Source organism: Stegostoma tigrinum, chromosome 28 (assembly GCF_030684315.1).
Source record: "Stegostoma tigrinum isolate sSteTig4 chromosome 28, sSteTig4.hap1, whole genome shotgun sequence".
Taxonomy (NCBI): domain Eukaryota; kingdom Metazoa; phylum Chordata; class Chondrichthyes; order Orectolobiformes; family Stegostomatidae; genus Stegostoma; species Stegostoma tigrinum.
This window is the reverse complement of record NC_081381.1, coordinates 30,504,398-30,565,582: the sequence shown is the minus strand read 5'-3', so window position 1 is coordinate 30,565,582 and position 61,185 is coordinate 30,504,398. Positions and strand designations below refer to the sequence as shown.

Below are 61,185 nucleotides of genomic sequence, written 5' to 3'. Positions count from 1 at the left end.
CATATTTTATTACTTGAAAATTACTCGTCAATATTACATTTCTGATCAAAAAGAGAGAATTAACTAGGGAACAACTAACCTATCTCAATTCTGGATATTTTCTTAAAATCTGTAATCTGTGATCAAATTGATGAGCATTTACATGCACATGGTTCTTTATACTTTATGTGATTTCGACTTAGGCATGAAGAATGAAATAACAAAAGTAGCTGATGCCACAAACAGGGAGTTGACAAAAATAAGAAGAGCTATAAAACATTTCAAGAGGACGTAGGCAATTTAGTAGGATTTAAAGTTGGGCGACATACAGGGAAAAGCATTTGGGGAAGAAAGGCAATGTTGGTGAATATATCACATGGTTTTTGAAAGGCACCATATAAATGCAAGTTTTTAAAATATACTTTCAATTGGGAGAAGCAGAAGGGTTGAGGAATGCAGAGACTGAGAGATTTGGATCCATTTTCTTAACAGGTGAATATAGGTTCCTAATTTCTTGAAAAGGCCTGCAAGCATTTGGGATTTTGTAAACAGAACCTGTAGGGAACCAGTATCAAAGTAAAGTTCATGCAAGACCAGGATTAAGCTTCAGTTTAAGTGTGATATGTAGTTTTGGATATCCCATTGAAAAGAACTTTTGAGCCAGAACTAATTGACAACACAGCTTCACCAAGATGCAAAAATGAAATTACCTCATCTTGACAGTTTGAGAATTTAATATAATTTTTAAAATACTTTTAATATTAATGTTGGTATCAGTAAAAGTAACTGTGAATGACCAGTGTCAGCTGATAGTATATGTGATCAGGAGTATGTTTAGGTGTAAGGCTTAAACCTTCTGATTTTGAAAGTGCTACAAATGAACCGAACTGATATCCTTTTTGAACTTATTTTAACTGCAAAGCCTAAAACATATTTATTAATCAATTCCTTTAGTGTTCAAGTAATAAATTACAGTAATATTTGCTGTCTTCAGAGACCAATTCAGGATATTCCTGATGAGAATTACATATAATATTTACCTCATCAACTTGAGTAAAGTCTTCTATCAATCTTTGAAAGATAAATTGGACCAATTAAACAAAGAATTTACACTTGAATGCCATGAATAATTTTGAATACAGTAAGTTCCACATTTTACTGTGAAATAGGAAAACGAGCAGACTGGGAAGTGGTCCTTTCATGGCTCACAGGGGCATAACCTGAAACTGATTATCCACATCTTCCAATCATTCTACCCTGTCGTGCTGATGGCTCAGCCTTTCACAATTAGGTCCTGGGTAATAGAGCGGCTTATGTCCACGAACACGAGATGGGGGAACCAGGAACCTGCAATCTACAAGCAATCTTCAGACTACTGGAACATCTTGCATTTATGTTGCACCTTTAATATGATGACATATTTAAAGGTACATTACAGGGGTATTAACTATTAAAGAACAGAAAATAAAAATGAGTGACATCGAGAGATATTGCATTAAATTACTACATGCTGGGCGGAAGAAGTAGCTTTTAATGAGCCCTTCAAAGGAAGGAAGTAAGGGAGAGGCAAATAGGTTTTGGAAGCGAATTCCAGAGCTTAGAGCCTAAACAACTGAAGGAACAGTTAGCTACCAGGGGGTGGAACAGTTACAAAGTTGGTGATGCTTAAGAGGAGCACAGATATCTGAGACAGTTGTGGAACTGAAGGAAATTACATAAAGAATAAAGACAGATTACAATGCAGCTGCGTGCAATCATATTAGATGTAACATAGTAAACGAAAAACTATAGATTCAACGTGAGCCTACAGATGCAAACAGTTAATTTGCTCTGACTGAATTCCAAGAATGATTAAAAAAAGTTATCAGGCTATTACAAATTTAAACAATAGAAGCTAGATATAAATATTTTTATGTAAACTACATTGCTGCTGGGATCAAGGATTGACCGACCTTGTGCATGTATTTTATATATTTCATATATTTTTAATGACTCCTTTCAACAATAGCTGCCTCTGTCTGGGATTCGGTCGAAAAGGCATCACTAAGAAGAGAGCATTTGTGGAATGTTCAAATATGGCGTCATCCCTGGTGAGTAGAAGAACGCATTTTTAACTGTGATTAATATCAGTAAAACAAGCTGTTTGTGACTGTGTAAACCACAATAAAGGAACCGTGCTGACCTCTCCACCTCAGATTTACTAACTAGTAAACAGCGCCATCAAGTGGCAATGGATTAAAAAACCCTCATCGTCCAGCTAAATCCACTGTATCAAATTGACGTTTCAAATCCTCTGTCTTCACCAATAGCAGGCCTCTTACAGTACAATATATAAATCGCTATGTCTTGATTTCCACAATATCTTTCAACGGAACTGTGAAAATTTCTCACAAAACTAACTAATGACTTCCATTCCTGACCTTCCATGGTTCCACCGTTGGTCCTTAAATATCTCCGACGTCATCTCTTCTACACAATTAGAAATCCAAAATACGCATTGCAAAGAAGGCTTCCATAAAGCTACATTGCCTCTTTCATCTCAGTGCCAAGCACAACCTCTTTACTTAGTAACTTCTAATTTTTTTGAGGCCAAGTCTATCCCAAAACTTGAATATTGATTCCATATAGAGTCAAATCGTCAGACAGCACAAAAACAGACTGTCAGCCCAATTATTTGCTGTCAGCCAGGTTTCCTAAACTGAACTAGTCCCATTTGCCTGTATTTGGTTCATATCTGTATTGAGAGGAATCTCCCAGCCCCCTCACTCCTAAGTAGTATGTCATTAAAAAGTCATCATTTGACAGTCTATTACACAACCAGCTCCAACTTCATAGAATCCCTACAGTTTAGAAGCAGGCCATTTGGCCCATCGAGTCTACACCAACCCTCCAAACAGCATTCCACCGAGACCCTACCCTATAACCCTGCATTCCCCATGGCTATTCCACCTAGCCTGCACACAGTAAGCATTCTGGCATGGCACCCGAACTAACTTGCACATCTTGGGATTGTGGGAGGAAACCAGAGCATCTGGAAGAAACCCATACAGATATAGGGAGAATATACAAACTCCACATAGACAGTCACCCGAGGCTGGAACCACACCCAAGTCCCTAGTGCTGTAAGACAGCAGTGCCAGCCACTGAGTCACCATGCCACTTCTAACTTCTCTGTTTTGTCTTTGTCGACTTTGTTGTTATTACTATAGCCAATTATCTTAACCCTATTGAATTTTCACTCGTTATTTCTAAGTTCAAAATTCTGTCCTTTACATCATCCTCTTCATGCATTCTGTTAAAATAGGGATTTAGGGCATCCTCACCAACTCCCAACTAATTATTTGTCTGGATAAATTGTGAAACTCTTCTTCACCACATCTTCCTTTCACTCCTACAATCTGGAGGAATTTAAAATCCAATTTTTGACATTGTTTATTCACCCCCTCTGCATTTGTTTTAATATCCATTTTTAATATTTTCAGTGTGGGTGATGTATATATTCTGGGCCTTCTTCTGAGGTTTCACTCTAAAAGCATTTCAGAGAACAGGATCTTCACTGTTAATTTAACTAGACTTACATATGGTTGGTATCGAAAGCACCAACTTGCATTTATATTGTGCTTTTAATGTAACAGATCCTGAAGGCACTTCATGGGAGTATTATCTAAGACAATTTGGCACCAAACCACATAAGGATTCTAGGAAAGGTGGTTAAAAGCTTAGTTTTGAAACAGGTCAGAAATAGAGGTTAAGGGAAGAAATTCTGGAGCTTAGGCTCGAGGTTGCTAAAGGCACAGCCACCATTGGTGGAACAATTAATACTGGGGGTATGTAACAGGTCAGAATTGCAAGAGTGCAGAGATCCCAGAGGATTGTATGGCTGAAGAAAGTTTTAGAATAAGGATGGAATAGGACCACAGAGTAATTTAAAAATGAGAGATTTGATACCAAGATGTTGCCAGAGCAGACCAGAGGTCAGTGAGCACAGGAGTGATGGATGAATGGGACTCAGTGCAAGTTGGAACATGGACAACAGACTTTTGAATGAGCTGAAGTTTATGAAAGATGAGTGGTAGCCAGGAGGTGGATGGTACAGGATTACTCAAGCCTGGAAGTAATAAATGAATGGGTGAGAGAAGTTTTCGGACTGGCTGAGAAATGCAATATATCTGCAAAGTTAATCCAATTCTTTTAATCAGAAAAATTGTAATCCAGCAGAAAATATTGAATATTGTGAATCAATCAGCAATTTGGCTGGGTTTTAATACATGCCATATTGAGAGTTGTAATGTGTAATGTTTACTTGGAAATGGGTCACATTTATTGATGAAATCTCGTAAGAAATGGAATTGTTGGATTTAGCATTAAGACGTGCAAAGAGTTTATAGAACTAGTGAAATAAACAGATCTAACATAATCCATGAAGCAGCAGAATAAAGTATTTTAAAACACTTAAATTCTAAAACTTAAGGTAGTCCGAGCTGTGTAACAGAACGTCTCATCCATCGTTACAATGTACTTAGTAAGCATGGTTAGCAATAATGTGGAAATCATTACCACAAGGAGTAGCTGAGGGAAACAGCAGAGATATATTTTATGGGTTGCCCAATATACACAAGAGAGAAGAAAGAAAGGAAAGCTTTGCCAATTGTGGTAGGTGTGGGAGGATGAAAAGAAACCTGGTACAGTATGAAGCATTAATAGACTGGTTTGGTTGAATTATCAATTCCTGAGCTGCAGAACTGAAGTAAAAGAATTGGAAAGATCAACATTAGACAGCTGTACCCTTCCAATATGAGATACACTAACATGACCAGTCAGTGTTTGAAGCTTTATAGGAAATACATGAGTTGACAGGTGAATAAATGAAAAATGTGGATAGAAAAAAAATCAATTTATTTGGTATCTCGATGTAAAATGTTCCAGGTTACAGACAATCACATAAATGCGGACTTCAGCTGACCCAGCTTACTTCCTTTGTTACCTATAAAATGTACATTTCAGTTTATTACAGAATAGATTCTTGCACGAATGACCAGTTCACTTGTTCATTGCACTGTGGAAAAACACATGAAGTCTTTGATTTAAAACTTTTTTTTCACCTTAAGTTCAACACAGATCAACGAAAGGCACATTGCAACCCCATTAAAAGTGGGGTTCACTAATAAAACTAACAGGCTGACAACATAATACTAATCGGTTCAAATAAAAATCTTCACCCATAACTCAAAATGACATTGAACTTATGGCCCAGTTCCCAGTGCTATCAGGAGATGTATTTGTCCCGCAACGAAATTACCATTTTGTTGCTGCATTAAGGCGTATGAATTGTGATCTCAAAGGTCCGACATGTTACTTTCGAACTGTTACATTGTGAGCAATGAAGCTGTTTTTTATTAGACGTTCGTGGTCAGGCAGTTGCAATATGCTGTGACTGGCCCGTTCCGGCCGTCCTGACAACCGAAATATAGAAGGCACAGCCCCGTCAATGCACAGAGGACAGTAAGGACGATCAGAATCCATGTCAGGGCCGGGTTTTTGAAGAAATACTGCAGTGCAAACAAAAGGACCAAGAAGAAGATCATGGTCAAGAGAAAGCGTCTGATGGCTGATGTGGTTATCCGATTCCTAAACTGCTCGTTCTCGTTGTTTGGCTGACTGGGAACCTGGCTGACGAGAGTGCAAGTGCTAGAGTGGGTCTGCAGCAGGAGGTGTGGAGACAGCAGTACCTCGGGCACTGATTCAGGGAAGGCGGACATCCTCCTGGACAGAATGCCCATCAGGCGCGGATTATCCGGGAGATTGCTGATCAGTGCTTCCATCACTAGCGTGGAGCGTCTGCACAGAGGGCAGGTGACGACCCAGGACCCATCCTCGACTGACACCATGATCTTCAGGCAGATTGCACAGAAACAGTGCTGGCATGCCAAGAGCTTGGGTTTTCGAATGAAAGAATCGTACTTGTTAAAGCAGATGGGGCAGTCTTGCTCTGTTGCTGAGGCACTTCTTCTCATCATTTTGTCCATCCTTGCCCTAGAGACGGATATTGTCAAAACCGACACTGAAAAGCAGAGATAACAAGGTGAAGAGCTGATGAACACAGCAGGCCAAGCAGCATCAGAGAAAAGTCGAGGCTCCTTAAGACTCCTTCTGTCTAAAGCTCTTGGTATATTTATAGCTTTATAGCAGGTCATTCACGCAGCGTCTTTAAGCTCGAAAGTTTCATTGCACAATTCGCTTGAGGGTTGTATCGCATGTAATGTGTAACTAGTTTAATGAGTTTATATCTTGATAAGTTCTAACTGACTCAGTTTAGCAGCGGTTGGTGCTGCTAATTGAAATTCGTTCAGGGTTATTGCTTTGTGTCAATGACACAGGCAGAACGGAGTACTGAGCCGTTGCTGGGGACCTATCTGTATTCAGGGTCACGCCCAACAAACTCTCATCCAGACTTGGCTGGTTCTGCTGCTGGCCCGGGAGGCTGATGTTAAGAATCTATGACTCATAGTTTCACCACCCCGGACTTCGGATGGTCGTGTCTGGAACAAGGTGAAACAGACTTAAAACAGAAAATGCTGGAATATACTCAGCAGGTCTGGCAGCACATGGTCTTTCATTAGCCTGAAGCTAGCCTGAAGAATGCTGTGGCAAAATAGTCAAAAACCAAGTCTGCAACAAAACGACATCAGGATTGGGGCCTGCAAGTCCAAATCTGGAATACTAACTCTGACTGGGCAGCATGGGCCAGTGAAACAATAGAAGCCTTCCTACAGTGTAGAAGTGGACCATTTGATCTCACGAGTCCACATCGATCCTTCATGACCACCCCAACCTAACCCCTTACAACCCTGCAATTCCCATGACTAATCCTCCTGGCCTACACAGCACCACCCCCCTGGATATGATGGGCAATTTAATATGCCCAGTCACCTAACCTGCCAAGTTTAGGACTGTGGGATTAAACCCAAGCAAACATGGAGAGAATGTGCAAACTCCAGACAGACAGTCACCCAAGGTTGAATTGAACCCAGATCCCTGTCACTGTGAAGTAGCTGTGCTAAGCACTGAGCCACCATGCCACCCCAAGTCTATCCAACCTTATTTCCAAATGTAGGGGAACTTGGAATTTGTGAAGGTGGATTGTCACCATTTCCCTCCTCCAATCTCAGTCCTCCTCCAATCCTGTCTTGAACATCCATGGTTTTAATATGTTTTCTAAATCTGATTTCTAAAATTTGTTTTCTTGCCTACCCATCTCCACCTTTCATTCGTTATTTCCTCCCAACTTACAAGTTTAACCAATTTTTTGGTCATCTGGCTTCATATCTCTTTACATGGTTGTGTTAAAGTTTGATAAACTCCTCTAAAACACCTTGGGGCATTTTACTATGTAAAGGGTGTCATATAAATCCAAGCTGTTGTTGTCACTCACTGTTGGCCATATGGTCTGAGATCTGATTAAATACCAGCTAAAGGATAGAATGCAGTGATCTGACACATCAGCCTAATAGCCATAATACTGCCTGACTCCTTCCTGTTAAGTTATCCAAGAATTGGGATAAAATCCCAGAAACAGTACCATGTGTACTTTCACCACATTGGACTGCAGCAGACCAGGAAGGTAATTTGCGAACACTTCTGAAAAGGAAGGTAATTTGCGAACACTTCTGAAAAGGAAGGTAATTTGCGAACACTTCTGAAAAGGAAGGTAATTTGCGAACACTTCTGAAAAGGAAGGTAATTTGCGAACACTTCTGAAAAGGACAGGCTATCAAAGTGCTGGCTTTGCCAGAGATATTCACATGCCCATTAATTTTTTTCTATATAAAAGAGCTTTTAAACGACATGAATTTTTGATTGAAATGATCCCTTCCTTATCAGCTTCTTTTTAATTGAGTAGAGAACAAGAAAGTGACCTTCTGCATAAGAGTAAATACAATTCTTTGGCTGTTCCAATTACACTCGGTAATAACACCCACTGGTTCAGACCAGCACTAATAGTGGAGCTGACAGGAGCTGTAATATAACTTCCCAGCATTAGAAAAATATTAAAACAATTTTGGTGCTACCATGAATTTCAGAAATTCCATATGGAACAATAATTTTAAATATTTTTCCTCCTGCATTTGGCATTTTCTTTGTCAGTAACTACACTCATAAAATGAAAACAAGTATTTGAGCCTTAGACCAGTCATTATCCTCATCAGTTGCTCCTTGGAGCTCCTTCTTCCATATTTCATCTGTGCCTCTCTACTTGATTTCTATCTGCCTGTCTGTGTCACTTTCTTGAATTGCAGTAACCTGTATCCCAGTTAGCTTCTGTGTATCTTGTTCCAACTTTCAGTCTCATTCCAACTTTCAATCTGTTCACAAGTTTTATTTTTACAATCACTTGATTAACATCTTGGTTCAGGTAACATTGCACTAAATAAAAGCTGAATTTTTACATTTTGGGTTTCCAGGTTTTGCGTCAGGGCAGTTTACCTCTGGAAGCTTGTTGCCAGAATTCATCACTTAATTTCAAATACTACTATTCATTTGTGTGAAAGCAGTGAGACCATTGTGGAGGCTGTCAGAAAAGGCAGTCCCCGAAGACTGAGGATGACAATTTTCTGGGGCAGTGTCCTAATGTGACTTATTAGCTGGATCCGCACAGCTTACTGTGGGTGGGATAAGTTGTGTTTGTTGAGGGGTAAGATTGGTATTTTTGAATCCTTGAACATTCCTTTTACTGTTTCTGCTTGACCTCCAGCTGGGCCAGTTGGAGACACTTAAAATGGATGGCACCTTTGCATACGTTTTGTCTCCTGTTTGGGTAGTGTTGGGAGAGAGGTTCACATGAGACAGTGGCAATGCTGCATTCTTTCAGAGTTTTGAGAACATCCTCTGCCCTCCTAGTAACTGCTTGCTGTGGCAAAGCCTGAGTAGAGAGCTAGCTTTGCATGTCTTATGGCAAACATGACTCTGTGGCCTACCCAATGCAACTGATTGACCATAACTTATGCCTCTATGCTGGGGATGTTGGCCTGAAAGAGGAGACTAACATTGGAGCATATATTGTATTATTGGATTTACAGGTAATTGAGGAGGCAATGCTGTTGGTGTTTGTCAACCTAATAGTTTAACATTTGCTGGTAACACCAAACATATGTGGCTAGCTGAATAGTAGAAGGTAAGATGACGGTACTCAAGTTTCCTTCCAAGCCTATACCACATTAATCTGGAACTATATCTCTGTTCTTTCACTGTCACTGCATCAAAATTCTGGAACTCCTCCCCAGCAGCACTCTGGGTGTACCTTCACCTCATGGACTGCAACAGTTCAAGAGGGCGGCTCACAACCTTCTTCTCAGCGTCACTTCGGGATGGACAATAAATGCTGGCCTAGCTAATGACAATCATTTCCCAAGTCAAATAAATTGTTTATTGGGGCAGTTAAGGGATAATTTAAAAGATAAATGTATCAGCTGTAATGGGGAAATATATACACAATGCAAGACTTAGAAGAGTTAGGCCAGTGCTGATTATCTGCACTGTCAGTCTGCTTGGCCACTCTCAGGTCCTGGATGAGCCAAAGATTCTTCTAAATAAACATTGAAAGAATGGTCATTCATCCCCACAGAATATGCTAGTGATGCCCCTGGGTCACTGTTTAGGCCAGTCCAGACAGCTCACTACTTAAGTGGCCCATTTAACCCTGAATTGATATCTGTCCCCATATCCTGTCCATGGCTTGGTTTGTGGTGTTGCCCATTTCCACCCTGCTTTGGCTCACGTGAAGCTGAAATGAAAAGCTATTGTTAAACCCAGACGTGGCAATTCCGTTACTGTCTTGGCCAATCACCCACCAGCCATTCTCCAAAAACTAAATACTTGCCAGCCTTATCTTAACTTGCATTGAGACCCATCACCCTAGTGACTTGGCTTAAATTTATTGATTCTCAGTCCAGCAATACCCTAGTTCTAAAATTCTCAATCAGTGTTTAAATCCCTTCTTGGCTTCCTTGTCCCCTAGTGTTAAACTCCTCCAGCTGCACAACACTTTGAGATTTTTGCATTTTTCCAACTCTGACCTCTTCAGCAAATCCACATATCCTATGTTTGGCATTTTGCCTTCATTTGACCAGACCCCAGGCTTTGAAAGACCTCTGACTCTTTTTCCCTGTTTAATATTCTCTTCGTTCTCCTCTCTTCTGGCTCAATGTCCTTTTTCCCCCTGACTGCAAAACATGTTGAGAAGTTTGACCACAATAAAATACAGTAGGAATACAACTACTAATTGTTGTAATCATAGCATCTGGAATCAGGCTATACTATGCTTCTTGGGATACAAGATTTTGTCTCAAACATTGTTATTAAAGTTTCAGGCTGCACAACTACTTTCAATCACAGCAATGAAGAAGGAAAGAAAAGCAGCTAAACATTAGCAGCGTCTGGTTACTTGGCTCTGGACTAAGGAAAAACCTGCCAGGCTTCCAATTCCTGATTACTGTATGATGTGTCCCAGTAGCCATTATCTTTTATTTGTTCCTGGGATGTAAGCATCCCTTACAAGACTGCCATTTACTTACTCTTGAGAAAGTGATGGTGAGCTTGTCAAACCAATAGGTAAAGTTTGAATTCTTTTTCAATGATTAATATGAAATGAAATTAAATTATATAATAAATTAGCTCTTTGTAGTACTTATTCAGCCTTTCTTCTGTCCCAACCTGCTGTCTTTAATCTCCTTATTTACCTAACCCCTTCATATCTCTCTGCCTCTTACTCCATTTTCACTTAGCTGCTCACCCCACCCCCCACCACCTCGGCTTAAGTATAAATACTGCCTTTTCCACACTGCTAACAGTCTTGATGAAGAGTTACCAGATTTGTAACATAAGTTTGCCTTCTTCCCACAGATGTTGCCAGATCTGCTGAGTTTTTACAGCAATTTCTGTTTTTGTTTCAGTATTTAAATTACATTCTGTTTAATTACGGTTAGTTAAACAGTTTCTGAATGGAAAAGCATCATCCGACCACATCAAAAGTAAGGTTTATAGTCTTTTTTAATATTTTATGGTTCAAGCAAACAAATTCAGGCCAACAAATGTGAAAAATTCTTTTACTCAAGCCATGTTTTAAAATAGTTCGGTTTTGTAATTTAAACATGTAACTGGCCTCCGTGTAATCACTTGTTTGGTTATTTTGAACTTTAATCTGTTTCAGGTATCAACAGATGTTGTGGAGTGATAGATGGTTGTTGTAGTTAAAGAATCGTGATAAGTATTGCAAGACATATCACTTGGGGAATGTGGGGTGATAGTTAATGTCTCAGAGGTCACTACATTTTCTAAGCAGATATTATTAATTGTTCATTGATAAGGTAGCACCAATGGAGTTTGCAAACAAAAAGGGACAAGCTGTTATAGAAGGGACAGTTTTATAGATCAGTAGCATGTTGATGAATGAATCGTGAAACAGTAGAAGCGACTGTGACAGAGCGGAGAAAGATGTATGACTGTTGTGCCTGTTAAAGAAATGCATTGAGGATCTTGAATGAACAAGCACCTGGATGCAATCTTGCATGGTCAGGAGTCTGGCCTACTATTTTCAAGACCAGGTCAAGCTAAGAAGATTGGCCAATGATAGGACAGACATAATTCAAATAGCTCAGTTGGCTGGACACCTGGTTTGCGATGCAGTGAGACGTTAACAGCGTGGGTTCAATTCTGACATCAACCAGGGTTACCAGCAAGGAGTCTCCTTCTCAGTGTCGCCCCTTGCCTGTGATGTGGTGACCCCAAGGTTAAACCACCATCGGTCGTGTCTCTCTGTAATGAGACACCAGTCCTATGGTCTGCTGAGACTATGGCTAGTTTAGTTTTATCTATCACACACTGTAAATGCCAGTACCATGAGGGTGCAGAATGAAGTACGTATGATCAGAAGTTACTGTTAAAGTTTCAATTCAATTTGGGAATGTGCAACAATAAGTAGTAGGCAGTAGCTTGTGGGGACTTGCACATTGCTTGCAGAGACTGCCTAATAAATTGTGTTCTTATTCCTCTCAGTCCTAATACCCACAGTGTTACACACAAATTAGAGAACCGGAAGTAATTTATGGCTGTTTATTTGGAACACAAACAGGTTTCATCAAGCTACGGACTGGTTAGTTTGGAGCAGAGCACAGTTGATAGTTTGCCTGGAATATGACATTTCATCCTGCTGCTACAACATAATTCAATACTTTCTGCAACATGTAGTTTGGTCCAGTCATTGTCAGACAGGGAACGCCAGTTTCAGCCCTCCAAATCGAATTGACTAGTTTGGCTGAAAAAGGTGTCAATCATTGGAAACAATATGGTGGATTACACAAAAGTTTTAACTTTAATTGTGAAGGTTTTCTTATCCACTAAAAAGTTAAGTTGCTATAGTTTCAGAGGATCATAGGGCTGCTCTCTCATTAAAGAGAGATGACTAATGGTGAGTTGAATCTGAGGATCACCACGCCTTAGGTAAGGGGTGAGGTTGAGAAGGAGGCACCTTCATGGTAACATCAGCTGGTGTAGGAATTGAACTCATGCTGATCGCTTCATTCTGCAGCACAAACCAACCCTACATTCAACTGAATAACAGACAGTATGCTCTGATGAGTACAGTCACTTATTGAGCCTTTAAAAAGATAGGAAGTGATAAAAATTATTGAATTTTATCAAAATCCAGTCAGAGCAGCAGGTCACCCTTCTGGATTGGCACACGCAGCAAAGATGTGTCATTATATACTACTACAATCTCAAAAGGTAGGCCAGCACCTTCAATGAGGTGACAGCCCTTCTCTCCATTGCTTGGCGTGTAGCAAGGGTTTCATTATAGTGCCATGGTACATCCATTGCAAGAGAAAACACATCTACTGAGGTGCGTGACAAATGCCTTCTAGGCTGCAATCACTGGGTGGCCAACCACGCTAAGCACTCAAAGCCTGGTTGCTTCATCTATGAGAATTAGAGCAGGTATCAGGGAGGGTAACTTTGTAGGCTTGTCATTCCCTCAAGTCAGTCTTCTGTAGCAAGGTTGTTACCTGCTCAGGCTACCTCAAGAATCACAGCAGGTCTACATGGGCAAGAAACTCTTCCAATGTGAGCAGTAGCTGCACAGCAAACACTTAAAAGGTCCCAACACTTGGCCTTTTACCAACAAACAACGCTAGGAGCTTCAACTTGCGGTTCCTTTGCCAGTCAGCTTTAGAGCCTAATTGCACATACAACTCAGAAATGGACTTCATGGTCCCCCTACTGAAACACACAGATACAGAATTGATATAAATTGCAATTATTATTCCAGTGCATTATATTGGACAACAGAGCTCACAATACATTATAAAGAGAGTAGCAGAAAGCTTGGGGGAAAGCTATAAAAGTACAAATAAAGAAGGTAATAAAGTACAAACAGTTAGTTACTGTCAACAATAACAGCACTCAAGGAAACCTCGTAATTAGAGTCATAGAGCTGTACAGCATGGAAACCGACTCTTCAGTCCAACACGTCCACCTTGACCAGATATCCTAAATTAATTAGACCCATTTGCCAACTTTTAGCCCATATCACTCTAAACCCTTCCTTTGATATCACCATCTAGATGTCTTTTAAAGGGTGGCATAGTGGCTCATTGGTTAGCATTGCTGCCAGACAGCAGTCGCAACCCAAGTTCAATTCTAGCCTTAGGTAACTGTGTGGAGTTTGCACATTCTCCCAGTGGCTGTGTGGGTTTCCTTCCACAGTCCAAACGTATGCACATCATGTGGATTGGCTATGCTAAATTGCCCATTGTGTGCAGGCTATTGGATTAGCCATGGGAAATGCAGGGTTACTGGTGGAATGGTAGTGGTGATGGTATGTTCTTCAGAGGGTCAGTGTGGACTCGATGAGCCAAATGGCCTGCTCCCACACTGTAAAGACTCTAAATGTTGTAACTGTACCAACTTCCACCATGTCCTGAAATAGGTCATTCCATACATGCATCACCCACTGCATGAAAAAGTTACCCCTTTGGTCCCTTATAAATTTTGCACCTCACACCAATGCAATCTCATTCTGGACACCCCCACCCTAGGGAAAAGACCTTGCCTATTCACCATATCTGTGCCCCTTGTGGATTTTATAAACCTGTAACCTGTATAAAGATCATCCCTCAGCCTCCAAAGCTTCAGGGAAATAGTCCCAGCCTATTCAGCCTCTCCCTACAGCTTAAACCCCACAAGCCTGGCAAGATCTTTGTGAATCTTTTCTGAATCCCTTTGAGTTTCACAACATCCTTCCATTTGGCTCCTTAAACTTGCACTAGAACAATATTTTAACTGAAGCAGGAAGTAGCTGCATGTTAAAAAGAACAAAAATATTTGCTGCAGGTTTAAACAAAAAAGAGGAAACCCAATGCACCCCTCTTCACCTTGTTCTAACTGTTATACAAAAAGTGAGAGATGAGAATCTGAAGGTAGTTAAGAGCTGGTGGTAAGATACACAGTATTAAAGGAATGGTAGTAAGTTATAGAAGAAAATAATAGTAATTTGAATGATTATCTATAACCCAGTCTTCAAGAGTTAGGGCCTCAAATCAGTCTAAATTTTGGGCTGTAATGTTGGGTAATCTGATCTGCTGCTTTACTTACAGCAAGCTGTGATTTTTCGGTCAGATAGAGGCTGTGTCTATCATCTGTTACACCCCAAAACTCCATTCTTGCTTTCACACTATCACCATTAAAAAGCTCCCTAAAAAAGTTCCAAGCATGCATATTCTCCTATCTAAACTCTTCTCTTAATTTCTGATCCCATTCACAGAGATAGAATTAGTAGGCTGTTGCTTATGGACTTAGTCTTGGTTTTAAAGCTCAGCTCAGCATCAAAACACCATCCTAAAAATAGTTGCTATTACTAAACCAACACTGTATACAACAGTTTGGGATTTGTAGCAAATAATTAAAACCTCAAACATAATTTGTTCCAAATTTATTATGTCTTAACATTCTTGTAGCTTTGAGAGAAGTGAATTTTAACATTTAAAAACAATAACCTTTTGTACAGACTAGAATGAAAACTTGTAATAAACAAATTCCTTTGATTCAATTTTTCTTTCATCTGCAAAATTAAAATTTGGGATTAAATTTCTTTGAAAAACCGCAAAGATTTATTTTGCCAGCATGTATTCCCTTCTGATTGCCCCTGGGACAATCAAATTCCGACAAATAGCACGAAAATAGAGACACACATAGACTAAGATTTTTCACTGCTCTGAGGACATTGGCAAAAATGTATCATACCCAGTTTTAGCAACTGGTTAGCCACAGAATGAACATTCAAAAGAGAATATCTCCCAGAATCCTACTTCGATCTCTAACTGCAACAACCAGAGATACTAGGCTGATCAAATTTGGATGCTGTGGCCATTGATGCAAAATGCACAACTGATAACAGATAGTGTTTTTTAAAAAAAATGTAAAGAATAGATTTTTAGTAACAATTTCTGACCTGTTATACATTAAATAAGCCACTAATGAGGTATATAAGCCAACTGTCAATCCATACTGGTTTGTGTTTGAAGAAAGTAACAACTGGCCACTTTTAGGTTGTTTTACACATTCCAAATCATTGTGACAGAAATAAAACTTCTAGAAATTGTTTAATAAGCTTAGTTTCTCAATGGGGTGAACAGATATTTATTATTTTATATACAGAGGAAAAATAGAGTAAACACAAGCATTATAGGATGACCAGCTGTCTTCCTTTGTTGTCCATAAGAATTACTGTTTCAAACACTTAGTGGCTATTCTGAACCACTTTCCACAATCAAATGATTCCTTACTTTCAAGCAAGGAAAATTCTCAAGAGGTAGAAATTCAATAAACAAATTCAGGAGATTAATTAACTTAAGTCACCTCCAAAAATATCTCTGACAAAGCTTTAATGAGTTCGACATAGGAACGTCTGGTGCTAATCAAAAGTTGCAGTTCTTCTACTTGCTTTATACTAGATTAACAGCCATTGAGCCTACTAAGATAAAGTTGTTAGCACATTCTGTATGGAAAAGAACTTCATTTTTGGTGATTAGCAGCATATTTGTACTCTTTACTTAAAAATAAAGTCCTGGTAAGGATTAAAAAAATGGAACAGCTTCACTTCCAAAAGTGTTTATGGCCCTACCCCTCCTGATGCCTACAGGAAAACACCATCTTGTGAACACTATATCAGTGATGGTTTTAGAAATGTACAATATGCAAAAGCCAGTGTATAATGCAGCTTCTCAAGAAAGGGCCTCATATTTCACTTCCAGTAATGAATATTAATGAAGGTGTAAGGAGCATGTGACAACGTAAAACATATTATAGCCAGCATCTAACCCATGTTTGCAATTATTAAAGAACTTTCTTGTCTGTAAGTCCATTTACTGCTATTTCATCTAAACATACATTTCACAATGCTTATTTAAATTCTGACTTGTTACTCTTTGAAGATTTACTGCATTTGTAAAATGCAAATAATCGACGCTTCCACCTTTTCGGCCATTTCTTCCTGTTTGCCTATGTGCAAGTTTGCAAAGAAAACAAGTTCTTGAAGAAGATGTGAAATCAAATATTTTCTTAAATCGAGAGCAGCATCAGAAAACTTCTCCAACTCCCACGATGTTATCCCCCACTCAGGAGACTAATGAAACCCATTCAATGTCAGATGATTGCTGGCTGCTATCCACAGATCAAATATTTAAAGTTGTAAATGTTTTCACTAGGGTAACTGGTGCTTGAAAGTCTCTATCAGTCCCGTTGTCTTCCATATTATTGCTCCTGCTCTCTAGGACCTTCTGCCGGTGTCGTTCCTCCTGTCGTTTCTTCTTTTCCAACCTTTGCTGTTCTTTTCGCTGCTTGTTCGTTACCTAAAATTTTTAAATGCAAACAGACTAGCAAAACCCTGTATTGATAAATACTACCCACTTTAACAACCAATATCCTTAGTAAATATTTTACTGCTTTCTGTAATGAGAATTTCAAGAATGATCTTTTATAATAAGTAAAATATTTCCTTAAGTGTTTCTTCAGAGAATAATACAAACGATGTTGAAGTTGTCTTTTAGCAGTTCCTAGTAGCCCCAGTTTCTCCAGTATCTGAAATCAGAAAATTCCCAGGTTTGCTCCCTCATCTTTGCTGAGTAAACTGATCTCAGCTGGGCAACAGTTTAGCTGCCATTATTTGCTTCTCCTTTCTTCAGGAATGCAGAAGGTATGTGTATGTGTAACTTCTTATTAACCATAGCCAAGTGACTACACTAGAAGTGTAAGTATTTTGAAGCCGAAGGAGGGCAAGAGGGGAATGCTCTTTGCAATCGAATAGCTTACCAAAGTTCATTGTTGAGGAAAAACTTGAGAATACTGGCCACTTGAACAAAACAATCGGGTGTGGGAGATGTGTGATGAAGGGTCTAGGCCCGAAACGTCAGCTTTTGTGCTCTTGAGATGCTGCTTGGCCTGCTGTGTTCATCCAGCCTCACATTTTATTATCTTGGGTGTGGGAGAACACTCTTTGCTTGGGGTACTGAACTTCAGTAGGAATCAATGTTTTCAGGACAGACAGGCCAAAAATAAAAGATGTATACAAAGTTACACTATTTCCACTTTATCACTGCACATCTTTATGGCCACACTAAATTTGAAGACTGGGTTGGCAGGTAAATACTGTCTCCCAAAATAGTTGATACGGTTTTCTGCTATTGTGTCTTTAGAATTCATCAGGAAATAAATATTTCGAAGTCCAAAGATGTGTAGGTTAGGTGTACTGGCTGTGCTAAATTGACCATATCCACGGATATGCAGGCTAAGTGAATTAGCCATGGAAAATGCAGGGTTACCAGGGTAGGAGGGTCAGGGTGGGATGCTCTTCGGAGGGTTGGTGCTTACTCAATGGGCTGAATGGCCTGCTTCCACATTGTAGGGATTCTACGAACGCTAGCCAGAAATGATCTTGCAAACCATGAACTGAAAGACTTAGGAGTGGACCATTACCCATATATCACTGTCTCTACAGTGCTGCAAAATCCACTCTGCACAATAACATGGAGGAGTCCAAGTCACTGAGAACCTGGAGGGGACAAGTCACAGGATCACAAAGGAGCCATTCATTCAGGTGCATACACTGTAGACATAGACCACTTTGTAGATCGCTCTCTTTTCATCTGTCCTAGTCATACTATCTAACATGGACCTTACACACCTTATTTTTGGTCCTTTTGTTTTCTTCTATGTCATTAGGCCACCTGTTGTTTTCAAACTCTTCAGCATTGACAGTGTGATTTCCAAAAATCCTGTTACCAGTTCCATTCTCCATCCATAGGGGTGACATGTTCGGAGGGCTGCAATTAGAACTGGTTTTGTTGGAATCTTCATCACTATCTAAATCCAAAATAAAATGAAATTAAATATGATACGCATTCAGGCCAGAAACTAGATCATTCAACAGACAGCAGTTCTGCTTCAGTGAATACACAGAATGACTGAATCTCAACTGCATCATGTGAAAGATGTGATATTCTGGACCTATATTATGTTTTAAAGATTTCTCAAATAAATATGATTCTGTTCTACCAATCAATTTACTTATTAGACTAACAGGAAAGACTACATCCATTGCAACTTGTCAAATCTCTTCTCTTACAAGGTGTAATCTTTATTTGGCTGGAGGTAGGCTATTTTCTGGGACTATTTAAGGAAATATAAACTAGGACCAGTCTGGAAACTTTTGTAAACCAAACTGCACACCTAAGTACAATTCAGAAATATCTTTAATGCTATGAATGGAAGCCTAAACGTTTGCAGCAAATGCGATGCTAAGAATCCTTGACAAGTTGGATGTTTACAGTATAAAATAACATTGAATCTGGAATACCAAAATTAAAGTCTTAGAGACAGCAATAACCAAAATAAAGATATCAGTCAGAGAATCATTGCAATTCAAATTCGCTTGTTGAAGTGAACTTACAAAATCTTGTACACAGAATAAATGTATATGTTCAGGTGTGGAACTCACTGCTATTCTTCAGTTCATCTGTTTGCAAAATTGCAAATATTACAGACCCTATGTTGTAGTTTTCAGCTTCCAGATTCTGAATAATCACATCGGTGTCCTACAGGAAAACAAGGAGAACACTAACTGTACAATAAGATCTCTTCTTCACTTCCCCAATTTTTCTGGGGTCATCTTTCTTGCGAACTGACTGTCATTGACATAAAGGCTCCAAGGGCACTGCATATGATGCTCCCCCACTCCCTAATCAAATAGCATCAAGGTCAACTGTAGCAACATTACTGCTGCTGACTTGACCAACAAACTCCTGGTCAGTATAATCGAGTACAACATTGGATCAAGCAATCCAAGTTATGGTGGTTCATTACAGAACCATGATGTGGAGGTGCCAATGTTGGACTGGGATGGACAAAGTCAAAGTCAGAAGTCACATGACACCATGTTATAATCCAACAGGTTTATTTGAAATCACAAGTTTTTAGTGCACTGCTGGTTTGTCAGTTGAAGTCACACAGCTGACACCATTACAACAGTTTTATAGAAAACTACAAATCTGTTAGAAAGTTATTTCAGTGGTTAGATACTACATCTTTGCAATTAAGAAAGATTTCACTTGATATTGTTAATTCACTATAGTTGCATCAAAAGTCTGGATCTCACTTTCGAAAAGCACTCTAGATGTATCTATAGCACATAAACTACAGCAGGTCAAGAAGATAACTGACAAGCAACTTGTCAATGGGCAATAAATCCTGGCCTGGCAATGATGCCTACATCCCATGAAAGAATACAAATTAGTAATTACAGTGCCTGATCCCAGCAGATGGAGTCCTACTTCATGGACTTTACTGCAAGATTAGGTAAGGCTTGCTGAAAATAGTCTGACCAATCTGTTTTCACTTACTTACCATGCACCCCGTTGCATTGCGTACTTTCTGAATTGCATCGTCCAAATCAGTCTTGGTCACTTCCCTTTCAAAATCCCGTATATCTTCCATCTGGTAAGGACTGATTTTGTTTCGATCTTTCTTCTTTCCTTCATCTTTAATGAGCATCTGTGAGAGAGAGTCATAATTAAACATGAATTCCTGTGGATCTGGTGATGTGCCAATCTTGTCGCTGTATAAAAAGTGCCTCATTAATACCACGCACTACACAAAAGAAAACTGCAAAATGAGAAGCAGGCCTCCAGCATGTTGCCTCAAAATTTCTTCAGTTAGCCTTGTAATTTACAGTAGACTGAAGTTAAAAATCAGAACAATGCTTTGCATCTCCTCACCATGAATTGTAGTTCTGTTCAGAGAACCCCTGAACAGTCAACATTAGAAGAATTAAACCTCCATGTCTGCAAGACTTTGCTAGTTAGTTTACTAGTAAACTCATACAAAAATGCTTCCTAAGCAACTTATTGACATCCAATTCAGTCTCTTCCTCCCGACTAAGAACTGGAAAGCAGATTACAGACGCTTCCAATGAATTTAACTACTCAGTGTTAACATTGCATGTTTCCCATGGAAAGAATATGAACCAAGAAAAGGGGAAGTGTTCAAAAGGGTTAAATGGCACAGTCACATTTGTCTACCAACCTCTGTCTTTAGATTTGCAGGTGCTTCTGAATTATCATTCAGCATGCGTACGCTGTCATAGTGCTCCCCATATCTGTAGGCAATGTGCAGCTCTATAGCATTACTCTTGCGGGTTCCAAAAACCTACAGAATTTTTAAAAAATGATTAACAGTTTTAATAATTATTTAGGAGAGTGTGTTATTTGTATAATGATCACAAAGGAGATATTTGATATGCCAGAATAAGATTTCCATTACATTTTGCATATTCTTCACATGATTTTTGTTTTGTATGATGGAATTAGAAACAGAGGAAATCTTTTCCCACAATCAGATTCAATAAAAACAGTGCAAGTGAACTAAAGACAAAGAGTGACCTAGAACACAGCCACTAGACCTTCACACAGAGGCCACATTTAACTTATCATGATAGTGCTCTAGGTATTTACTCCATGTGAATATTGCAGAACCTGAAAATATAGACTTCAAATTCCAGCTGCACAGAAATCTTGTGTAAAGGCAGTCTAGTACCTCTTGATGAATGCTTAGGATTCTTTGAAAAAAAAATTCATAGAATATGGTTGTCGCTGGCAAGGGCCGAATTTGTTGTCCAAATTCAACTGTCCTCTTGTACGGGTGACTTGCGAGGCCATTTGAGGGCAGATCAGACTCAGTCTTATTGCTATGGGTCAGGAGTCACATGTGGGCCAGAGTAGATAAGGATAGCAGATTTCCCTGACTAAAAAGGGTAGTGAATCAGATGAGTTTTAACAAAAATCATCATTACTGAGACTAGCTTTCAATTACATATTTTTATGAATTAATTGAATTTACATCCTACCAGCTGCAAATGTGGGATTTGCATTCATATCTGCAGGGCACAAACTTGGGCCTCCTGTCAACTGGTCACTTGACTATTATTCTATTGTTTCCCCTAATTTGCAACAAGTTACACCACATTATCCAAAACAATCAGGCACCCAGTTCCTGAAGTTAATCCTACACCATTTATGGCAGCGTCTGGACCATCACTTGTACTGGTAAGTAAAGTCATTACAGTCTGAGAGGACTTCATGTCTTACATGAGAAGCCGTTCTCGCAATAGAGACAATTGGTAGCAAGTCTGACCCAAGGATCGCTACAAAGTGGCCAACAAGGGGCAGGAACAGAACAGGTTGAGAAGGGAAGGACCTTCAAGGTAACTTCAGCTGGCAGGGGAACTGAACCCATGCTGTTGGCATTAGTCTGTATCACAAATCAGTTGTCCAGGCAACCGAGCTAACCAATCCCAACCTCTACTGGTTAAGTAGATAAGACGCTGTCATCCTTTGTCGACATGAAAATACATCCAATGGCTGAGTAAGTGGTGCAGCACACTGTTCTATCTGGTGTTCCCTTGACCTGAAGTGCTGGAGACTGACGTGGAATGCCCAAAGCAGGAATATTTTCCACTACTGTGCATTGATTAACATCTTTCCTCTTGAGCACAACCACCACTGGGGAAAAAAAAACTTTAAAAAAAAATCACCAATAATGTAGTTTACTGCAAGAAGTAAACATGAGAAAGAGAGTCTGGTTACAAAAATTAATCATTCATTCTTTATGAATGCATGTTATAACATTACTGCCACAGGTGTAGCAGTAATGTGTACAATCTACAAAATGCACTGCAACAAATCACCAACGTTCCTTAGACAGTGCCTTCTGAACCCACAGCTTCTACTACAAGGGCAGCATGTGCTTGGAAACACCCACCACTTGCAAGATCACTTCCAATCCTTGAAAGTTGCCAACCAGGTTGACAGGGCTGTTAAGAAGGCATACAGTGTTTTAGCTTTTATTAATAGAGGGATCGAGTTCCGGAACCATGAGGTTATGGTGAAGCTGTACAAAACTCTGGTGTGGCCGCACTTGGAGTATTGTGTACAGTTCTGGTCACCGCATTATAAGAAGGAATTGGAAGCTTTGGAAAGGGTGCACAGGAGATTTACTAGGACGTTGCCTGGTATGGAGGAAGGTCTTACAAGGAAAGGCTGAGGGACTTGAGGCTGTTTTCGTTAGAGAGAAGAAGGTTGAGAGGTGACTTAATTGAGACATATAAAATAATCAGAGGGTTAGATAGGGTGGATAGGGAGAGCCTTTTTCCTAGAATGGTGACGGCGAGCACGAGGGGGCATAACTTTAAATTGAGGGGTGAAAGATATAGGACAGATGTCAGAGGTAGTTTCTTTACTCAGAGAGTAGTAAGGGAATGAAACACTTTGCCTGCAACGGTAGTAGATTCGCCAACTTTAGGTACATTTAAGTCGTCATTGGATAAGCATATGGACGTACATGGAATAGTGTAGGTTAGATGGGCTTGAGAACGGTATGACAGGTCAGCACAACATCGAGGGCCGAAGGGCCTGTACTGTGCTGTAATGTTCTATGAGTCATGCACCTTCCCGATTTGGAAAGGTATCACTGTTCCTTCATTGTCGCTGGGCCAAAATGCAGGAACTCAGTCCCTAACACTCGGTGCTTCTGCACCTGATGGACTTCAGCAATTCAAAAGGCTGCTCATTCCACCTTCTTAAGGATTATCAGGACTAAGCAATGGATGCTGGCCTGGCCAGAAATGCACACATCATACAAATTAATTGAAAAAGACATTAATGATAAATTGCTTTCTGGTCCACAGCCTTGCAGTGTAGGGGCAACAGATTAGTAGGCTTACAGTCATGAGATGTTATGGTTTGTTTCACAGTTACAATTTTCTGTTAACAATAGGACAGGAACAGAGACCAAATCTCAAATAGTTTCTTGTTGACCGACAATGAAGTCCTAGCTTCATAGAAGTACTTTTTCACAAGTTCCATATAAGTACTTGATTTATGTTGGCCACACATTCAATTCTTCTGGCTAAACCTTTCTTCTTTCTCTGAAAGTGCTTTGCTATTAGCACAAGTGACGAATCCATGTAACTCTGCAATCCTTTATCACGCAAAACCACACACTGAATGTCAGCAGAAATGGGATAGCACAGACATTTCCACCAAACCTTCACATTTTTTCTGTTCTAGCCCATTATAATACTCTTTCCAATACCCTACCTCCAGATTTGCAGGTTTGTTGTTGTTTCTAGGTTGTGGTAGTGGAAAAAGCCCAGCAAAGTTTCTTCCATTTAATTTACTTTCAATAAGTTGCAAAAAGTATAAATGTATCAGTTGTTTATTTAGTGCCTTGCACCCACTAATCCTGATTAAATAAGAAGAGAATGGGGCTGTGATCCTGCTCTATCTTAAAGTTTCAGTGTCAACAATAATCACCTACTTCAGCGTCCAAGCTCCCACCCCACCATATTTGCAATTGCTAAACCTTGGGACAGCAAAGGGATTGTAAATCCTTGAAGTTAGATTCGTTGTTATGTCACAAAAGGCAAGAGCTGCCTGATTAATCATTCATCATGAACAATCTGTTAATTCAATTTGACATGGCAAGTTTGATTTGTATGGAATCAGCTCATGAGAAATACCTGTGAGACACCAGCAGTTTAGAACTAGATGTAAGGATTGCAATTTTAGTAAATAGTAGTTCTTAGCCAAGGTAGTGGTACCAAAAAAAAAACAACAAAACGGATACAAAATAATCATCCATCAAATGGCTACACCTCAGTACGTGACAATAAACATCTGACACACGGGCTCTATCAATTGACAATGTCACATTTATAATAATGAGCTTTCAGAAACATTGCTGGTTGGACATCATATGAAAACACCAAACCACATGCATGATGCAAATCTAAAACTGCATCAGAATTCCACCATTATACTGTTCAAGATGGACGGGTTGCGTCTGAACTGGAGGGCTACCAATATCCTAGTGGGCAGATTTGCTAGTGCTAGTAGCAGTGGTTTAAACTAGATTGACAAGGGGTTGAGATCCTCAACAACAGGGAGGAAAGAGCGAGACTGAAGGAGATACAGAAATCAGAAATAGCAAGTTGTAAGAGATAGGTCAGGCTGGAACATGGCAGGGTGCAAGGAATGCCTGTTGGATTAAATTGTATCTATTTAAATGCAAGACGGCTGACAGGTAAGGCCGGTGAACTCAGCATGGGTAGGTACATGGGCTGGGATATTATAGCCATTACAGAAATATGGCCAAGGGAGAGGCAGGACTGGCAGCTTAATATATCAGGGTGCAGGTGCTTTAGGTGGAAAGGAGGTGGAGGTAAGAGGGGAGGTGGTGTCGCATTTTTGATTAAGGAGACTATCACAGCAGTAGTCAGCTGAAATAACTGAGGGGGATCATCCACTGAGGTTTTTTGGGTGGAAATACAAAGGGATCATGATGTTATTGGGGTTGTATTATAGGCCCCCAAATAGTGAATGGGAATTAGAGAACAATTCTGCAGGGAGACTTGGAGGAGCAATAGTGTTGTCATTAGTAGGGGATTTTAATTTTCCTAACATATACTGGGGCTGCCATGGTGTTGAGGCCTTAGATAGGGTGGAATTTGTTAAGTGTGCTCAGTAAAGTTCTGGAAGGGACAAAACTCAACTTGCTCTTGGGAAATAGGGCAGGAAAGGTGACTGAGGTGACAGTGGGGAACACTTTCGGACCAGAGACCATAGTTCTATTAATTTTAAAATGGTCACAGTGGGAGACAAAAGTGATCCACAAGTTCTAAATTGGGGCAAGGCAAATTTTGATGGAATTAGACACGAGCTTGCAAGGGTCGACTGGAGTAGTTTGTTTGGAGGCAAAGGGACCTCTGGCAATTGGGAGGCCTTTAAAAGTGTGATTGCTAGAGTTCAAGGTCTATATGTCCCTCTGAGGGTGAAGGGCAAGGTTGGCAGGAGTAGGGAACTCCGGATGGCAAGAGATATTGAGGTTCTCACCAGAAAAAAAGGAGGCATGACTCAGTTACAGGCAGCTGGGATCAAGGGAATCCCTGGAGGTATATTGGGGATACAGGAGTTTACTGAAGAAGGAAATCAAGAAGGTGAAGTGGGAACATGAGATAGCTTTGGCTGAGAACATTAGGGTGAATCCAAAGAGATTCTTTAAGTAAGGAAAAAAACAACAACTAGAGAGAAAAACAGGGCTCCTCAAAGACCAAAGTGGACATGTGTGTGGAACCGCAGGAGGTGGGAACGGTCCTCAAATGAGTATTTCTCTTGTGTTTGGTGTAGAGAAAGACATGAAGACTTAGGAACTTGGGGAAGTTAGTGGCGATATCCGGGGGACAGTCCATATCACGGTAGAGGTGGTGATAGACGTATTAGAATGTATGAAGGTGGATAAATCTACTGGTCATGACCAGGTATATCTGAGAACCCTGCAAGAGAAGAAATTGCAGGGGCCCTGGCTGATATATTTGCATAATCGTTAGCCACGGGTGAGGCGGCTAACATTATTCAAGGAGGGCTGCAAAGAAAAACCAATAAGCCTAACATTTGTGGTTGGTAAGTTACCTGGGAAGATTCTGTGGGATAATATATACATGCATTTGGAAAGATAGGTTTGATTAGGAGTAATCAGTGTGGCTTCGTGCATGGGAGATCATGCCTCATAAATTTGTTAAGAGTTCTTTGATGGGGTGACCAGGAAGGTTGATTATGGCTGGGCTGTAGACATAGACTTTACTGAAATACATGTAAACTATGATAAGGTTTCACATAGTAGACTGTTCTGGAAGGTTAGATTGCATGGAATCCAGGGAAAGCTGGCAAATTGGATACACAGTTGGCTTGATGGTAGAAAGCAGAGGATAGTAGCTGGAAGAATGCTTGTCTGACTGGAGGCCTGTGACGAGTGACATGCCTCAGGGATCAGTGCTGAGCCCTTTGCAGTTACCTATATCAATGATCTGGATGAGAATGTACAAGGCATGATTAGTAAATTTGCAGATGACACCAAAATAGGCGGTATCGTGGACAATGAGGAAGGTTATCGAAAAGTGCAACAGGATGTTGATCAGCTGTGGAAGTGTGCTGAGAAATGGCAAGTGGAATTTAATATAGATAAGTGTGAGGTGTAGCATTTTGGAAAGTCAAGTCCAGGTAGGAGTTTCACGGTGAATGGTAGGGCCTTAAGGAGTGTAGTGGAACAGAGGGACCTTGGAGTTCAGGTGCACGGTTCTCTGAAAGTGGAGTGATAGGTAAACAGAGTAGTGAAGGTGGCTCTTATCCGTCAGGGCATTGACTATAGACATTGGGAAGTTATGTGGCAGTTGTGCCAGACACTGGTGTGGCTGTATTCGGAGTACTGTGTTCAGTTTGGGTCACCTTGCTATAGGTAGGGTATTATTAAACTGGAAAGAGTGCAGAAGAAATTTACAAGGATTTTGCCAGGAATCAAGAGACCGAGAGTTATAGGGAAAGGTTGTACAAGCTAGAACCTTTTTCTTTAGAGTGTAGTAGACTTAGGGGTGATCTTATAGGAGTGTATACGATCATGAGAGGCATGGTTATGCTAATGCACTCAGTCTTTTTTCAAGGGTTGGGGAATTCAGCACTACAGGGCATCAGTTTAAGGTAAGCCGAGAAAGAATAAATGGGAACCCGAGGGGCACGCAGAAGATAGTACGCACGTGGAACGAGTTGCCAGCAGAAGCAGTTAAAGTGGATACATTGACAACATTTAAAAGGCATTTGGACAAAAATACAGATAGGAAAGGTTGAGAAGGATATGGGCGGAGTGACAGGAAATGGGTAGTGTGGATCGACATTTTGATTGGCACAGACTAGTTTGAGCCAAAGGGCCTGTCTCCATACTGTAGGACTCTATGACTCGATGTATGTTTATTTGAGATCTTTAACAGAATACCACAAGCATGCTGCAGAATACTGAAGATGGAAGCTGAGTAGAGAACGTGGTGTGAAAACGTTCTGTGCAAATCACTCCCAGCAAAGGTATTGATAAATTAGAGTCTCCAATGCAACAGCCTTGAAAAACTGTGCATTAGCTTGGCATTTCAGTGTGATTTGTTACTCAGCGCTGTATGTTACCTGCCAAAGTGGGGCGTTAAGCTGGTGAATCACAATATTCACTTGGTTGTTCCTTGCGAAGGCGACAATCACATCATTGCCAACAAATGTGCCCGGCTTTTCCAGATTCGCAACTAAAAATTAGATATGAAAACAATAGTCATAATATACAGCAAATGTTATCCCCATATGAAGTAAGCTGATACTATGGTCTCAACAGTGTCAGTTTAGAGATTTGTTGGTACTGGATATTTCACACCAATCTTCATTGTTACCTATCACATCAGTCCTCACTGATCTGCAATTAGTGCCGATTCCCCAGCACCTCAAAAATTTAAAATTTGCATCCCTCTATTTAAATCCCTCCTGTACTCTGTCTGCTTATTTATCTACCTATCACCACTATCAGGCTTCAGGACATCTTTTAAAAAGGCCCTAAATAAGTACAAATGCTGTTGACTATAGGTGAAAGATCAAGAAGTGTAGCAGGATGTAGCATTCGCTGCAGCAATTACTACCTATTAAGCACAACTGCACGCAAAAGATGTTGCTAGAAACAATTGGACACCCCTGCAAACAGTTCAGTCTTCAGAATCACACAGCAAAATCAGGTTATTCCAAAGTGCATCTTGGTCAATAAAAGACTCTTGAAATGCCCTCACTGTTAAACACAAAGAAATACAGCAATCAATTTGTACATAAATACTGATGATGTGGTTAAAAAAACTCCCTTTTATATATACACACATATATAAAAAGGGTTTTTAGGGAGGCATGGTGGCTCAGTGGTTAGCACTGCAGCCTCACAGCGCCAGGGACCCGAGTTCGATTCCAGCCTCAGGTGACTGTCTGTGTGGAGTTTGCACATTCTCCCTGTGTCTGCATGGGTTTCCTCCGGGTGCTCCGGTTTCCTCCCACAGTCCAAAGATGTGCAGGCTAGGTGGATTGGCCATGCTAAAATACCCGTAGTGTTTAGGGGTGTGTGGCTTATAGGGAGATGGGTCTGGGTGGGATGCTTCAAGCGGCAGTGTGGACTTCTGGGCCGAAGAGCCTGTTTCCACACTGTAGGGAATCTAATCTAAAACACCAGGGGAATTCCCTTCCCTCCTTGATTTACAGTCATGAGTGCCATCTGAGATGGCAGAGAAAGCCTTGGTTTAAATAAAAAATTGTTTAATTCAGTCTTGAATAAATTCAGCAGTCCAAATTCTACTGCTTTCTGTGAAACAAAATTCCACAAATTAATGGCCTTCTGAAAGAAAGCATCCTCACTTCCATATTGAAAGGGAGAACTCTTATTTTTAACCTGTGTTCCCCAATTATATTCTCCAGAATATGAGGAAATATCTGCCCAGTATTCAGCCTTCCAAGTCCCCTAAGGATCTTACATACTTTAATAAGATCACCTCTCATTGTTCTAAGCTCCATTGGGTACAGACCCAAATTGTTCAAACGTCTTTCATAAGAAGATCCTGAACTACTTTTAATGTGCGTTTAATCTTTTTTCAAATAAAAGGAGACTAAAACTGTATGCAGTACAGCAGATGTGCTCTCACCATCACTCTGTCCAGTTGCACTAAAACATCCCTTTTGTAACTCAAACCTTTTGCAACAGCCAAAATATTCCATTTGTCTTCCCAATCATTTGCTGTACCTGCGTACTAACCATTTTTGTGATTCATGTTATCAGGGCACCCAGATCTCTCTGCACCTCTGAGTTCTGTGAATTTCCCTCTATTCAAATAATACATTGCTAAATGGGATGAATTTATATTTTTCCCACATTATACCATCTGCCAAATGTTTGCCCACTCACTTAAACTACCTATTACCATTGCAGAGGCTTCAGTTCCTCCTGACAATTTACACTACTACCTATATTGGAATCATCAGCAAATTTAGCTACCTTTCATTGTTTTTAACTTTAGTCATTCACTAGATGCAGGCATCACTTGTTCGGCAGCATTTATTGCCCATCCCTAATTGCCCAGAGGGCAGTTAAGAGTCAAACACATTGCTGTGGGTCTGGAGTCATATTTGGGCCAGACGAGGTAAAGATTGTAGTTTCCTTCTCTAAAGGACATTAGTCAACCAGATGGGTTTTTCCAACAATCAACAATGGATTCATTATTGGACTCTTAATTCCAGATATTTATTGAATTCAAATTCCAACATCTGCCATAGCAAGATTCAAACCCAGGTCCCCAGGACATTATTTGGATATGTAGATTAACAGTCCAGCAATAATATCACTAGGCCATCGACTCCCCTTCAGTCCCTTCATCCACGTCTTTGATATGGATTGCAAATTGTCCATGCCTCTCCACTGGTGTCTGTACCATTCCATCAGTCACAATTTCCCAACCAAAAAAAGACTAATTTATTCCTCGTCTGTGCTTCATGGTAACTAACAAAACCTTTATCCATGCCAACAGATTACCCACCTGCACCATCCATCTTCAGATGCCTTTGAAAATCTAAGTGCACCAGATCTGCAGGTTCCTCCTTAACCACCTTGCTTGTTACTTCCACAAACAACTCTAATTAGGTAAACACAATTTCCCTTGCAAAAAAAAACTGACATTTCCTGACCCCATTATAAGTGTTCTTCTGCTATAGCCTCCTTAATAATGAATTCTAGCAATTTCCCTATGACAGATGTTAGGCTAACTGGCCAAGTCTACTGATAACCTCAGGTGAAGGAAGCTGGTGTACAACCACCAGGCTAACAATGAGTATGAACCAGAGTAAATGCTTATAGCACAGCATGTGCAACACATCCATACCACAACTCTGTCAAATGTTAATCTTCTGATATCACATCTCTTTTTTTGCTCATACTTTGAGTTAATGAGACAATCACATTCAGACTCACCATATCGATCAAAAGGGACATCATCCTCAACAAATGGTTCAAAATCTTGACGATGTTTTATCATGAAGTCCACTGTTTCCCTCCGGTGTTTTAGGTGGTTTCGAGAGTGACCTTCTAGCTGATCTCCGAGCGCACGAAAGAGACAATTCCTTAACAAAAAAGTAGACATTTCACTTATTAGGCAGTCATGGTTGATCCGTTGCCAAATAATGTCAAAATTTCACTGTCAAAGTAATTCAGCATGCAATCCAACTGTAGCAAAAGGGATGAGCACAATATTCCATGTGCACAACACACTTCATCGTTATATTTTGAAAGTTACATAAACAAGCGATAGAGCAGTTTCTGGTTGAAACGACCTTTGACCCACAGACCAATAATTTACAATCTTTTCTATGTGCATTTTAAATAACAGATCTCTCTTGTTTTGACAAAAACAATCTTTCCCCTTGAAACTCATTATAATTTTTTTTCTTGACAACTCATACTGGCAATCTGTTCCACGTATTAGCTTAAGCAAAAATAGAGATTTCTGGAGAAACACAGCAGGTCTGGGAGCATCTGTAGGAAGAAAGCAGAGTTAACATTTTGAATCCCATGATTCTTCAGAGGTTGCCTGAAACACTCGTATTTATACTGAAGCCGAACTGTGGGTGGGGTGGGGTCGCAGAAGAGAGGTTTGCAATCAGGCTGTAAAGTTAATCAACTTAACGTGTCCCAGCGGCTGCAGGGCTCCCGAAGAAGAAAATGCATTGTTGTTCTTCAGGTCTGCACTAGAGTGCTGGAACACTGCAGCAGGCCAGTGACAGATGTGTTAGTTGTGAATGCAGTGGTATTTTGAAGTCACAGGGAACTCAAGGTGATTTTTACAGGCAGAGCATAGGTGTTCTGCAAAGCAGTCACCCAGCCTGTGTTTCATCTCCCCAGTGTACAGGAGTCAACATTATGAGCAGCAAATATAATAGACTAGACTGAATGAAGTACAGACCAATCACTGCTTCACCTGGGGTCTTGGATAATGAAGAGGGAGGAGGTAAATGGGTTGGTGCAACATCTTCTGCAATTGCATGGAGAGGTGCCATGGGAGTTTCAGAAGGTGTTGGGAATGGAGGAGGAGTGTACCAGCATCTCCTGGAGGGAAAAGTTCCTGCGTAGTGCTGACGAGGGGAGGGGAATGGAACATGTCTCTGGTTGTGGTATCCTGTTGGAGGTGATGGAAATGGTGACTTATAATCCTTTGGATGCGAAAGCTTGTGGCATGGTAAGTGAAGACCAGAGAGATCCTATCAATGTTGTGGGAGGGAAGGGAAAGAGTGAGGGCAAAAGTGTGGGAGATGGGTTGAGCATAGCAGAAAGAAATCCTTGGTTAGGAAAGAAAAAGGTGGTCATTTCTGAGGCCCTCCCTGCGAAAGGTGGCATCAGATGTGACAGAGACTGAGAAGGCATCCTCACAGGAAGCAGAGTACATGGATGTGTAGTCAAAGTAACTGTGGGAGTTGGTGGATTTGTAGTGTATAATAACCTATCTCCAAAAACTGAAACAAATGGTCAAGTAAGGGAAGGGAAGAATCAGATAGACCAGGTGAAGGTGATGGAAATTGCGAGTGAAATTGGTAAAATTTTACAATTCCAACGAGAGAGAGGGAAGCAGCACCGATAATATCATCTATGGTACTAGAGAAAGAGATGTGGGTGGGGTTCAGAGTAGGACTGGCATACGACAGTTCCTGCATCCCAAAAAGAGACAGGGATAATTGGAACCCCACGGCCTGCTCTTATTTGTCAGCCAGGGCTCCCTGATTGAACCAGATTAACAGCCCCAACCAAGAGACTCCAATTTTGTGTGGTGCATCTGGCTAACCTCAAATCATGACACCCCTGAATCTGTATGTGTAATATTTCAAAGGGAATGAAGAATAAAATAGGGAGGTCATGCTAAAACTATTCAAAGGCACTAGTTAGACCATATCTGAAATACTGTGAACAGTTTTGGCCTCCTCATCTAAGGACAGATTTGCTGGCACTGGGGATAATCAAGAGACGGTCCACACAGTTGATTCTGGGTGTGTGGAATTTCCTTCCAAGGCAAGGTTAGGTAGTTTGAGTTCAAAAGAATGAAAGAAGACGTTGATACATAAAAAGATTATGAGGGGGGTTTCACAGGGTAGATGCAGAGAGTTTGTTTCCTGTTGTGGGAGATCTAGGACTAGAAACACAATCTCAGAGTAAGGGGTTGCCATTTAAGACCAGAGGTTTTTTTGTCCATAGGTAGTCAGTCTAGGTAGTCAGTCAATCTGTGGAATTCCTTACTGCGTACAACCTTTGGAGAATGGGATCGATAAGTATATTCAAGCCTGAGGGCAACAGATTTTTAATCAATAAAGAGAATCAAGGGTTATGGGGATAAGGCAGAAAAGGTGAAGTTGAGAATTTTCACTTGAGCCATGATCTCAAATAGTGGAGCAGATTCTACTATCCTGGCCTACTTCTGTTTCTTCATCTTATGGTATTTTGTCACAACTCTTGTGGCGTAATGCATAACTCGATTACTTAACAGTTGGAAACATTGAGCTGAAAGATTTAGTGGCCTGTCCACCAAGACCACCAGATCCTTCACTTGTTCCAACAATTCAATTCCATATAATTTAGAACAAAGTCCACATTTTACTTCCCGCTGCAAACATATTATCTTGCATTTCCCTCCAAAGTGCATGTGCCATTTCTCTTTTAACTTTCTAATAATTATTCAAAACAAAGGTGGGAAATTAGAGGAAAAGTGCAAGGCAATCCAGATGAAGAATTATGAACTGAATGATTCTTTGTTCTGAAATTCTATGCTTCAAAATCTAGAGGCTAACCATAAAAATTAAATTTTGTAGCTGACATAGTACATCAAGAGGATGCAATGGCCTTGAATTGTGAGAATAAAGTTTCACCATTTTATCACTAAAACGTTCAAGATGTGCTGCATCCTTCAAAAGATAATGTTTTCTCTGTTATACATGCATGGTATCATCAATCTATTCTGTATGAAGTACACAGAAATTCCATATTTGGAATCTGACATTTGTCTAACGTCTTTTAGGTAAATAAATGACTCAACATGCTTTATAGAAGTGTAATCCTGACAAAAATGGACACAAATGTGATACTTGTTGGGAACAGTGGGCTTACATTGGTTTATTTGGATCTGAGCAAGCCTCCAACCTCATTGTTCCCCAACCCCGCACGGCCCGTTTCTATCTCCTTCCCAAAATCCACAAACCTGCCTGCCCTGGTCGACCCATCGTCTCAGCCTGCTCCTGCCCCACCGAACTCATCTCCACCTATCTGGACTCCATTTTCTCCCCTTTGGTCCAGGAACTCCCCACCTACATCCGTGACACCACCCACGCTCTCCACCTCCTCCAGGACTTCCAATTCCCTGGCCCCCAACACCTCATATTCACCATGGACGTCCAGTCCCTATACACCTGCATTCCGCATGCAGATGGCCTCAAGGCCCTCCGCTTCTTCCTGTCCCGCAGGCCCGACCAGTCCCCCTCCACCGACACTCTCATCCGCCGAGCTGAACTCGTCCTCACCCTCAACAACTTCTCTTTTGACTCCTCCCACTTCCTACAGACTAAGGGGGTGGCCATGGGCACCCGCATGGGCCCCAGCTATGCCTGCCTCTTTGTAGGTTACGTGGAACAGTCCCTCTTCCGCACCTACGCAGGCCCCAAACCCCACCTCTTCCTCCGGTACATTGATGACTGTATCAGCGCCGCCTCTTGCTCCCCAGAGGAGCTCGAACAGTTCATCCACTTCACCAACACCTTCCACCCCAACCTTCAGTTCACCTGGGCCATCTCCAGCACATCCCTCACCTTCCTGGACCTCTCAGTCTCCATCTCAGGCAACCAGCTTGTAACTGATGTCCATTTCAAGCCCACCGACTCCCACAGCTACCTAGAATACACCTCCTCCCACCCACCCTCCTGCAAAAATTCCATCCCCTATTCCCAATTCCTCCGCCTCCGCCCCCACGATAAGACATTCCACTCCCGCACATCCCAGATGTCCAAGTTCTTCAAGGACCGCAACTTTCCCCCCACAGTGATCGAGAACGCCCTTGACCGCGTCTCCCGTATTTCCCGCAACACGTCCCTCACACCCCGCCCCCGCCACAACCGCCCCAAGAGGACCACCCTACCTACCTCCGGACACAACGCATCATCCTCCGACACTTCCGCCACTTACAATCCGACCCCACCACCCAAGACATTTTTCCATCCCCACCCCTGTCTGCTTTCCGGAGAGACCACTCTCTCCGTGACTCCCTTGTTCGCTCCACACTGCCCTCCAACCCCACTACACCCGGCACCTTCCCCTGCAACCGCAGGAAATGCTACACTTGCCCCCACACCTCCTTCCTTACCCCTATCCCAGGCCCCAAGATGACATTCCACATTAAGCAGAGGTTCACCTGCACATCTGCCAATGTGGTATACTGCATCCACTGTACCCGGTGCGGCTTCCTCTACATTGGGAAAACCAAGCGGAGGCTTGGAGACCGCTTTGCAGAACACCTCCGCTCAGTTCACAACAAACAACTGCACATCCCAGTCGCAAACCATTTCCACTCCCCCTCCCATTCTCTAGATGAAATGTCCATCATGGGCCTCCTGCACTGCCACAATGATGCCACCCGAAGGTTGCAGGAACAGCAACTCATATTCCGCCTGGGAACCCTGCAGCCATATGGTATCAATGTGGACTTCACCAGTTTCAAAATCTCCCCTTCCCCTACTGCATCCCTAAACCAGCCCAGTTCATCCCCTCCCCCCACTGCACCACACAACCAGCCCAGCTCTTCCCCCCCCCCCACCCACTGCATCCCAAAACCAGTCCAACCTGTCTCTGCCTCCCTAACCGGTTCTTCCTCTCACCCATCCCTTCCTCCCACCCCAAGCCGCACCCCCATCTACCTACTAACCTCATCCCACCTCCTTGACCTGTCCGTCTTCCCTGGACTGACCTATCCCCTCCCTACCTATCTTCTTTACTCTCCATCTTCGGTCCACCTCCCCCTCTCTCCCTATTTATTCCAGTTCCCTCTCCCCATCCCCCTCTCTGATGAAGGGTCTAGGCCCGAAACGTCAGCTTTTGTGCTCCTGAGATGCTGCTTGGCCTGCTGTGTTCATCCAGCCTCACATTTTATTATCTTGGAATTCTCCAGCATCTGCAGTTCCCATTATCTCTGATGCCATTTTTTTCTAAAACCAGGAATAGAAGTCATGAAACAAAAACAGAAAGTGCTGGAGAAACTCAGCACATCTGGCAAAAAACGTGGAAGAAAGCCAGAGTTAACATTTTGTATCCAGTAATCCTTTATCAGAACGTAAAGACCATAACTTCAGCTTGAGGAAAGATTACAAGGCAGAAAGTATCTGACTGCAGGATTGCTTGGTCTATATTCTACATAAAATTTGTAACAAATGCTTGGGCATACACACCGACTTCAGGTTTGAAGCAAAGAATTTTCAATTCAAGTTGAGTGTGTTGAAAAGTTAGATCTGACTTTTGACCATGATAGATTTTGAAAATGACATCAGTAGCAGCTGGGTTTTTAAACCTCAAAACTGCCAATCCCTCACCGCTGAATAATTATGGTCTCCACACACAGCAAAGCTGGTGACCAATTTAGTCTCAGGCAGTTTTAGCGAAAAAACAGAATTAACAACTCAACATGAGGTATCTGCTGAGCAGAATGCCATATGAAAAACAAAGTTTAACTCCTCCACTCTCTAGGAGCAAATTCAAAGTTAAGTATTACACCAATGACAGAATCAAAACATCGCATAGCATCAATCACCAACAGGTTTTAGCTTACAATATTAAAACTGTCTCATGCTGCAGAATCATGAGGCAATGACTGTGTGATACCGTGTTTCTTACCCATCACCAGGAACTTCCCTGAGTTTGAGTCCCATGGCCAGCAGTTGGTTGGCAAAGCTCAAAAACTCTTCATCCTCTGATCCCTCCTGGGGCCTGTTCTTCCTCTCTTTAGCCAGGGCTCGTCTCACCGCCTTTTCGTCTCTTTTCCGCTCCAAATCCAGTTTCTTGTTAGTCCTGGTTTTGACCGCTTGCTTCTTGGACATGGCTCACAGGCCGGCTAGGACCACATGGAAGCTGCAGAGAGCGAACCAGGATCATCAGATAGGCAATAGGGCAGAGTATCAGCACAGTGACAGGGTCCAACTGCAGAAGAAGATGCAAGGCTTGGGGTGGAGGGCGAGAAACCGGAGCCAAGGACACTCTGGCCTTGCCCTCCAACTGAAGGAGGAAACCCCAAGTTCTGAAGCAGCAAAAGAAGGGAGAAAATGGAAGATATTTATTGAGCGCTGACGGTAAGCTGAACAACTATACTATATGATGTTATAGAGTGAAGTCGGACAAGCTGAGCTCAGTCCTGCTACATTGTGATATCCTTTGACGCAACAAAACGTACCCGCTGCCGGTTTTATTCTTTTCAAGTAGGGCCTAGAGCCAAGTCTGAAGCCTCGGGCTTTGCGTGTCGGCGCCGCCCGCCGGAGGTGACTAGCGCCAGGGCTGGGGAGGCGGGTCCCAGGGGCCTGAAGCTGCCGGCTCCCTCACGCACGGAAGGCGGCTCTCACGGCGTGAACCTCCAAAAAAAAACCCGGCAGCCGCGAAACCGCGGCCTTTGGCTTCCAACCTTCCTAGCGTCCGCAGCGCTGGGACTAACTTCAGCAAACCACTCAACTAGCCATCAATCTGTTCTGGAACCTACTCCAACCAGGACCTTTAATCCTCTTCTCAATCTCAACCTTTGCAGGAGTTAAACTGCCCCCAAACAAAAAAACTTTAACTTGCCTCAATCCTTAATTTAGTCTCCTTCAGCACGAATCCACTATATAATCGCAGACTGTTTCAATCATTATCCATTTCTATCCTAATTCAATCCCAATCTTTTTTATTTCATTCTGTTTTAATTACAATCCAAATCCATCCCAGTCTATTTCTTAATTGGCAGCAGTCTTTTAAACTAATTTGTGATTTCATATTGCCTCGTGGGTAAATCTATTTCTTATTTGATGCTCATCCTTTTCAAAGGGAAGGTTTTGGGTTTCAACCATTTAAATATTTTAACTGTCTCCATGCAGCGACATTTATGCCTACAAAACAAAACAAAATTACAGTAGGTTTCTCTGGCTCTTGGTACAAATAGAAATGATTTCTAGTTAGGTTTGAAATCTTTTTTTCCTTACTTTTACCTCATTGTGGCTATTAAATATGTTAACCAGAGTGGATCTAAAACGTACAGACTCAAAGTGATCTTGCTTTCATCCCAGCATGTGCTGAATTAGACACAGAGGAGGCTGGAAGAACATAGCAAGCCAGGCAGCGTCTGGAGGAAAAGCGAAGTCAACGTTTCGGTTATTATCCTTCTTCAGGACTGGTTGGGCACAGCAGAATTTGTTAAGTATATTTTTGGTGAAGAAAAGGCACTCCACTCAACTGTACTGCCTTAGGGTAGTTAAAAGGGAATAAAAGCCAAAATCTTGATTATTTTGAGTAATCCATGCTGAAAAGAGACAATTGTGAATATTCTGTTATAATAAAATTGAACTTCACTGTCCCCCATATCAGCCAGTAAAATCTGCTGAGGTTTTCTAAGTTAAAGCATGAAGGACATTGTTATTTAGCTAAGGTACTTGAGCATGTGAGGTGTTAGAATTGCACACAGCAAACATCAAACTTACACAAGAAGAAAGGTAAAACTGTGAGTTTTAAAAGAAATATATTTAATATATATCTGTGCCCTTGTTACCTCCAGGCTGACCTTTTGTCTTTCAGCCTTCATAAACTTGAGTTCATCTAAATTCGGCCTTCTGCATCTTCACTTGTGCAAGGTCATATTCATCCTTTGCCTCTGTACTTCAATTTTAAAATTCTCATCCACATTTCCACCTCTGTTTCCTCCTTGAAAATATTTGTTAAATCTACCCCTTTTACTCATTAGTCTTAACATCTCCTTATGGGATTAGGGTCAAATTTTATTTGTTAACAGACTGTAAAGTACATATTTCCATTTTACTACACCAAATATCCTTTCTCAATGCAACGTGTTTCCTTAATTAGCAAAGGCTAATCAGGTTGCGACTCTACTCATTGGAATTCAGAAAAATGAGAGGTGATCTCATTGAAACATATAGGATTCTTAAGGGGCTTGACAGGGTAAATACAAGAGAATGTTTTCCCTCATAGGGAGTCTCAGAGCAGAGGGCACAGTCACAAGATAAAGGGGCAACAATTTAAAGATTGAAATAAGGAGAACTTTCTTCTCTGAGGGTTGAGAGTGTTTAGAACTCCTTGTTACAGAGAACTGTGGGGGCAGAGACATGTTGTATTTTCAAGGCGGAGATGAATTCTTGTTCAGTAAGGGAATCAAGGGATACAGGGCAGCAAGATGGACGTGAAAAATGTCAGAGCAGCCATGATGTTATTAAGTGGTGGAGCAGGCTCCAGGGGCCAAACATCTTATTCCTATTCCTTTTCGTATGGTCTAATGTGGGATTACCTAACCATTTTGGATACAAGGGAACAGTCAACATCAGATATCTACTATAGTGAAAATTATATTTCAAAATGCTAATTAATGTAAAAAGTGAGTCTAATTGTGAATGAGATAAAGTATTGAATGCCACATCAATGAGTTCCATGGACGTTTGCTAGCATTCAGAGCCACTGTTATGTTAAAACAGCATGGATATATGTAGTAATTTCAAAGTTAGGGACAACATGGTGGTTTGTCACCTGTCAGTGATTACATTGCAATCTCTTAGATGGTGTGAAAATCAGTTCCTAATGTAGAAAGCCAGTGAATGTCAATGAAAAACTCTTGCAATATATGTAAGCACATGAAGAGCAACATCTCTGGATTAAATGGCGATTTAATTAAACACAACAATATAGGCAAAGTCACAAGATAAGTATAGATGGTGGAAACAGCAGTATAAAAAAAAGCTCATCCATAGAATAAAACACACATCAGATTGTAATTTATTGCAATGAGAACAAAATACTATGGATGCTGGAAATCTGAAACAAACACAGAGAATGCTGGAGAAACTCAGTGGGAAGGTTTGGCATTTTACAGGAGATTTTATTGCTGCTGTGTCTGCTCGTCTAATTCAGCGCTGATCAGGAATTAAATTTGGAGATGTCTGCACCCTTATCACTTTGTACCTTACCTTTGGGCAGGAATTGGACGGATACAGACTTGTGCTGTACTATTCTATGGTACATGTACGTATGGCAGCATATCTATGCGAAGCCTCTTCCAGGGATGCCTAACCTGAAGAAGTTACCCTCCTCCCTCCGGACCAACCTCAGGGAATCTCTCTCCCATTGCAACTCTCTTGTAATCTCTTCGGCCTTGAAACTGCTAAACCTATCCCCTCCCTACCTCCCCAACTATACTCTCTCCACCTATCTTCTTTTCTCTCCATCTTCGGTCCACCTCCCTCTCTCTCCCTATTTATTCCAGAACCCTCACCCCATCCCCCTCTCTGATGAAGGGTCTAGGCCCGAAACGTCAGCTTTTGTGCTCCTGAGATGCTGCTTGGCCTGCTGTGTTCATCCAGCCTCACATTTTGTTGTCTTGGATTCTCCAGCATCTGCAGTTCCCATTATCTCTGATCTCTATGACTCTTCATACTGGATTCAAAATGTTAGCTCTGTTTCTTTCCGTACAGATGCTGCCAGACCTGCTGAGTTTCTCCAGCATTCTCTTTGTTTGCAATTTTATTGTTTATTGAAGTGTCTAAGTTTCTTCTCATTCTTGATTATTTACCATTGCCATATTTAATAAATAGCCCCTTGTCCTAATATCTATTTGTGTTTCCTGAAGTAAAATTTAATATATTTTCTACTTCTATGAGGTTTCATCATAGTCATTTTTATTGTAAGGTAAAAAGCCCCACTCGCTCCAAACTTTACTGGGAATCAATTCTCTAATGCAAAGGACCAACCTTATTATACTTATTTTCATGGTTTTTAGAAGTTGAATGCTTCCCTTGTGTCCTTACTACCAAAACTGAATCCAATGTCCAATACAATTTTCATATAATATTTTCTGGCTTGTTCTTAGTTTACCTAGCGATGTAATTCAGCATTCTACTTATTTTATTACAGATTGTTTGCATGTTCCTCGTAATAATACCATACATGTATAATGAGCTATAAATACTGTAATTTATTCCATTGCAATCACTGACACATTATTTAGTTTTTCAACATTTAATTTTTTTTTACAATTAACTTTCTATCATTTTGAGAGCTGTGAGTAGAAAGTTAGCAGTAAAAACACACTGTCACACACTAGCTGAACCTGGACAAAGCAGAAGATGGAGCTCTTGTCCTGTGAGTGTCTCGAATGTTCAGTGAAGCCGCGCTGAGAATGAAGTATCATCCTATCGAGCTGATGTTGTCAATATCAGCACATGTTGATATCAGTGCATGTTTTCCATTTGTCAAAAGAAAATTGGACAATTATCTGAAGGGAAAATGTTTGAAAGATAACAGGGAAAAGATAGGGTCCTATGACCAGGTGAATTGATCTTGGGGAAAGCTAGCACAATTACTGTGGGCTGAATGGCTTCCTGCGCTGCAGCCAACATATCATTCCATGTTCAAGCATCTTTGCAATTGTCAAACATGCAACAAAAGCCTGTTTGTCTTATTTCAGTAAGTTGATGACATTTCCTGATAAAATCCTGTACTTGAGAGCAATATTAGGAAGCCATTCACTCCTTAATCTCAGAGATGAGGTTCTGTTTATGCCTCATGCAATCTTTTCCTTTTGCCAAAGTCTAATGACTCCACTGTGTACAGGGTCTTGGGCATTGACAATAGTAGTAACTGATGCATTGGAAGAGACACTATCACTAGTTTGTGAGGGCAAAGACCCATAAACACCAATGTGATAACGGTCAGTTCTTCTGATTTAGTGATATTAAATGAGGGATAAATATTTGCAAGACACCAAGAATTCCCTGTCCTTCAATGATACCATGCCATGGGATATTTCTAACAATCTCAGAGTAAAGACGGGCTCTCAGTATCATGTCATTCAGTAGATTATGATTCCAGCAATGTAGCTCCCTCTCAGCACTGCACTGGAATGTCAGCCTAGATTATGTGCTCAAGTCTCTGGCATAGGATTTGAACCCACAACCTTCTGAACTATTGCTATCAGGTCAGATAATTCTAATAACTCACTATAATGATTGGGAATTCAGATTTGGGACCTCCATGAATGTTATGGTTTAGCATATTGGACTTGGTTAGAAAATGTGAAGATTGCTAAAAGGGACTGAAATAATTCCACAGGGGCCGGTATCTGTCACCAAGTCACCCTTTATTTATACCTGGAGAGTCCTCGATTCTGACCCAGCACCCTCAGAGCCAGCTGTCAGAGTGAACAGGACATCTGAGACCACTGTTCTTATCTGTCAGGCAGGGCTCCCAACAGCCCCAAACAGGGAACTCATATTCTACAAAGTCAATCTGGCCGACCTCGTTACAGTCACACTACAGGGACCTGCTACTGCATTATGAAAGTCAGTATAGAGACAAGTCTTTATAAGAAAACTGTGGCGACAGCATTGACTGAAGTGAAAAGTGGGACAAGTACAACTGAGATGGGAGCTGGAGGTTTTGGTGGAGAGGTTATGGATCAGAACAACAGGAGCCTCAACCCAAGGTTGAGGAGCAGGTCAAACTTGGTTCTCATGGGTTTTATAAGTTGAATGTTTCTCTTATGTTCTTATGACCAAAACTGAATCCAGTGTCCAGTACAATCTTCATATAATATCTTCTGGCTTGTACTCAGTTCATCTAGTGATGTAATTCAGCATTCTATATATTTTGTTACAGACTGTTTATATGTTCCTTGTAATAATATAATACATGTATAATTGGCTATAAATACTGTAATTTATTCCATTGCAATCACTGACACATTATTTTGTTTTTCAACATTGATTTTTTACAATTAGCTTTCTATCATTTTGAGAGCTGTGGAAAGAAAGATAGCAGTAAAAACTATCATTAGGTTCACTTTAATTATCAGCCAATACCTCGGCACTGTTTTTAACATGAAAAAAATTAAACTGTTTTGATGTGCAGCACTTTGCAAACTTTATTTCGCAGTTTACTGTGTCCCGCAGCTATTAACAGAGGACTGAAGCCTGTAAACAGTGAGGCACAGTACCTTGCCAGGGTCAGCAGAAAGGCAGTGGATGGGCCTTCATTGTGATTGTAATAGCCCACAGCTAACAAGTGAGTGAGTGTACAGAGGACAAACAATGTTACTAGAGCCAGGATCAGCTTGGCAGCTGTCCTTTCGACCTGTACACTGTGCAGATGCTCATCTGCAATTGCTCTGATATGTTTGCTGAGATAGTACACAGTGCTGAGATTGGTGCCCACCATTAGTACTATGGGTACGAGCTCGTGAAGGACAAGGGTGAACATTGCAAACATTATACCACTTTTCCAAGTTGGGAACTTCCACACACAGCCCAGGAAAGGATCCATAGTGGTGCTGACCACCATCAGAATCTTTGTTTCATTCCTACTGACAGCACTGGAGTAAACGAAAGCTGGGACTGCATAGAGAAAATTAACAGACCACACTGCAAACAATATCACCAGCACATGTATAATCTCCTTCCTCTTGGTGCTCAGATGGACATGTTGTTTTATCTTGAGAAAATGGAAACAACTCAGGCAGAAGGTAACCCACACACTCACAGACTTTAGCCACACCCAGAGGAACATGAACATTCGGCACCAATTGAGGGTCAGCAAGATGTTGACTCCTGACTCTGTAATGAACAGGAGGATGTTCTGTAAGATTGAGATGAGCAGGTTGACTGCTGCCAGATTGCTGAGGATGATGTCAGAAGCAGCAAGTCCATGGTTTTCCACTGTTGTGGCTAATATTGTCACTAAGACCAAAATATTTCCCAAAATACCCAGAAACACCAGCAATCCATATAAGATGAGATGAGCTGTTGTCTGAACTTCCATTGCCTGGTCTCTTGCTCCTGAAGACCTTTACCTAACAGAGCAAAAAGCTGTAAAAAAATTTAATAATGTAAACATATTGGGACTAAGTTGTCTTTTCTTAAAAACAAATCGCGATGGATGCCTGTCAGTGCTTTCACGGGTTTTCATACTTGTCACCATCTGTGTGACTTATTTTTCCTATTTTCTGTCATCACCCTAATTCAGGACATTGAACTGTGGATGGTGATGGCCTAGTGGTATTATAACTAGATTATTAATCCAGACACCCAGGGAATGTTTTGGGGATCTGAATTTGAAACCTACCACCGCAGATGGTGGAATTTGACTTAAATAAAATAATCTGGAATTAAGAATCTAATAATGCCCATGAAACCACTGTTGATTGTTGGGGAAGGGGGAAAAGTCTGGCTCACTAATGAAATCTGAAACCTGCCGTCCTTACTAAACATACAATGTGGTTGACTAGCCAGTGATGCCAACATTCCATGAATGAATAAAAGAAATTCCACTCTCTATACTCAGTGAATTGAAGAACTAAAGAGTTATATCGGAGCTGAAAAGTTAATTCTGTTTCTCTCTTTCTACAGATGCTGCCAGACCTGCTGAACTTCTCCAACATTCTCCAGTTTGTGATAACAGGGTGTAGAGCTGGATGAACACAGCAGGCCAAGCAGCATCAGAGGAGCAGGAAGGCTGACGTTTCGGGCCTAGATCCTTCTCCAGTTTGTGTTTGATAGGATGTAGGAGCAGGAGTAAACCATTAGATTCTTTCAGCCTATTGCAGCAGTCTGTAAGATCATGGTTGATCAGGTTGTGGTCTAAGCTTCACTGGAAGCTCAGTAGAGTCATGATTACAATCGAAGGCCAGTGCTAAGGCACTATACTGACTTTCTCTAAATGTAATAGTATTTGTGTTGACTTTTATTCTTCAAACACGGACTCCTAATCTCAGATGTGCCTGTGTTTGTTTCATATATCGCTACCCTCAGTATTTTGCTTCTATTTGACCATTTATTCACTTCCTAATAGCACTGTTGGTATTCATATACCCCATGGACTGTAGCGGTTTTAAAAGGCAGTGCACCACCACCTTTACAGGACGTTTAGGGGTGGGAACGAAATGTTGGCCTCACCAGCAGTGCGCACATCCCAGGAACAAATGGAACAAAATGCCTCAAGTGGAAAGTAACTTTACATTGAGGTCTCTTGACAACAAGGAATTGCCAGATAGGCAGTTGTGTTTCACTTAAGATTTTTAGTTCTTTTAGGTTAGTTAATGAGTTTTCCGAATTTTACAGGTTTTCTGCTGACCAGTTGGCTGCTATCTTTTTTTAATTTGTAGGGGCAGAATGACCACCCATACCACATCATTTGTAATGATGCATCATTCACCTGCATGGAAGTGGTGGACCAGCAAGGCTCATTTCAGTTTTATGTATCCCCCTCAGGACCTGCCCTTCACTAAGAATCAAGTCTGAGGCCACTGTTCAAGACTTGAACATTTGGGGTAATGGATATGTGTGCTGAGCTTTATCATCCACAGTTTCAACTGAACATATTTAGATGAACACAGGGCTTAGGATCAGCCAGCCTATTGCAGCATTCAGTAAGATCATGGTTGATCAGGTTATGGTCTGAGCTCCACTTACCTGATTGCACCTTGTAATCTAAGTCAGCCTTGAATAAATTTAAATACGCAGATTCCCTTCTGGGGAAAAGAAGAACACTCCCTTGCACCTTTAGAGAAGAAATACCCCGTGACTGCATGGGTTTCCTCCCACAGTCCAAAGACGTGCAGGCTAGGTGGATTGGCCGTGGAAAATTGCCCATAGTGTTGAGGGATGTGTCGATTAGGTGGGATATAGAGGGATGGGTCTGGGTGGGATCTCTGAGAGTCGGTTTGGGCTTGTTGGGCCAAATGGCCTGTTTCAATGCTGTAGGGATTCTATGATCCCATCTTTATGTTTTAAAAATGGCATCTTTTTCTTAAGCTGTGTCTCCTGCTTTTAGTTTTCCCTCACATAGGAAAACAAACATTCTCTGGATAGCCAACCTATCCAAGTCTGCTCAAGATTTTACATGCTTTATTGAAATCATCTGACATTCTTCTAAACTCAAATGGGTAAAGCCCTTAGATACTTTTTAATATTTACTTTATCGTCTATGTCTTGCTAAACAATTTTTCAGCAAAAATACTGATAAAAGGAAGAGGAACAGAATATAATATCTACTGTCAGTCTGAATGCACAGGTAGCTCTAGGTCTCAGTAGAGTCAAGATTAGAATCTGTGGCCTGTACTAAAGCACTGTGTAGACCTTCTCCACTGTGGTGGAATTGGGTTGATCGCTTCAAACATGGTCTGCTAACTTCAAATGTGACATCAAGTCTGCTGGATGGAGATCACTTTGACGAAGAAGATAGCGTGGCTCAATGGTTTGATTTGAAGGTGTAGGCCTGAAGTGTTGTTCCCTTGTTGAGTGCAGCTTCTCCAGTAACACTGTCATGCCTGTTCATAACTGGAAACTTGGACTCAGTTGTTTTGGATAACCCTGACAATGCAATGGATAGAGCATTAAATGGTCATAGTTGAAAAAGGTGCAGGAAATTTGCCATTGTTTACTTGTCAGTTCACATTTATAAATGATTAAATTAATCGGTCTGTAACAATCCTGCTTTAGTTTTAGGGGTCAATAAAACCTTAATTTAGTGTACTTATGTTCTGAATTTAGGTTTGTGTGATGTTTCCTGAAGAAAATTCTGTTAATATCCTATCTTATTTACATATATATATATGAATCACTTGCACTACAGAAACTCAATGATGGATAAAGGGGAATTGAATATGCTTGTGCCTCAGTGGTGGTGTCCCTAATTCTGATCTAAGAGGCCTGGGTTCAAGTCCCACCAGTAAAGTTAAATCTTTGAGCATGTTGATTAGAAAATATCTACATTACAGGGCATGTCAGTCAGTCAACTTACCAAATGAAATAAACCTTTAGTTTTAACTTGTATATATATATGTGCTGTCAATGATTGATGGGTGCAAATACTCACTAATTTTACAACTTATATCATTGTTTGGGTGAATATCCCGGCATATTTACTGAATAAAATCCTCTGTTTTGTTACTAGACATTTCTATATCTAATATAGAAACAGGATATACTGAGAATGCACAGCAGTTCTGGTAGCACCTGTAAGGTTGTTGATGTTTTGTTAAATTATAGAAAGTCTGCATCACAGCCTATGATCGCATGCAGCTCCTTCACTGTGTTAGTAGACCATTCCGACTGAACTGGGTCTGACTTTCAACTCCAAACCCAGTCTATCACCCATACTGGCTACTACCTCTGCAATATTATCCAGCTTTGTCTCAATGACTAACAAAGTCTTCAGCCAGGCCTATATCATCTCGAAGCTCAATTTTTCCTTCACTGGCCTGTGGAGTTCCACTCTACACAAATCTATTTCATGTGCTGTCTATGTCCTAGATATTTTTCAAGTCAACCTGTTCAGAGAAGTGATTACAGAGTAGGTGGGACTTGAACCCACTGCCACTTCAACCCATGAGGTTCAATACTACTGGCTTGTATTATAACTTGTACTGCATCCCAGAACACCCATCCTGACTTAGTTCCAAATTCCTGCCAAATTGATCTTTTAGATATTTTCACTATTTTCTACTGTTAATATTGTATTTCCTGAAGTTTACCTGATTAAATGCAGGATTGATTTTCCTGTGCATTCATGGCATTGTAAACATTTAAAGGAGGCCCTTCAGCCCACGATGTTGTGCCGTGGAATAATCCTAATCCAAAAATAAAATAACCTAACCTACATTCCCCTCAATTCACTGCTGTCCATGTGCACGTCCAGCAGCTGCTTAAATGTCACTAATGACTCCGCTTCCACGACTACCACTGGCAAACTATTCTATGCACTCACAACTCTTTGGGTGAAGAACCTCCCTCTGACGTCTCCTCTATACCTTCCTCCTAACACCTTAAAACTATGACCCCTTGTGGCAGTCAATCCTGCCCTGGGGAAAAGTCTCTGGCTATCGACTCTATCCATGCCTCTCATTACCTTGTACACCTCGATCAGGTCACCTCTCTTCCTCCTTCTCTCTAGAGAGAAAAGTCCAAGCTCAGTCAACCTCACCTCGTAAGACAAGCCCTCCAGTCCAGGCAGCATCCTGGTAAACCTCCTTTGTACCCTCTCCCTGTCCGAAGCCTCCACATCTTTCCTATAATAGGGCGACCAGAACTGGACACAATATTCCAAGTGTGGTCTCACCAGGGTTTTGTAGAGCTGCAGCATAACCTCATGGCTCTTAAACTCGATCCCCTGTTAATGAAAGCCAAAACACCATTTGCTTTCTTAACAACCTTATCCACCTGAGGGAGCTATGCACTTGAACACCAAGATCCCGCTGTTCCTCCTTCATACAAGTTCCTTTACAATATATTAACAATGTTACTAATTTATACTGATCAGAGGAATCTTCTCAACTCATTATTGAAGTTGTTAGTATAGCATAGAGGAGCAGATTATGTGATATACATTGAGAAATTCCAATTGAAAATGCACAAGCAATACCCCAAACACAGATTTTTATCTATTGTCTGTTTAGTTCAAGTTACATGTCTTTCTTCTTGTTTGTATAACAGTGAGTGATGGCAATCTATAGGCACAGTCAGCAAGTCATGGGTACATTAGAGTACAGTATAAGAAAATGGAGGTCATGATCTGGATGTCTCATATCTATAAATTGAATTATATATAATTTTCAGCACAGAAACAGGACATTCACCACAAGAAGTTTGTTCTGGCGTTTATACTTTGCATGACCTTCCTCCCACCATTTTTACTTAATCCTGCCCTATCATAATATCTTTATGTCCATGCTGTATGGGAGTTGATTTCTTCAGAGAAAACCTGGCAAAAACATAATTTTTTTCTGTAATTTACTTCAATTTAGCATCAAAGGAATATTAGTAATAGGAATGGCTAATCAGCCTGTGCGGTGGTTCTGCTGTTCAGTTCGATCCTAGCTGATCTGCACCTGAGCCCAATTTATATGCCTTTGCTCCATCATGTGATCATGTCCTTATCTAACAAAAAGATATTAATCTCGGTCTTGAAAGCTCCTATTTTCTGAGAGTTTTTGGGAAAATTGTTCTTGAGTCTCTTGCCAGAGGAAACAGTTTCTCTATGCCTGTCCTATTCAATCCTAGTAACATTTGAAACACCTCATTCAGATCATCTCTCAACTGCCTCTGCTCAACAAATTAATATTTTTTAAAAATTCCTGCAATGAATACTTGACACGATATAAGGCATCCACAATTGCTAAATCTTGCACTTCTGAAACAGAACCATAGTAGAGAGGGACTTTGAAGCTCACATTTACCAATCATGTTGCTGAGGGATTCCTGGTTAAGCTTATTGCCCTAATTTCAGATCTACCATATAACACCTGAATTAGAACAGACCAGCCCTGCCCTACTTGTTGGATGTTTAAATATCTTTCCTATTTTAAGCTTCAAGAAGTACAACAGTGTCCGAAGCAGTAACTTTGCTGTTCACACACCAGGGATATAGTAATATCACTTGGACACAAATTTCTAATGAAAAGCCAGACACAATAAGTCTCTACAATCATCTAGTAGGTGAATATGAGGGATGTGTAATTTGATGGCTCAGAACATTCCCACGATCAATCCCCAGTCTGTTCTATTTGTTGGTTTCAAATGGAGCATCAGTAGTAGTGGCAGAATTGGCGTTGGGTTCAAGAGAATATTTTAAATATCAGCTTGGATGCTCACCCCTGACCGCTAACTTCTGACATCAGCAAGAGAGTGAGCATGTTTAGATATCTAATGAAGACAAGATTAGACTTGGCAGTAAAGTCTCCATCATATGCCTGCGATTAAAGGTGAATACCTAGATTCACACAAGAAGAGTCAACACTTGATTGAGGTTTATGAAGGAGTGCCCATGGAATCCATGCTGCAACAAGTATAATACAATTAGAAAGGAAACAAACAGCAAAGTGAAAGAATTGCAGAGTAACCCCTGGTCCTAGTTTTAATTGTTAGAAAGGGGCTGCACTGGCCCAGACTTTGCTTGAAAATGCCAGAACTGTTTGCTAATTATTAGATTTTTTTCTTGTCATAAATTAGAAAAGATTTCTGCTCTAAATTGTCGGAAGTGCAACTCATTTTCAATATGACAACAGGACAGCTAGGATCTTGGTGAGCCATAGGATCATAGTCTACCTTCCTTAAACAGCAACATAGGGGACAAAACAAAGGGATGACATGCAAGAAATCAGGCAGGTTAGAGTCAAATTAGTTGCAGGGAATGAAAAAAATAGATTTGACTAAGAATGTAATGAGGCAGAAATGGGTACAAGTTATTGTACAACTCAGTGAAATGGTGAAAATTGTCCAGTAATTTGTGGCGATTTACAATTCGCAGCAGTCTCTCATCCTCATCATAAATTATTGGATAATTTATTTGCCAGTGATAGCATACATTCAACTTGACTTGGGAAGAAGGGACACCGTAACCTAAAGGTAGCACCTACCTTATTGGAGCAGGAGACAGGTCACTGTGAGAAAAGGCTGAACATCTTGTGTCTACTTCTAGCTGAGAGTTCTGGTCTGATTTTTAAAAGTGATGTTTTGCTGACCAAGCAAACATGTTCACTTCATTGGCCAGGTAATTGGTGCCTAGCAACAAATCTATTGGTTAATGACTGGATGAACATTTTACGAAGAGTTTTCACTTCTTTTCACAGACTAACTGAACTCATTAGTATTGCACAACATGACTTCTGATGTTATTTTTGGAATTATTTCAGTTTAATACTTTTTCTACATTTTGTGATATATCATTTATGTAATTTTGCTTCAATTAATTTAAATATTCATATTTTGTTCCTAGATTATTCCTTTTGGGCTGATCTATCCACTGGGGGTGTAATGCATCAGTGACTACACAAGTTAACATCCTGCAATTCACTGCTACTTTATACTGATATTGAAAATGCAGTGTTCTGGCATGAATGCATCTGTTTCTCTCCATGGCTCCACCTTTCTGATTTTTGCCTGTCTCTGTAGTTCTGTCCCTGAATATTATGCTCTTGTAGAATTGTTTCACAGTTCCTACTGCTCTTAATGACTTTGTCCTTGGTTATTCTTTTCTCTGTGCATAGTTTCTTGGGCTGATGAATTTCAGGGATTCTTCTGGTTAAAATTCCTCCAAGTCTATCTCCTATACACACTTTTTAGCGTTTCTCTTTTCTCTGTTGTAATACATTCATTCATTTACACTCAGGAATTATCTGAACACCTGCATTTTGACGAGCTGTTGCATGTGTTTCTAAATGGAGTAGCATGACAACAGAATATTCCTGGTCCTTGGAGAAGTCTCCTGTAAGACATATTACACTTTGCATGCACCCTTATGTTGCTTTCAGAGATAATTTAAGCTGTTGAAATATTTGATCTTTAAGGGAACAATAAAATCAGATGCAACAGAATAAAAACAGTGAGATGCATTTATAGAAATGGCCATTTATCTAAGTGTCTGTTATGTATCCAGAACATGTCTTGCAATCAGATCCATCTTTCAGAAAAGCAGATACATGTTACCATTGACCAATTTTTTAAAGTCTGGATGTATAAGAAATATGTATCTTAAATGCATTTTACAGTGAAATAAATGTTTTCAGAAGGGTGACTTACACAATATATAAACCTCTCAGATTCCCTTCCTCAATATTCCTGTTTCCTGCATCCTATGAGGTCTTCATTCCATTGTCTCAGTTTCTCTGTCTCTGTTGCATCTATTCTGATGATGTCACCTTCCACAATGGGGCTCAGAAATGTATCCCCTTTTCCTGAACTGAGGGTATCCTACCCTTGTTGTCGGGGCCCTTAGCTGTGACTGATCCATTTTCCATAGTTCTGCCCTCACCCCTTCTCTTCCCACTTACTACAATGATAGAGTCCCCCAGTCCTCACTTTCCACCCCAGCAGTCTCCTTTTCTAAAGGACCACAAGGTGCCAATTCCATGACCTTCAGCAGGATGCCACCACGACACACATATTCCTCTCCCCTTGTCAGCATTGTGCAGGGACTGTTCTCTCTGGGACACCCTGATACATTCCTCCTCTACACCCCATACTCCCATGGCATCTTCCCGTGAATTACAGAAGGTGTAATGCTTGCCTGTTTACATCCTCTTTCCTCATTATCCAAAGTCCCAGACTTGCCTCCAAGGTGTAGCAGTAATTTACCTGTACTTCATTCAATTTAGTCTATTGAGTGGCAGGTTGCTGGGAACCAGAGCAGCAGGACAGCAACTGGAGGGATTGAGGGGAAGGTAGATGTTAGGACAGTAAACCAGGAAGGCAGGACAGCCCAGTACTAATGGGTTGAAGTGTTTTTATTTCAGGCAAGGGGTATTATAGGTAACGCAGATGAGCTTAGAGCCTGGATCAGTACATGCGCTATGATGTTGTGGCCATTACAGAGACGTAGTTGAGAGAGGAACAGGACTGGATGCTCAACATTCCAGGGTTTCATTGTTTTAGACGAGATAGAGAGAGGAAGGTAAAAGAGGTGGAGGAGTTGCATTACCAATCAGGGAGAATGTTACATCTGCACTCAGAGAGGACATATTGGAGGGCTCACCCACTGAGGCAGTATGCGTAAAGCTCTAAATAAGATGGGTGCAGTCACTCTGATATGATTATATAACAGGCCCCTCAACAGCCACCGAGACATTGAAGAGCAAATATGGTGCAGGTTATGTAAAGATGCAATACAAATAGAGTTGTCATAGTTGGTGACTTTAACTTCCCAATCTTGACTGGGATTCCCTTAGAGCAAGATGCTTAGATGAGGCTTATTTTGTTGAGTGCATCCAAGAGGATTACTTGAAAAAGTGTGTGGATAGTACAACTGGAGGAGGGGCCATACTGGAACTTACACTGGCTAATAAGCCTGGCCAGGTGACTGACCTATCAGTGGGAGAGCATTTCGGAAGCAGTGATCTCAACTCCTTAAGTTTTAAGATACCTATGAGTAAGATTAAGTCAGGGCCTTGTGCAAGTTTTTAATTTGGGGGAGGGCAAATTACACCAGTATTATGCAAGAGATAGGGAGTGTTGATTGGGAGGAGCTGTTATCAGCAAGCCCACATTTGACATGTGGGAATTGTTTAAAGCCCTGCTGATGGGAGTTCAGGACTGGCATATTCCAGTAAGGAGGAGGGTCAAGGATGGCAAGGTGAAGGACTCTTGCATAATAAAGGAGGTCATAAATTTAGTCAAAAGGACAAAAGAAGCATATGCTAAGGTTTAGGAAGCTAAAATTGGACATGGTCAGTGAGGAATATAAAGAAAGCACGAAAGAACTCAAGCAGCAGATTTGGAGAGTAAAAAGGGGCCATCAAATGGCGTTGGCATGTAGGTTTAAAAAGAATCCCAAGACATTCTATACATACATCAAAGACAAGAGGATAACCAGGGAAAAGGTACGATAAAGGAGGGAACTTGTGCTTGGAGGCAGAAGATGTGGGTGAGATCCTAAATGAGTAATTTTTTGTCAGTATTCACCCAGGAAAAGGATGTGGAGGATAGTGATATTTGTGTGGAGCATGCTAATATGCTATGGAATTTTGCGATTAAGAAAAAAGTGGTGTTGGGTCTCTTGTAGAGCATTAAGTTGGATAAGACACCGGGGCCCAGTGGTATCTACTCCAGGTTGTTCAGAGAGGCAAGAGAGGAGATTGCAGGGGCCTTGACCAAAATATTTGTATCATCATTAGCCACCGGAGAAACCCCAGAGGACTGGCGAGTAGTTAATGTTGTTCCTCCATTCAAGAAGGGAAATAGGCACTATCGAGGAAACTATAGAGCTCTGAGTCTCACATTGTTGGTTGGAAGCTATGGAAAGAGTTCTGAGGGATAGGACTCACATGCATTTAGAAAAGCATGGCCTAATTAGGTACAGCCAGCATGTCTTTGTGCAGGGCAGGTCATGTCTTACTAACTTGATTGAATTTTTCTAGGACGTAACAAAGATGATTGATGAGGATAGAGCAATGGATGTTTTCTACGCAGACTTTAGTAAGGCTTTTGACAAGGTCTCTCATGGTAGGCCCATCCAGAAGGTTAAGATGTGTGGGATCCATGGTGACTTGGCTGCGTGGCTTCAGATTTGGCTTGCCCATAGAAGGCAGGGAGTAGTGGTGGGAAGGGTGTTTTTCTGACTGGAGGTCCGTGACTAGTGGTGTTCTACTGGGATCCATGCTGGAATCTCTGCTGTTTGCAATATATATAAATGACTTGGATGAAAATATAGATGGTGTATTAGTAAGTTTGCAGGCAGTACAAAGATCGGTGGAGTTGTAGATAGTGTAGAAGGTTGTCAAAGAATGCAGCAAGATACAGATCACTTGCAGATATGAGCAGAGAAATGGCAAATGGAGGTTAATCTGCACAAATGTGAGGCATTTCAGGGGATCAAATGTTGAGGAAAAGTACACAGTTAATGGTAAGTCCCTGAACAGCATTGATGTAGAGAGGGATCTAGGGGTTCAAGTCCGTAGCTCCCTCAAATGGCTTTGCAAGTAGATAGGTAAAGAAGGCATATGGCATGATTGCCTTTATTGGTCGGGGAATTAAGAACAAGAGTCAGGATATCATGTTGCAACTCCAAAAGACTTTGGTTAGAATACTTAGAATATTGCATTCAATTCTGGTTGCCACATTTCAGGAAGGAACTGGAGGTTTTGGAGGGAGTGCAGAAGAGGTTTACTAGATGCTGCCTGGATTAGAGGGTATCAGCTATAAGGAGAGGCTAGAAAAGCTCAGCTTGTTTTCTCTGGAGTGGTGGATACTGAGGAGAATCTATAAAATTATGAGATGCGTAGATAGGGTTGACGGTCAGAATCTTTTCTGCACAGTCAATGTCTAAAAGGAGGGGCATGCATTTAAGGTGAGAGGGGGAACATTCAAAGAAAATGTCAGGGACAAATATTTTGAAAAAAATATTGGTAGAAGTCTGGAACGCTCTGCTGGAGGTGATGGTGGAGGCAGATACTATATGGGTGATGAAGAGTCTTTTAGATAAGCACATGAATATGCAAGGAATGGAAGGATATGGACCAAGGGCAGGCAGAAGGGATTAGTTTAATTTGGCATCACGTTCAGCACATTTGGCCAATTCCTCTGTGCTGTATTCTATGTTCTGTGTTCCTAGTCTCCACTACACTGGTGGACAAAATGCAGACTGTGTCAGCCAACTTTGCCAAACAACTGCCTCTTTTGGTAAAAATGGCTCCAAGCTTCCAGTTGCCTGTCATTCAGCATACCACCATATTCCCTGCCAACATTTTTGTCTCAGGCCTGATGCAGTGTTCCAGTGAAGCTCAGTGCAAGCTACAAGAACAACATCTCATCATCCACTTGGGGACCTTATAGTCTTCAGGGCTCAATGTTGAGTTTACCAATCTTAGAGTATGAGCACCTTCTTCCATGCCTATTGGCCACCCTCACACCCCAGGTCCTGTCATGACATGGGCTGTTTAAGTACAGCCAACCCATTTACACGTAATCATAGCCCAATTATAAACTATCTTACTTCTTTTCCCTGGCTTACTGTCACAATTCCTTTGTTAGCATACCTATTTATTCCCCCCCCCTCTCACTCACTCACTGGGCTCCCTCTCTACCTATCTACTTACTCCCTTCCCCCCACTTGCTCAAACCTCCAACAGCATAGTTATGTTTTCCTGACTGATAGTTCTGAAGAAGGGTCACTGGACTCGGAAAGTTAATTCTGTTCTTTTCTGCAAAGCTGCTGCCAGACGCAATGCATTTCTCCAGCAATTTTTGTTTTTGTTTGTAGCTAACTCAGCCTTGTTGACCCTTCAAACTCCTCCTTACTAATGTTTGGGGGGCTAGCATTGAAATTTGGAGAGCTGCTTCACAGACTAGTCAACAACAGTATTGACATAGTTATATTCACAGAATCAACAAGATATCAAAAAATTGATAAAGACACTGGATACTCAAAAGGCTATGGTCCCTGGCAGTATTCCGACAATGGTCCTAAAGACATATTCCAGAACTCCAGTTTCAACCTACATGTTCTGATATAGCTACAACACTGGCTTCTACCCACAATGTATAAAATTACTCATATTGCCTGCGATATTGTCCTCCAGCCTAGCCAATTACCGCCTAACTGTAACAGTGTACTCTTGAACATCAGTAAGGAGATGGAACGAGACATTAACCATGCAATCAAGTAACACATGCTTAGCAATAAGCTATGCTGATGCTCAATTTGAATTCTGACAGAGTCACTTAGTCTTTAACTTCACTACAGCCTTGGCTCAAGCATGGACCATTCTTAAATTTAATTGGGTGTGCCATCAAAGAGCCCCAACAAAATTAGAGTCAATGGGAATCATGGGGAAAGCTCTCCACTCTTTTCAGTCATAGAACAAAGAAAGATTGTTGTTTGTGGTCAGTCATCTCAGCTCCAGGACATCTCTACAGGAGATCCTAAGGATAATGTCCTAGGCCCAATATCTCTAGCTGCTTTTTCAATCACCTTCCCTTCCTCATAAGCTCAGAAGTGGAGATGTTTGCTGATGACTACAGATCTACTGAAGCAGTTCAAAGCTAAATGCAGCATGGCCTGGGCAATTTCCAGGCTTGGGCTGACAAATGGCAAGTAACATTCATGTCATGTAAGTACCAGGCAATGATTGACTCCAATGAAGTAAAATCTAACCATTGCCACTGGACATTCAAAGGCATTACTCCCACTATCAACTTCCTGGGGTTACCATTGATCAGAAGCTTAAATGGATGAGCCAAATAGATAACATAGCTATCAAAATAAGTCAGAAGCAGTGAGTAACTTGCCTCCTGATTCCCCAAAGTCTGTTCACTATCCAGAAGTCACACATCAGAAGGATGGGTTGCACCTGAACTGAAGGGGCACCAATATCCTGGGCGGGAGATTTACTAGAGCTCTTTGGGAGTGTTTAAGCTAATGTGAGAGCAGGGTGGGAACTGAAATAGTAGGCCAGTAAGTGCAGAGACTGGGGACAAAAGTGTGACAGAGGTGTGCATAGCACAGAGTAAAAGCAGGCACAGCGATGTTGTGGGGCTCAGAGGAACTGGAGGACTGGAATGCATTTACTTCAGTGCAAGAAGTATACAGGTAAGACAGATAAACTAAGGGCATGGATTACTGCATGGAATTGAGATGTTATTGCCATTACAGAGACATGGTTAAAGGAGGGACAGGACTGGCAGCTTAACACTTCTGGATCTCGCTGTTTTAGAAGGGACAGAAATGGGAAACAAAAGGGGTGGGGGGGGTTGCACTGCTGATTAAGGATCACATCACAGCTGTGTGGAGGGAGGACACATTGCAGGCATCTTGCAATGAGACATTATGAGTGGACCTCAGGAAGGGTGAAATCACAACGTTAGGAGTTCTCTATAGACCTCTCAATAGCCCATGGGAAACAGAGGGGAGATTTAGAGTCAGATACAAGAAAAGTTTGAAAAGAGCAAAGTATTTGTGATGGGTGACTTCAACTTTCCTCTTATTGACTGGGACTCCCTCAGATCCAGGGGCTCTGTTGGAGAGCAATTTGTTAGTCGTGTCTAGGAGGGCTTTTTGAAGCCGTATGTTGATAATCCAACCAGAGAGGAGGCCATATTAGACGTGATCCTAGGGAATGCGCTAGGACAGGTGATTGATGTTTCAGTAGGAGACCATTTTGGGCTTAGTAATCATAACTTTGAGCAGTCATGGAAAAGAACACAAGTGGCCCTTGGGTGAGGGTGCTTATTACACCCAAATTAGACAGGAACTGGAGAATATGTATTGGAAACAGTTATTTGAGGGAAAATCTACCTCTGGCATGTGGGAGGCTTTTAAAAACCAATTGATTAAAGTGCAGGACATGCATGTCCCCTACAGGATTCAGGAACCATACATGACAAGGGAAATTGTAAGATTAATCAAGAGAAAAAGAAAAGCATACAATAAGCCTAGGCAGCTGCAAACTGATGAAGCCCAGAAGGAATGGAGAGAAATTGGGAAGTAACTTAAATATGCAAATTAGGAAGGCAAAAAAGGCCAGGAAATGTCTTTAGCAAACAGGATCAAGGAGAATCCCAAGGCTTTTTATGCATATGTTAGGAGAAAGAAGGTAACAAGGGAAGGAATCGGCCCACTCAAGGACGAAGGAGGAAAGTTATGCATAGAGCCACAGGAAGTGGGGGAGATCCTGAATGAGTACGTTGTATCGGTTTTCACCAAGGAAAAGGACACGACTAATGTTTCGGTCAGGCTTGATTGTGTGAATACACTAGCGAATGTCAACATATTGAAAGAGGAAGTTTTGGGAATCCTAAATTGCATTAAGAAAGACAAGTCCCTAGGATTAGATGGGATCTACCCCAGGTTACTCATAGAGGCAAGGGAGGAAATAGCTGGGGTATTGACAGATACCTTCACATCCTCGTTGGCCGTAGGTGAAGTTCCAGAGGACTGGAGATAAGCGAATATTGATCCCTTGTTTAAAAAAGGATTCAGGGATAATCCAGGAAACTGTAGGCCAGTGAGCTTGATGTCTTTGTTGGGGAAGGTCTTGGAGAAGCTACTGAGGGACAAGATATGTGTGCATTTGGAGGAAAATGGACTAGTTAGTGACAGGCAGCATGGTTTTGCCCAGGGAAGGTCATGTCTCACCAACCTGATTGAATCTTTTGAAGAGGTAATGGGGATAATTGATGAGGGAAGGGCTGTGGATGTAGTTTATATGGACTTTAGTAAGGCATTTGATAAAGTCCCCCATGGCAGGTTGGTACAAAAAGGGATTTGGGGTGGCCTGGCTAGATAGATAGTAAACTGGCTTGATTACAGAGACAGAGGGTAGTTGTGGAAGGATGTTTTTCAGAATGGAGACTGATAACTACAGGGATCAGTCTTAGGTCCTTTGTTGTTTGTAGTATATATAAATGATCTGGAGGAAAATGTGGGTGGTCTGATAAATGGGTTTGCTGATGATATGAAGATTGGTTGAGTTGCTAATAGTGCCAATGATTGTAGAAGTATACAAGAGGACGTAGAAAGATTGGCGACTTGGGCACAGAAACAGCAGATGAAGTTTAATTCTGACAAATGTGAGGTGATGCATTTTGAGGGATCAAATTTAGGTGTAAATTACATTGTAAATGGCAGAACCCTTAGGAACACTAACAGTCAGGTCGATCTGGGCATGCAGGTCCACAGTTTCTTGAAAATGGCAGCACAGGTAGCCAAGGCGATTAAGAAGGTATATGGTAAGCTTGCCTTCATCACCTGGGGCGTGGAGTATAAGAATTGGCAAAGCAGGTTGCAGATATATAAAACACTTGTTAGGCCACATTTGGAGTATTGTGTGCAGTTTTGGTCACCACATTACCAGAGGATGTCGAAGCTTTGGACAGAGTACAGGAAGGTTCACCAGGATGTTTCCTGGTCTCCAGGACATAACTATGAGGAAAGGTTAAAAAGGCTGGGATTGTTTCACTGGAAAGATGATGGCTGAGAGGAGACCTGATAGAGGTCTAGAAAATTATAAGACGCATAGGTAAGGTGGATAGTCAGAGGCTTTTTCCAAGTGTTGAAGTTTTAATTTCAAGGGGACACAGGCTCAAGGTCAGAGGAGAAAGGTTTAAGAGAGATGCGCAAGGGAAATTTTTCACACAGAGAGTGGTAGCAGCCTGGAATGCGCTGCAGAAGAGATGGTGGAAGTAGGCACATTGAAGACATTTAAGAAGCACCTAGATGGTTACATGAATGGGAGGGAATAGAGGGATACGGATCGAAAAATGGCAGTTTGTTTTTAAATTAATTCGGGCACAGAGTTGGAGGGCCGAAAGACCTGTTCCTCTGTTGTACTTTTTCAATTGTTCATTTGTTCATGATGATATCACCTCTTTATGCTGTTAAGTTTAGTCCAGTTAAATCCATCTAATGAGGCTATATTGCAAATTGGAAGTGGATGATCTGTTTGTGCTGGGCAGAATTGAAAGTGGAGGCCTAAAGTAGAGGACACGTTGAATGGTAAGACTTTCAGAAGTACAGAGGATTGAGGAATCTGCAAGTGCCTTGTCCAGAGATCCTTGAAGGTGATTAAGAAGGCATGTGAGATACTTGAATTTATCAATCAAGGCATTGAATGAAGAGCAAGGCAGTTATGATGAAGCTGTATATAATGTTACTTCGGCCCCAGTTGGAGTACTGCTTGGAGTTCTGGTCACTACATTATAGGAAAGGTATGATTGCACAGAGAGGATGCAGAAGAGATTCACCAGATGTTGCATGGGCTGATTCAGCTAAAAATGAAAGACTAAATTGGCTGAGGTTGCTTTCCTTAGAGAAAAAAAGGCTGGGGGAAATCAGATTAATGTAAATATAACTCTGAGGGGCATAGACAGGGTGGATAGGGAGAAATCTTCCCCCTTATTTGAGGGATTAATAATCAAGGGGCACAGTTTCAGGGTAAGGAATAGGAGTGTTAGAGGTGATTTGAGGAAAATATTTTTGATCAGAGGCTTGAGGGTATCTGGAACTCACTGCCTGAAAGGGTGGTCGAGGCAGAAGTTTTCAAAAATTGAAGAACTATTTAGACGAGCACTTGATGTACCATAGCGGAGAAGGCTACAGGAAAATGGGGTTAGATGCTTGATTTCTAGTGCAGACACAAAGGCCAAAGGGCCTTTTTCAATGTTGTAAATTCACGATGACTGTCTCTGTATGAGTTTGCAGGGGAGGCAAAAGGCTAGTGGTATTATCGCCAGGCTGTTAACTCAGAGACCCAAATACCATTCTGGGTACCCAGGTTCAAATCTTGCCATGGCAGATGGTAGAATTTCAATTCATTAAATAATTGGAATTAAGAATCTAATGATGACCATGAATCCATTGCTGATTGTCAGGAAAAACCCATCTGATTCACTAATGCCCTTTTGAGAAGGAAACTGCCATCCTTACCTGGTCTGGCATACTTGTCACTCCAGACCCACAGCAATATGGGTGATTCTTAACTGTCCTCTTGGCAATTAGGGATGGATAATAAATGCTGGCTAGTCAGCAAGGCTCACACCCCATGAATGAATAAAAGGGGAAAAATGAATAGACACAGGTTTTGTACTTCAACAACACAGGAATTTGAATCCAGTCTACGCCAGCGATGTAGATATCTCCCTTTCTATTGATTGTTAGGGACCTCCGTGGAATAAGATTAGATCATTCTGCATTCAGTTCTAGAGGACAAGGACCAATAGCACAAAAAACACTCTAAATTTGGCGCAAGTAACCAATCTCAAAGAGGCCACAGGGTGGTTGGTGTGAGAAATAGCATGTCATTCCGAAAGTGTGGTCCTGATGCAGCAAGTGAGTTTGCAGGAAATGTAGATGGAGTACTGACAACACAAAAATAGGCCATTTGATCCCTTTGGGTTGGTACTTTTAGTCCATGCAAGCAATATTTGTAATCTTACATTTTTTATATTTCTTTATCCCTTCCTATAAAATGTGATCTGTGTG

At 41.2% G+C, this 61,185-nt stretch overlaps 3 protein-coding genes across 4 annotated transcripts; all 3 read right to left on the bottom strand.

Annotated features, from left to right (window-relative positions):
- Positions 1 to 4,858: 4,858 nt before the first annotated feature.
- Positions 4,859 to 6,315, bottom strand: LOC125466757 (E3 ubiquitin-protein ligase RNF186-like). The gene has a single exon (XM_048561730.2). It carries the CDS (start codon positions 6,171 to 6,173, stop codon positions 5,376 to 5,378), a length of 798 nt encoding a protein of 265 aa, XP_048417687.1. The 5' UTR covers positions 6,174 to 6,315; the 3' UTR covers positions 4,859 to 5,375.
- Positions 6,316 to 13,231: 6,916 nt separating this feature from the next.
- otud3 (OTU deubiquitinase 3) lies at positions 13,232 to 37,262 on the bottom strand. 2 transcript variants are annotated; one of them, XM_048561474.2, is made up of 9 exons: positions 36,932 to 37,262; positions 36,379 to 36,778; positions 30,439 to 30,587; positions 27,585 to 27,697; positions 20,608 to 20,730; positions 19,930 to 20,076; positions 19,025 to 19,121; positions 18,212 to 18,390; positions 13,232 to 16,880 (listed from the first exon to the last, which is right to left on the bottom strand). In XM_048561474.2, exons 2-9 carry the CDS (start codon positions 36,579 to 36,581, stop codon positions 16,704 to 16,706), a joined length of 1,188 nt encoding a protein of 395 aa, XP_048417431.1. In that variant the 5' UTR covers positions 36,582 to 36,778; positions 36,932 to 37,262; the 3' UTR covers positions 13,232 to 16,703. The 2 variants fall into 2 exon arrangements, with proteins under 2 accessions (XP_048417431.1, XP_048417430.1); XM_048561473.2 differs by having other exon boundaries at positions 36,379 to 36,612.
- A 5,350-nt stretch (positions 37,263 to 42,612) lies between these two features.
- Positions 42,613 to 43,539, bottom strand: LOC132206024 (olfactory receptor class A-like protein 4). Its single transcript, XM_059638031.1, has one exon. It carries the CDS (start codon positions 43,537 to 43,539, stop codon positions 42,613 to 42,615), a length of 927 nt encoding a protein of 308 aa, XP_059494014.1.
- Between the last annotated feature and the right edge of the window lie 17,646 nt (positions 43,540 to 61,185).

What these genes read in the sequence shown, in the direction of transcription:
- LOC132206024 (XM_059638031.1), bottom strand. Translation starts at nt 43,539, where the DNA reads ATGGAAGTTCAGACAACAGCTCATCTCATCTTATATGGATTGCTGGTG.
- otud3 (XM_048561474.2), bottom strand. Translation starts at nt 36,581, where the DNA reads ATGTCCAAGAAGCAAGCGGTCAAAACCAGGACTAACAAGAAACTGGAT. An exon ending in AGGGAAGTTCCTGGTGATGG is followed by an intron (nt 30,588 to 36,378) that starts GTAAGAAACACG and finishes TTTTTTGTTAAG; the next exon opens with GAATTGTCTCTTTCGTGCGC. An exon ending in TGTCCCTTTTGATCGATATG is followed by an intron (nt 27,698 to 30,438) that starts GTGAGTCTGAAT and finishes TCTAATTTTTAG; the next exon opens with TTGCGAATCTGGAAAAGCCG.
- LOC125466757 (XM_048561730.2), bottom strand. Translation starts at nt 6,173, where the DNA reads ATGACCTGCTATAAAGCTATAAATATACCAAGAGCTTTAGACAGAAGG.